Source organism: Apodemus sylvaticus, chromosome 21, assembly GCF_947179515.1.
Source record: "Apodemus sylvaticus chromosome 21, mApoSyl1.1, whole genome shotgun sequence".
Lineage (NCBI taxonomy): Eukaryota > Metazoa > Chordata > Mammalia > Rodentia > Muridae > Apodemus > Apodemus sylvaticus.
The window spans coordinates 42,150,983-42,211,930 of record NC_067492.1 but is presented as its reverse complement, the minus strand read 5'-3'; the positions used below and the strand labels follow the sequence as shown (position 1 = coordinate 42,211,930).

The 60,948-nt window shown below is 44.2% G+C and overlaps 1 protein-coding gene across 5 annotated transcripts; it reads left to right on the top strand.

The window, feature by feature from the left end:
• The first annotated feature begins 3,774 nt into the window (after window positions 1–3,774).
• Tent4b (terminal nucleotidyltransferase 4B) lies at window positions 3,775–58,671 on the top strand. 5 transcript variants are annotated; one of them, XM_052166322.1, is made up of 13 exons: window positions 3,775–3,898; window positions 4,505–5,076; window positions 43,075–43,198; window positions 45,158–45,204; window positions 45,826–45,946; window positions 47,090–47,197; window positions 48,696–48,824; window positions 50,115–50,328; window positions 51,153–51,279; window positions 51,376–51,479; window positions 51,587–51,774; window positions 54,105–54,269; window positions 56,042–58,671. In XM_052166322.1, the coding sequence occupies exons 2-13, from the start codon at window positions 4,538–4,540 to the stop codon at window positions 56,216–56,218; spliced, it is 2,043 nt and encodes a 680-aa protein (XP_052022282.1). In that variant the 5' UTR covers window positions 3,775–3,898; window positions 4,505–4,537; the 3' UTR covers window positions 56,219–58,671. The 5 variants fall into 5 exon arrangements, with proteins under 5 accessions (XP_052022282.1, XP_052022286.1, XP_052022284.1 ...); XM_052166326.1 differs by having other exon boundaries at window positions 3,776–3,898; window positions 4,603–5,076; XM_052166324.1 differs by having other exon boundaries at window positions 3,776–3,898; window positions 4,600–5,076.
• The last annotated feature ends 2,277 nt before the right edge of the window (window positions 58,672–60,948 follow it).

The window sequence follows — 60,948 nt, the reverse complement described above, 5'->3', positions numbered from 1 at the left end:
CTGGGCCTTCTTGAAGGCCAGAACCTAAAAAATCCCTTCCTCCCCTACAGTGCTTCATTCTGGGGTTTTGTCAAAATGAATACTTTGCTGCTATCCCCTTTAAGAGGAAGGCCCCAGGTATCTAACTTCTAAATAGGCTCTACCTTTAAAGGGCTCTACCACTAATACTGTGTGTATTCTGTTCCTCTAGGGCCATTTTAAGGACCAAAGTCTGTGTTGCTGTTCTCAAGAAAAACAATACCAAGTTTATGTATATGATGTATAGTATATGTGTGTATATGCAACACATGCGTGCTCTTGTCATACACGTATACATACACATACACACTTTTATTGCATTAAATGGAAATGGTTCATATGCTTAGAAAGGTTGAAAAGCGCAGTGCTCTTCAGTCTGCACCGTGGTGGTCCAGGCAAGCCAGTGGTGCATGGCTGTGAACCGGAGGGCTAACTGCCTCCGTCCCAGCTGAGAGCGGAAGTCTGATGTTCCAGCAGGAGCAACTAGGCATAGAGAGCAAATCTCTCTCCCCTCAGCTTTTTCTTTCTAGTCAGGCACTCAGTCAATGGCTGATGAGACTGGGTGAGGTCTACCCACACTGGGAGGCCCATCACACTCACAGTCCCGATCAACCAGAGAGGAGTAATTTAATCACATACCGGCATAGATTTAGTCATAATGGCAATTACTGGCGAGACTATCATGTGACAGTTTGTGTGCGTAGTCTCCCATTTTGCTCAGTAGCTCATTTGTGTCGTGCTTGCCTAATTTCCACTTCTCAACTTCACTTGAACTGTGTGAACCATTAGTGCTTCAGCAGATCCTCCAAGTTAAGACTATCAACTCAACATTCTCCCCTACGGGAAAAAGTGCACCTGAAACAAACAGGATATTGGAATGCAGAGAAAAAAGCCTTGGTTTGTAAGAGCTGTATTCTTGTTTGTTTTGGATTTTGGTTTTTTCGAGACAGGGTTTCTCTGTATAGCCCTGGCTGTCCTGGAACTCACTCTGTAGACCAGGCTGGCTTCGAACTCAGAAATCTGCCTGCCTCTGCCTCTCAGAGTGCTGGGATTACAGGCGTGCGCCACCACTGCCCAGCAAGAGCTGTATTCTTATTTTCTTTCCTTGTCAATATAATGTAGACTGTTTTGAATAATACGGTCCTCCAATTAGCTGGACTTAAATCTTGTGTCACTATAGCTGGTGTGTGTCTGTGTGTGTGTCTGTCTGTGGTACACATGCCACTGCACACATGTGGACATCAGAGATCACTCAGGGAGGTGGTGGTTTTCCTTCTACCATGTGGATCCAAGCAACTATCTTCATTGACCCGTCTGTGCCAGCTCTGCCTTGTGTTTTGAGACAGAGACTCTGACCAGGACCTGGAGCATGCCAAGAAACCTAGGTTGACTTTGCTGTGCGGGGATTACAAACACAAACCACTTATTCCTGCTTTGTTGTTGTTTTGTCTGTTTTTTGAGACAGGGTTTCTCTGTGTAGCCCTGGATGTCCTGGAACTTACCTTGTAGACCAGGCTGGCCTCAAACTCAGAAATCCACCTGCCTCTGCCTCCCAAGTGCTGTGATTAAAGGTGTGTGCCACCACTGCCTGACTATTCCTGCTTTTTGGTGTTTTTTTTTTTTTTTTGTTTTTTAATGTGGGTGTTGGGGATAAATTTAAGTCTTCATGCTTACATGGGAAGCACTTTACCAAACAAGCCATCTCTGGGTCAGATGATTTTTAAGAAATCTTTGAGAATATATACTGTAAGCGTCTATGGCACACATTCAATATTTAATTTAAAATTGCCTTATTATGTTGTACACAAATCAGATTTCTACCTCAGGACCTTTGGACTTGCTACTGCATCAAATAAATCATTCTGTAAATGGTCATGGCCTAGTCACTTACCTAAGTCCCTCCTCAAATAACGCTACCTCAGAGCAGCCTTCCCTGATTAGCTCATCTAAAAATAGGATCCTTCTAGCCTGCTTCCCCCTCAGCATTGACCAGAGTCTGATTATACACTTGCCTCACGCACTGGAACACAAGGTCCACAAAGGCATGGACTTTATCAACACTGGTCTTTGCTGTATCCTCAGACCCTGGCATATAATCGCCTCTGACGTATTTGTTGAATTATTTGAATGAATTGCAATTTGAGGTTGAATATTTACCTCTCTTTGCCTCCTCAACCAGGCAGTAAATTCATGGGAAGCTGCCAAACAGCCTGGCTGATTAACTTCTCTAAGAAGGTCAGTTAACTTAGCTTTGCGTGGAGGATAGACATCCCAGGATCTGCGGACAGCCTGGAGGGGTGACCGAGTTACAAGCAGGACTGGGCAGACTGGGCAGGGTTGAGCAGTCAGCATTCCTTGCTGCTACCTGAAATCCCCAAGCTTGTAGCTCACCCACATTTGATTTTAAAAAGCACTTTTTAAAAAATTTTTATTTTTATGTCCATTGGTGTTTTGCTTGCATGTAAGTCTGTGTGAGTGTCGGATCCCCAGAACTGGACGGTTGTGAGCTGCCATGGGGGCACTGGGATGCGAACCTGGGTCCCCTGGAAGAGCAGCCAGTGTTCTTAAAGGCTGAGCCATCTTTCCAGCCCCTATAAAGTGCTCTTGCATATTATCTTATTTGGTCATTTTAGCTACACTCTAGTAGTTCTTCACGTTTGCTAAAAGAAAAAAATGATGCAACAAGTAGTAACTATTGTAATAGGAAAAAACTATACAAAAATATAAAAAATACCAATGGCAGTGACATTTAACATATTTGTGGAAATGTGCAAAATAACCGAATGTCTTGTATTTTGACATGTATTGTACAGAGACTTGGGGAAGAATGGAAACATTTAACAGTGTCTTCACTACAGTGGCTATTTATAGTAGTTTTTCGTGTGTGTGTGTGTGTGTGTGTGTGTGTGTGTGTGTGTGTGTGTCCGGGGAAGGAGGGCTGGAGTCTTATCAATTCCCAAGTTGCTATGTAGCTGAGGATGACCATGAATTTCTGATTCTCCTGCCGGATTAATAAGGAGCTGAGGATCTGGCATCAACCTCATGGCTTTTGGTGTGCGACCCAAGCACTCCAATGAGTTACAATTAGCTCAGCCAGTGGTCATTGTATTCTTTTGTAGCAAGAAAAAACGTAGATCAATGATTCATTCTGTGACAAACATATCTTTATCTTTTGCAAAATAAGTAAATAAACCAAACAACCACAACCCCCCCCTCCCCCCAAACTTTCCAGGATATCGAACTGGGCACAGAGCCAATACCCAAGTGTCAGTCAGGGACTTGGTTCTGGAATTTGCAGCGAGCTTGAAGCATGCGCACAGTTAAGTGTTCCATTCTTCTGGATAATTTAAAGTACTGACAATCACCGCCCCCTCCCCGTGCCCCTTTTTGGGTATTTTTCGCGCCACAAGAAAGCTACACAAATGAGCACTCTATGGAAAATCACCACTAACCGCAACGGCAGAGTCATTTTAGGCTTAAAAGGTTTCGAGTATTCTTAGTTATGAAAGTTATGAGGGGCTTTGAGCCCGTGAGTGCGCCTTGGAACAGCCGTGCTGTGTGGCCCTCCAGCCGGGCAGTGGTGCCAGGACTCGCGACACAGAGGCCGCTGAGACCGCTCCGGAACCGAGGTGCGCGTGCAGCCGCGTGCAAACCCGGCCCTCGAGCGGAAGCCCGCCCTTCTAGTGCGCGCGCGGCGCGCGGCCGGGAGCCCCGGGGCCGCGCCCGGACCGAGGGGCGGAGCGGGCCGTCCGGAGCGGGGTGGGCGGCGCAAACCAGTCACTTTCCGCGGAGTCGGCAGCCGCCTCGTGTGCCTCGGCGGAGCTTGAGGGGCAACGGAGCCGTGCGGCGGCGCGCGCGTCCGAGGTGTCCGGAGGCCCAGGTACGTGCGACCCCAGCTAAGCTAGCGCGGGACGGTTGACCGGGCGGTTGCGGCCCCGCTGCCCGCAGCCTGCCGCGGCCTCTGTGACGCGCGGTGCGGCCTCGGGGCGCCCGCGGACGGCTGGCAGCAGGGACGGGGCGGGGCGAGAGCGGCGGCGGGGCGGGGCGGAGCGGAGCGAGGGGCGGAGCCGGCGGAGGCCCCGCCCCGGGGCCGAGCAGCACGGACGCTACGGAGCAGGCGCGTCCCGCTGCCGCCGCCGCTGCCGCCGCCGCCGCCGCTGCTGCCGCCGCCGCCGCCGCCGCTCGCCCTTCTCGGGAGCCGCCGCCGCCATTTGCACGGGAACCCCGGTGACAGGGGCTCGGCGGAGGGGCGGAGGGAGGGGGGAGGGTCTGCGAGCCCCGAGGGCGGGAGCGACGCCGCCGGCTCCGGCCAGGCTCCCTGCGCTACCGCGCCGCCCGTGGCGGAACCCGGGTGGCAGCGGCGGCGGCGGCCGAGGGCGGGCGTGCGCCTGAGGCGGCGGCGGCGGCGGCGGCCCTGCGGGCGGCCAGGAGGGGCGGGGGCAGCGGCCGCCGCCGTTTGATGGATCCGAGGATCGCCTGGTTCCAGCCAGAGCAGCTCGGACCGTCCAATAGTCTGTGGATGCAGATCTGGGAGACGACCCAGGGGCTGAGGAACCTCTACTTCAACCACCACTGTCACAGCAGCGGCGCGAGCAGCGCGAGCGGCGGGAGCGGCAGCGGCCCCGGCAGCCCCGGCGGCACGGCCCCGGCTCCGGCCGGCATGTTCCGCTCGGGGGAGCGCCCACTGGGCGGCCTTGCCGTGCCCGCGGAGCAGCGGGACTTCCTGCCCCTGGAGACGACCAACAACAACAACAATCACCACCAGCCAGCGGCCTGGGCACGGCGGGCAGCGGCGGGCCCCTCGGCGTCGCCTGTCCCATCGGCGCCCTCGTCCCCGCGTCCCGCGGCCGCACTCCCCGCCTCCGAGTCTGCCGACCCGGCCTCGGGCAGCAGCAACAAGAGGAAACGTGACAACAAGGCCAGCACCTACGGACTCAACTACAGCCTGCTGCAGCCCAGCGGAGGGCGCGCGGCCGGGGGCGGACGGGCGGACGGCGGCGGGGGCGTGTACAGCGGGACCCCGTGGAAGCGACGGAACTACAACCAGGGAGTCGTGGGGTGAGTGCTGGCGTCGTGGCCTGCGCTTTGGAGGGTCGGCACACCCGCACAGCGGGGAACACGCCCACAGGGGGTGGGAGTGAGGGGTGGGGGATGGGGAGCCCCGGTGGGGCCTCTAGAGAGCATCGGTGGCCATTCATTCCTTCATAGCTTGGCCAGCCTCGGTGGAGCTTTCTTTGGAATTCCTTTCAGCTATCGCCTCCTTTTTGTAGTCATCTCTACCGTCCTTCTCTCCTGTCTACACCTTCCCGATGCATTCTCGCTTGTTCTTCTACTGGTTCTTTCTATGCTCTAGAGTTCAGCCTGCCCTCTGATCCCTTCCTGTCCTCCACACCCCGCTCCCCATCACCACACCCCAAGATGAAGCCCCTTAGCACTGGGCTAGTTAACTTCTAGCCTTAGCGTCTTTAGATGGTTAGGACCAGGAGGTGCTCTTCTTGCCAAGAATAGAAACATCCAGAACGCTCCTTCCCCTCCCCCAATCCAGGACGAAAATCTTGTCAGCCCTGGAAGACACTGCCCGCTCTTGATCCTTTGGCCTATCTTTTATATTTACTTAAGAAAAAAAAAATCCAGTGTTTGCGATGTCTGTGGTAAGCTCAAAGCACCGAGTGACAGCTTCCTTGAGCTTGTCATAGATGGTGAGCTTTTCTGAGCCCTGACAGAACTTTGCAGGAGTTCAATGGTCTGTGGCTTCTCACTGTGAGGCTGTCACTGTGGCAGAGGTAGCAGTAGTTTTCATTTAGGGGTGCTGGGGCTAGTGTGTGAATGTTGCACCACCAGCGACTTTGTGTTTAAAGTTCAGCTCTTACAAAATGGAATCTTACCTGAGCCCTAGTGAATTATGTACATAAGCTGGGAAGGTTTCCAGCCTGGTTTCCCTTTGGGAAGAGCCCCTGTGTTGTCTGGATTAGGTTACTGAGTCTTTTTCTTCTTCTTCTTCCTTTTTTTCCCCCCTCTTTTAATAAATTTATGCTTTCGGGCCTATGTGTGGTGTGTGTGAGAAGTGTGGTGTGTGGTTTGTGTAGCTCCAGTATGGGAAACTGGCTATGAAATTGTTTCTCGTTTTCTGGTACTGATCTGTAGTGAGGCCTCAGGGAATTGATTAGTAATCCTGTGTGAACCTCCTTAAATTCACCCATTCAGCTCTGCCCTGGTTTTGGCAAGGAGAGATAGTTGTGTGTACCTTTCTGAAGGTCTGGTAAAATGAGTTGGTGGGTTCCATCTGCTGTAGTGGGCTGGTGGTGTCTGCTCAGTACACTACTATTACAACTCCCACCTTTTATGGAAAAATGCAGTCATGTGGTTCAGGAGTGATGCTGGGAATGCCTCATAGCTGCTCTCATTTCCCATTGGAGATCCTTCGTGGCTAAGTCCTTTTTGCCCAGCTCCAAGGGCGCTCTCCATGGTCATCACCTTTTATTAAAGATGTGTGGTTACATCCTGTTAGCCTTTCCAGGGCAGAGCATACGCCTGTGGCTTCTTGACAACTTGTTGCTGAAGGTCCTGGTGGTCTGGTCTTACAGGAGTGAGCTCTGCATAGGTAGTCACCGGCAGACAGTACCTGGAAGGCCCCTAGCTGCATTGACTGAAGCCTCTGCTCTGTTTCTAGAAAAGATACATTATAAATCCAAAGTGCTGCCTGCCCCTTAATCCTGCAAAAGTTCCCACGCAGAAGCTTCAGATACTGCATTGCCCTCAGAAGGATCAGGGAGGAATGTTCACTTCCCTGAGGGATTACTGCTTAAAAACTGATTGTAAACTTGCTAAGCGGCTTATCACTCCATCAGACTTGTATTCTTTCCCTGAAGAAGACAGCAGCAGTTTGGAGTTGCCTTCCTAGTGTGGAGAGATGCAGTGAATGGTTCCTAAGGTTTGCTAAAAGACTTTGGGTTTTCAGTGATTCTGTTTTTGATCTACATGATCCAATTTCTTAGCTTTTAAGGGAGTTTAGCAATTTTTTTTTATTTGTTTTTTTCCGAGACAGGGTTTCTCTATATAGCCCTGGCTGTCCTGAAACTCACTCTATAGACTAGGCTGGCCTCGAACTCAGAAATCCGCCTGCCTCTGCCTCCCAGAGTGCTGGGATTACAGGCGTGCGCCACCACCACCGCCCGGCTGAGTTTAGCTATTTTTAAAAATTATTTTTAAAGATTTCATTTACTTATTTTGTGTGTGTGTGTGTGTGTGTGTTCACATGCATGTGTGCACATGTGCCAAAGTAAGAGAGTGGAAGTAACAGGACAGTGTATTGGGAGTTGGCATTCTTCTTCTGGGTCTTGTAGATTGACAGCTCGCCAGTGCTTGAGGGCGAGCAGCTCTGTCTGATAAGCCATCTTGCCAGCTTACTTTTGCTATTTTAATTATTGGTATTTAAACAGTAGGACTTCTGAGTGTACCTCAGTATGGTGCTATTCATTGTGTGACAAAACTTTCCCTGGGGAGACATAACATGCATGTCTACTCACCTTAGATAGGGAACTCAAAACAGACCGCAGTATGAATACCATAAAAGCCAAAACTTGGTGAAATGTGACTTTTTGGGGGGTTACTTAAAGGAATATGGGTGAGAGGTTACTTAAAGGAGGCAGAGATGACTCAGAGACACCTGCATCACCAAAGCCTTTCCAGCTCACGAAGCTAGGGACCTGGAGCATGCTGCATAGACAGCTGAATAGGTTGTCAGTGGCCTTTCTAGGTAGCTTAGCTTGTCTAAATCTTCTGGGTTTCTTCCTCCTCCTCCAGGTAGCTGGTTGGTCTCAGAGTTGTCTTTGCAGCTGAGCTCTGCTTTTCTGAGTGGGTCTCTCCCACCCCCATTTTGTTTACTTTTGCAGGGAGTGGCATAGTGAATCTGGTCAGTTTCAGGGACATCCTGAAGCTGTTTTGAGTTGTTTACCTCCCTGTTTAAGGAGCTTCCTTGTAGAATAAAAACTTTCAGAGAATACTTAGTACAGCACTGTTCTGACATTAAATTTAGTGTGACTCTCACCAGTATTTTTTATTTTCTTGGGATTTAACTGGTACTGTGCTGGGAGATGAACAAATTACGGCTCCTGGATTCTTGGGTGGACACTCCAGATAGGGACTTGGGACATGGACTTGGAATTCTGTCCTTTATGTCTTGTATCTCTTGGGCCAGTGGTTGACTAAACTCCCAGTTTGGAGCCTGGCGGTGGTGGCACACGCCTTTAATCCCAGTGCTTGGGAGGCAGGCAGATTTCTGAGTTCAAGACCAGCCTGGTCTACAAAGTGAGTTCCAGGACAGCCCGAACTACACAGAGAAACCCTGTCTCGGAAAAAAAAAAACCCAATAAATAAATAAATAAATAAATAAATAAAAACAAAACAAAACAAAACAGTTTGAACCCGATTCCTCAAGGTGTCCAGGTTCTTGAGTCTTTTGGTTCTCCTTACTATGCTTCATGTTCTTGCAGGTGCAAGATTCTGTTTAACCCTCATGCTGTATGGATTCCCTTCTGTTCACTGGATAGAAACTCTCAGTAGCCTGTGGTACATCACTTGTGTGGTAGCTTAGGTTTCATCTCTAGTAATGCCACAAAAGGGGAAAAAGGAGGAAGAGGAAGAAGAAAGAAAAGAAAGGGAAGGAAAGGAAAGGAAAAAAGGAAGGAAACAAGTGTTTAGGTTTCATCCTAAAGTCATTTTCTTTTCTTTTCTCAAAATGAAATTACTCTTGACTGACTGTCTCTCATCCTTTGCCCCCCTGAAGCCATAAACCCAAGTCCAGAGAGGGTATTTGCATTGTCTGTTATTTCAGAGATTCAACCCAGGCCCTTGTGTGTGTTATACAAGGACCTCTGACCAATGCCTTGTATCCTCTTGAGTTTTTTTTTCCTTTTTTTACTGTTGAGACAGAGTCTCACTAAGTTACCCAGGCTGGTCTTGAACATACTCTATAGCCCAGGTGGGTTTGATCCTATGATCTTCCTGGCTCAGTCTCCTGAGTGACAGGGATAACACCTACCTACCTACCTACCTACCTTCCTTCCTTCCTTCCTTCCTTCCTTCCTTCCTTCCTTCCTTCCTTTAGACAATTATTTTCATGTACCCCTTTGCTAGGGCTGGCTGTGTTGCAGGACGCTCTCCACTAGCGCTTTATTGTCCATGGAAATGAGCCAGATGCCCTTTTCGTAGAGGTTTGGTGGCATTTGTGGTAGAGAAGGAAGGCTCTACAGAGCTACAAGAATGGAAATTGGGTGGGTTGGAGCCCTAGCTCCTGACCTGGTGGTGAGAAACTTCGGTGGAAGGTGCCTGATACCTTCCGACTTCCTGAGGGTGACGTGGATGTCTTGGGAAGTCTCTAGTTTGTTAAAGGCTGAATGACTTTAACAAAAGAGATATCTAAGAGACTTGGGAAATAGCCTCACTTTTGGATATTTGGGTTGTTCTGGGAAGTGGACCTGGGCTCCGCAGTGTGCTAGGGAGTCATAGCTCTTACCAAGCTGAACCCCACCCCCTGAAAAATTTAAGGAATCATTTTTGAGCTAAGGAGGTAAGAATGTGAGTGGAAGGAAGGACAGGTTAGGAAAGGATCCTGGCTGAGTGGTGAGCTTAGTAACTACATAGCTTTGAAGGTCAGGGTCTAAGGGGCTATGCTCTCCTGCAGTGGGGCCGCCCAGTCTCCTTTTTGTGCTCACTGTTCACTGTGTAAGTGCTGCTGGCTTTCTTTAGTGCTGCTGCTGTAGCTTGTTTCTTTAGCATTGCCATGGGGATGCTGTTCCTGCTGGGCGTCTCAGCAGCCAGGCAGATGAACACAGGTTGGTAGCAAAGAAGTTAGAAGACTTTATCTCTGTCTTTTGTGCTAAGTTTAACTTCTGTGTGTTTGAACATGCAGCCTACTGTAATTCTTCTGTGAACCGAACACTTCAGGCTCTTTAGTTTTACTGATTGGGATACCAAAATGTATTTTCAGGAAGATGACATATTGTAGAGTTTATGGTACCTGTAATTCATAGTTGAGAATTGCTGAATTAATTCCAACTGAGTTTCTTTCCTTCCATGACTTCATGTGAGTTTTTGTGACTGGTGGGTGAGTGGTGTTTCTTTTGGAATCATTGGCACAGGTAGTCCTTTAAAACTCCCGTTAAGGGCTCTAGCTGTTGAGAAGCAAAGGGAAGCATCACCCAGAGCATTTTAGAATCTGCCATGTGCTTACGCAGGAGACTAGGACACCAGAAGGAAGAGAGGAAGGAAAAGGGTGTGAAGACTGGTGAGGGAGAGGTCAGGATCCTAGTGTACTGGGTAACCCTCATCTCAGCTGCTTTCATGAAATAGCTACCTGTCCTAGTATCAGACCTGAAAAGGCTCTTGGAAGGAATGTTATGGGTTTCCTTGGTGATGCTGGACTGGGCAGATGGCTGTCTTCCTTGATGAGTTCTTTCTCAGGCAATCTGAGAATTGTAGAAATGAGGTAGACATGAGAGCAGTCAATAGTAGGCATTTCTTATACCTGCTGAAGCTAAGAAAAATCATGGGCACCTTTCCTGTGGGATGAAGAGAAGCTAGTTCTTGTATGATTTCACACAGCTTTCTCTCCTGCTCTCTGACTGATTAGTGTTTAGTGATTAGTCTCTGAGTAGTGTTTAGTGTCGGAAACTATTCCAGGATCATACCCACGAACACTAGACTAAATCACGTACACATAGGGGTGTTCTTAATGGGATAATGGGCCATGAAAGATACTGCTTTTGAAGACTGTTGGTCTACTTCTTAGCATATGTGCGTGTTTCTACAGAGTAGACTGGAAAAGCTCAGAGCTTCCTAAGAAGTTGACAGGACAGTAGAATGTTCTGTCAGTCTGAGACTGTGTGCTAAGGACTCAGCACTTGTGGAACATCAAAAAGGCTTCACATTAGTTACATTGTATATATTTGTTACACATGACGATTTTCTTTTAAATGATTATATATTGAATTTGAAGATGGCTTTGAGCTAGGCTTTTAAATAATTTACAACCACCTTTAAATTCTGAGTAATTGCTTGATGATATAAATAAGACTTGTATACTAAGAACTTTGGGCCTAAAAAGTTGAACATGCGGCCATTTATGGTGTCTATTGCCTAGAGATTACACATTAATATTTAATACAAAACATGGGGATTCTAGCTTATGCCCCTCCTGCAGTCCTGGTTTGTAATTAGTGCAGAAGTGCTTCTTTGTCTATCAGTTTAGTAGGTAGAAGTGATCAAGAGAATAGAAACCATTATTACCATGTTTCAAAAACTAACGAAACTGTTGTACTTGTTACCATAATTAACCTCTTCATATGTAATTGCATTACTTTTTTCTTTTGAGATAATTGATAGGTTAGTAGGAACTTATAGAAATTAGTGATTCATTATTGTAGTCTTATTTGCTTGGTTTTATTGTAGTAACATCTCAATTACTAGAGCAGGCAACTAATATTTTCACAATTTGTAATGTTTTGTATTTTGCCAGTTTCACATGCAAATGTGTGTTGAATACAGCTTTATGAAATTTGTAGATTTATATATATACCACCATAATGAAGATATAGAGCTAGGTTAGGTTCATCTTGAATACTCATCACGTTTCCCTCATGGACAACAACAACAAAAAGATACGGAGACTCACTCTCTGTCCGCAGTCAGACACGTCCATCCTTCCCGTCCCTAACCCTTAACAAGCACTAATCTATCCTCTATCTCTATAAATTTGCCCTTTTGAGAATGTGCTGCAAATGGAATCCTGTCTTCTGTAACTTTGGCTGTTTTCCTGTCACTGAAATTTCTCTGCAAGTCATTTAGCTTGTCTTATATGCCAGTAGTTGTTCTCTTACCCAGTAGTGTACCATTGTATGAAGGCACTAGTCGAAGAATATTCCAGAAAAGTGCTTTTCAGTTTTTGATTGTTACAAAAAAAACTGCTATAAACATTTATGTACATATTTTATGTGAACATAAGGCTTCATTTTGGGGGAATAAATGCCCGAAAGCACCATATGGTAAGTACAGGTTTAGTTTAAACTAACCGGTTTTTATACTTTCTTCTTTTGTGTGTGTGCACGTGGTATCATCACATGCATTTGGAAGTCAGAGGTCGACACCACATGCCTTCCTTTTGCTCTCTACCTTATTTTGAGACAGGTTTCTCTGAACCTGGAAATCACTGTTTTGGCTTTTGGCCCGCAGCATCCACCTGTCTCCATCGATCTGCCATTGGGATTACACAGGCACAGCCACCGTCCACCTTTTCTTCATGAGCTTCAGCTCTAAACTCAGATCCTCATGCGTGCATAGCAATCACTGTACTCACTAGGACATCTTCCTAGACTCCCTCACTTTCTATACTTGATTTTAGGAGCCTGAGAAACAAAACTAAGCCATTTTCTATAGTGGCTGCATCATGCCAAGTTTCTGAATGAAGGGTCCAGAATTTCTATCTCTCCAACACTTGCCATGGCCAAGTACTATAGGTACAGCTCTTCTAGTAGGTGATCCCAGGCAGCTCCTGTGCTGTGGTCATGCTAGACTTCTTGGAATAACCCTGCCTAGTAAGTCATGTCCTTACCTTCCATCTCAGTCTTATCTGGTATTGTAGCTTGGTGGTAGAACCTTTTTTTTTTTTTTTTAAATCTTACATGCACAAAGGCCCTGTGTTCCATTCTGGCATTGAAAAAAGTATGAATTCCCAAGGCTTAGGGTGTTTGGGGGGGGGGGGAAGGAGGCATGTCCTTGGAATATTTCTCTTTCTCCCCTCAGTGGTGTCTTACTATGTTTGTCTACCAGATTGGTCTTAAACTGGGGCTGGTGGTCTCTCCACTTCCGATTCCTGACTAGTTGGAATTTCAGTTGTATGCCACAATATTACCCTTAGTGGTCGTGGTTTTATTTTGTTTTGTAATAAATAACAAGGGAAAGGAAAAAAAAATTAAGTAAACAAAGTCTCACTATGTAGCTCACTTTGCCTTAAACACTGGCAATCCTCCTGTCTCAGCATCCCTAATGTTGGCGGACTTGCCAGTGATGGCTACCATCCCTGCCTGTGTCATTGGGTGGAATGAGACATCCACTCTTGGTCTTCCAGTTTCCTATAATAACCTCATAAAAACAGCTTGTTCAAAGCGTGATCCAAATACGGTTCTTTCCCTGCTGTTTAAGTCTTTTAATCTATAGGTTTCTCTGCCATCTGTTTCCCTCTCTATTAAATTTGTTGAAGAAATTAGGTTATTTTTTTCTTTGTTTTAGTTGAGATTTTTGGGTGTGTTGTGTGTGTGTATTTATTGTGTGTGCACATGAGGTGGTGCCCTGTTCTTTTGCTTTCCCTTTAATCCCTTTGAGATAGGCTCTCTGTTTTTGGTTAGTCTGGCTGGCTGACAAACTCTGAGATCAGCACAGGGGTTGCAGACATGCATGTAGGATCACATGTGGCTGTCACATGTGTGAATTCGGACTCTCAGGCTTGGGCAGTAACTGAGCCATCTCCTCAGCTCCCTGGAAACGCCACTGCTCGCTCCCTTTCTCTAATCGTGTCTCCATTACGTCACTTTATTTTGTCTCTTTGGTTAGATAGTTCCCTTACATTCGTAATTGGAACTAGAGACTGTTCGGGGTTTTTTCATGAATACTTTACAAATGGATTATACAAGTTTTTAAAAGGGAAATAGCTGGAGGGGTGTCTCAGTGGTTAAGAGCATTGGCTGCTCTTCTAAAGACCTAGGTACAATTCCCAGTGCCCACATGGTAGGTAGTTCATAATCAGCTGTAACTCCAGCTCAGTGTGGTGACATGTGCCTCAGATCCACTGTAGATGGAAGCGGGCAGTGGATCTCTCTTGAGTTCAGATAGCAAGGGCTATGTTGAGAGACCCTATCTCAAAAACAACAGCAACAACTACTTAACGGCCACATCTGAATAGCCTTTGTGATGTAGGTAGCCATTACTGATGTTTGCCTGATGGTATTAATGCAGTAGGATTGTAAGCTCATATTCTGCTTGGATCCCTTTCCCTTGTTAGCTGGTAGTTCGAAGAGGAGGTCTCCTTCCTTGGCTTCCTCCCTCTGGTCTTGAAGACACAGTCCCCACCCCCCCCTCAGTAGAGCTTGAGGATGGGTGGGAGGACCTCCGGCATGAGGGAGAAGCAAGAGTCACCATGGAAAGGTGAAATGGACTTTGGGTAGCTTGGTGTGTGTGTGTGTGTGTGTGTGTGTGTGTGTGTGTGTCCGCGTCTGTCCATCCTGCCTGCCTGTGTTTCTGTCTATGCAAAAGAGAAGGAAGTTCTCACAATGAACTTAACTGTACTAGGCCTTTGGTCTCTAGTTAGAAATTGCATGAGAGCCCTTTGCCCATTGCCACCCTGTCTCAGCTTTTGATTTGTGGCAGCCAAGGGAAGCCATAAGAGATCTGTGACCTGTGAGCCTGTGTGTGCTCAGGAGATAAAGTTCACACAGCTGTAATTCAATATTCAGGAACAGTATTGTTTTGTTTTTGTTTTGTTTTTCCTTTCACATTAGCCTTAGATTATTTTTCTGTGCTCTGTTTTTTTCTTATTTATTTATTTATTTATTTATTTATTTATTTATTTATTTATTTATTTATGAGACAGGGTTTCTCTGTATCGAACTCAGAAATCCGCCTGCCTCTGCTTCCCAGAGTGCTGGGATTACAGGTGTGTCACCACCGCCTGGCTGTGCTGTTAATCTTGAGCAAATCATTCTTGTTTTCAGGCTGATAGAAGTAAGGTTGTGAGGTGATCCCTTCCCCCTCAGACACTTTAAAGACCAGCACTTAACAATAGTAGAGCAAGATCATTGAGGGCAAGGTGGCCTGGAGAGCCAGGCTCTGAGGACTCTGGCCTCTAACCCTAGATCAGCTTGAGCTTTCTCAGGAGTTCCCCCATTACTAATGCCATGAGTACAGCGATGAACTTGATGGACAGGTGCCGTTATGTAGTCAACTTTGGCAGTAGGATTCACTCTCGGTGTTACAGATCCTAGAGCTTGGGAAAAATGTGACAAGATGGTTTTTTTGTTTTTGTTTTTTTTTTTTTTTTTGGTTTTTTGGATTTGGTTTTCCAGAGTGCTGGGATTCGCCACCACTGCCCAGCTCACCCAGTTCTCTTTTATTCCCCCCTTTTTTCCTGTTCCTGAACACCTGGCAAACACCTGTTCTTTTCTTGTCTCTTCCATTTGCCACGCCCTGGGTTGTATTCTAAGTCACCATCATTACGTCTTCCATGTTTCCTTTCACTTGGCAGCCTGCTTTTGAGATCCTTTATGTGTTTTCCTGGCTTGGTGTAGTTGATTTCTGTAGTGCTGAGTAGGACTCCATGGTATAGATGTGCTGGACCGATTATCCACTCACCTACTGGAGAAAAGATGTTGCTTCCAAGTTTGGCATTTGTGCACAAAGCTGCTGTAATGATCCACGTGCAAGTGTAAGTTTTTGTGTGGCCATACTTCTAGCACCTTTGAATAAGCACCAGGGAACACAATTGCTGCATTGTATGGTAAGAATATGTTCAGTTTGTAAAAATACTGCTAAGGGGGTCTTCCAAAGTGGCTGCATTATTTTGCACTCATAAAACAGAAAATGAGGTTTCTTGTTATTTCATTTTTTCCCCTGGGTTATTGTTTTGGCTTTTTGCCATTCTAGTAGACGAATAGTGATAGCAATTTAATTTGTGGTTCTGATTTCCTTCATGTGCTGGAAGCATATTCTGCATGCATCAGTGTTGATCTGGGGTCCTGTAAGAGATGACTAGATAAGACAGCCAGGAGTGGGGCGGCTGAGACAGGAAGGTAGTGTGCTCAAGGCCAGGCTGGGCCTCATGGACCTCACACATGTTAGGCTTGCGCGCTTGTCACTGAAATACATCCCAGCCCAAGGCCCTGTCTCAAGATGAAGTAAATTAGTAATAAATGTTAAGTTATGAGAGCTCTACCCTCATGACTAGATTGATGTCATTCTTGTTCTTTTTTTCCCTTCTCCATTTTCATGTGTATTGTATATATGCATTTGCATGTGTATCTGTGACATATTTGTGCATGCACATGTATGCTCGTGTATGTGGAGGCTGGAGGCTGATGTTGAGCCTCCTCCTCAGTGGCTCCTGAGGACATTGAATTCAGTTCAGTGTGGATTGGTGCAGGATCTCTCTCAATCAAGCCCTTAGCTTGCCGATGTGCTTATAGTCTCACTAGCCAGCTTGCTTGGGGGATCCCTGGCCTCTGGCATCTCTGTGATTATAGGCAGGCCGCTGTGCCCACCTGGCATTTACATGGGTTCTGAGATCTGAACTCTGATCCTTACAATTGTGGGGTAAGCACTTAACCACTGACCCATCTCCTTAGCTAGCTAACTAGCTTGTTTCTTTCTTCTCTCTCTCTCTCTCTCTCTCTCTCTCTCTCTCTCTCTCTCTCTCCCTATCTCTTTCTTTCTTTCTTTCTTTCTTTCTTTCTTTCTTTCTTTCTTTCTTTCTTTCTTTCTTTCTTTCTTTCTTTCTTTCTTTCTTTCTTTCTTTCTTTCTTTCATTATTTGTTTATTGTATGAGTACACTGTAGCTATCTTCAGACACACCAGGCATCAGATCCCATTATAGATGGTTGTGAGCCACCATGTGGTTGCTGGGAATTGAACTCAGGAACTCTGGAAGAGCAGTCAGTGCTATTAACCACTGAACCATCTCTCCAGCCCTCTTTAGCTTTCTTACATTGCTGCCTTGAGAGTGGGTTTGTTGAAATTTCTCTTTCATATGTTTTCAACCATGTCGTGCCTGTGTCATGAAGGAGCAGAAAGGCTCACCAGGTGAGGCATAGTTATTTTCTTTCTTGTTTTATTCTCTTTGGTGAATTTTCTGGTTTTGCTGTATAGCCCAGACTGGCCTTGAACTTCAGTCCTGCTTGTCCGGCACCGGGGTTACAGACATATGCTACGTCATCTTCATCCTCCCAGCTTCTAAAACTGTGAGACACATAGAGTTTTGTCAATTATAAGTTACCTGGTCTGATAAAGTCTACTGTGGTTGTATAAACAGAGACTAAGAACATCAGTGTAGCAAAGAGCTACACCTCCACCCCCATACAGTTCCTCCACCCCCATACAGCTCCTAGAGGATCTGTTCTGATGTTTTGCCCATTATTTATTTGGGATGTTTTCCTTATTGTTGAAATTTAAGAATTCTTGGTATGTTTTGGAATCAGCCCTATCAGGTGAGATTTGCAGATGCTTTCTTGCAGTCCTGGCTTACATTATCCTATTCCCTTCCAGCCCTTGAGAAAAAGTTTCATTTCAGTGTAGTCAAATAATTTCTTTCAGAGTTTGTGCTTTTGGTATTATATCTAAAGTATCATCTCCAAACCCAGGAACACCTACACTTTTTCTTGTTATTTAGAAGTTGTTCCATTTATTGATTGTTTAGAGACAGGTCTTGCTATTTAGACCTGGATAGTCCAGGTTGGCCTTGAAGCCAAAATCTTACCTCTGCCCAGTCCTGGGTTGTTGGTCTGAGACCCTGATAGTCTTTCTAAGGCAGAGTCTTATTGCATTGTCAAGGCTGCGCCCTACATCCTCTAGTCCCTTTTCTTTCTGAGCCTTAGCAACACTGCCCACTTCACTGTCTCCACAATTTTACTTTTTCCAGAACATCACATAGGATAATGTAGTGTTTTGGTTTGGCTTCACTTAGCAGAAGCAGTTTTAGATTCTACCATGCCTTTTCTTTCTTTTTTTCCTTCATTCTTTTTTTCCCCCTTTCCTTGCCTCTGCCTCCTAAGTGCTGGGATTAACGGCATGCACCACCACCGCCTGGCACGTCCATGACTTTTCAAGGCTTGATAGCTTTCCATTTAGGAATACTGGCATGTGCTACCCTACCCATAGGGTTTTGGAGTGTTATAATTTTGTGTTTTACATTTTAGTTTGTAGTCCATTTTAAGTTGGTTTTTGTTGTTTTTTTGTGTGTGAGAAGTATAAGATCTGTGTCTAGAATTGTTTTGGTTGTTATTTAATTTATATGTGTGAGTGTTCTGTCTAAATGCCTATGACACCATGCGTGTGAGAAGTCAAGAGAGGGTGCAAATCCCCTGGTACTGGAGTCATGGATGTTTGTGAGTTTCTGTGTGCGTGCTGGGAATCAAACCCAGGGCCTAAGATAAATAAGGGCTCTAAATTGCTGTGCTATCTCTCCAGCCTCTAGACTCTGTGCCTCCTCCTGCCTCAATTTCTTTTTGTAGCTCTGATTGTTCGGGAATTCTGTCTATAGACCAGACTGGCCTGCCTCTCCCTTTCTTTTTTTATTTCTATTTTTATTTTGGGTTTTTTTTTTTTCGAGACAGGGTTTCTCTGTGTAGCTCTGGCTGTCCTGGAACTCGCTCTGTAGACCAGGCTGGCCTTGAACTCAGAAATCCACCTGCCTCTGCCTCCCAAGTGCTGGGATAGAAGGTGTGAGCCACCACCGCCTGGCTGCCTCTGCCTTTCAAATGCTGGGATTAAAGGTGTGCACCACTGTGCTAGGCTCCTAGAATCTTTTTGAAAAGCATTCATTATTCATTCATTTGTTGTGGACATGTATGTGTGCCCATGTGCACTCATGTGCCATAGTGCACAGGTAGAAATGAGAACAGCTTTCAGGGATCCCTCTCTCCATCTTTTAAATTCCTGGGATCAGAGCTGGGTTGTCAGCCTTGGTGGCGAATGAACGTCTTTACCTGTTGAACCATGGTAATGGCTTCAGGCTCATTTTCTAGTGTAGGTCATTCACTCTCGTACTTGCTGAAATGAACGATTTGTCTGCCTTGTGTCCTCTGAATTGTCTTTGCTTCTTTGCCAAACTTTGGTTGATTATATTGTGTATGTATGTTTCCGGGTTATATTTTGTTTCATTGATCTATTCGATCTGACCCTTCTTCATGCCTTTTAAGTCCTGATTGATAACTAGGATTGAGGACTGGAACCTTCTGGGGGACTGACCTAACAGGTGCTGTAGGATGTGGTGGTTTTGACACCGTATTTTATAAACTGATCATGCGACACAAACTGAGAACTACCATTCAAGGATCTATTAACGGAACCCCAGAGCTGGCCAGTTGTCAAGAACATGTGGACCGCTTAGATGCCTCAGACTCGTCATTGTGACCGGAGCTAATGTGGAAGTGGGGATCTGAGAATCCCACTCAGGATGCAGGATCTCTCCCTTACTACTCACTTTTCTAAATTAAGACCAGGCCAAGTGAGGTCAACTTCAAAACTTAACATGGGCAAATGGATTGTTTTAATGAAGTGGATTGGTTTAGGCCTTAACACTGTGCTTTTTAAAGTTAAAAGTAAAAATGCTTATTAAGGAATTTGAGGTTATATTGCAAGGTTTCTCTTAAAATTTTTGGTCTTTAGGCAGGGCATGCCTTTAATCCCAGCACTTGACAGTCAGAGGTAGGCAGAGTTTTGAGGCTAGCCTGGTCTACAAAGTAAGTCCTAAGCCAGCCAGAGCTACATAGTGAGACTTTGTCTTTGAAAAATGGAGAATAATAATGGTCTTGTAGTGAAAGCGTTGGGTCTTTTCATTTCCTTTTGGCTGGGTTTACTTTTAAGTGAGACAGTGAGTTAGAGGAAGAGGGTGTACCTGTTTACATGTGAACACTGTGTCGTGATCTCCTTAGTTACCAATGCAAACCTCCACACTCCTGGTTTGAATTTCCTTAATGGAATCTTAGATAACTTAAATACTTTTTGATCTGTAGATTTTTCTTAAAATTAAAGTTTATCTTTGTAAAAACTTAAAACAGGAAAAAGAGGGGTTGGAGTCTTACTTACATAACCACCATTCTGAGTTCTGGCCTCATCTTGGGAGGTGTAATTATTTCCAGTGTTTTGAGGAGTCTTACAGACCTGCCAGGTAAACTGGACAGGAACCAAAGATAAGACATTATTTAGTAATTTATATATGTGGTATTTTTAAACTTCTTATGTAACCTGTCTTAGTCCTCCCCCTCCCCCCTTGTGGAAGTCATGTGAATGTTTTGTAGACTTCAGTTATAGAGCTGCGCAGTAGTTCATTGCAGGTTTATATTCCAGGATTCCCAATTGATGGCTGAACTCTGTACCATAGCCCCTGCTTTCTGCTAAGCGTACGGGATTAAGGAAAAGGCCATAGAGATTGAATGCTTGCTGCTCTTTCAGAAGACCTGAGACCTGAGTTTGGTTCCCAGCACCTATGTAGCAGGACTCACAACTACATGTAACTCTAGTGCCAGGGATCCAACAACTCTGCCTCATCGGGCACCTGCATATATAACTCCTATGCATACAACTTAACATTGAACAAGGCAAATGTTCAGTGTAAGCCTGTCCTGAAGCAGTACACCATATTTCACTTGCAGTCAGCAGCTTGTTTACTAGTTGCTTGTCTTGGAGGATCTCTTGTGGGACTCCCCATGTCTCAGCTTTTCTGGCGCAGCATGGTGGCGTATTCAGGACTTCTTTTCATCTCTCTAGTCTCTTTTCAGTTGCCCAGTCCTTTCCCCCTTTTCCTTTTTTTTTTTTTCTTTCTCCCTCCCTTTTGAGATAGTATCTCATGTTCTCCAGGGTAGCCTCAAGTTGTGTAGCAGAGAAGAGCTTCATGCTGCCTCCATCTCAGGAGTGCTGGATCGCAGGTGCGTGTTCCCATCCCTGGTGCGTGGTGCCCTGGATTGAGCCTGGGGCTCCTGGATGCTAGGCAGTTGTTCTTCGGTTTGAACTGCTTCCCCAGCATCTTGGAACGTGTCACTTATGCTGTCTCTGTGCACAGATCTAATGCCCTTTTGGACTTAAGTCCTTGCCACACACTGTGACTCTTTCACAGCAACTGACCTGGGGGCAGTTTCATTTTCTTCACAGTTTCAAAGGAGCTCTTAGCAACTTAGGCTATGTTCTTTTCTCTCCCAAAGCCAAAGACTTTTAACCTTTTCAGGGAATGCTATTTTTTCAGTAGGGACACACACACACACACACACCCCACTCTTATACTTGTACTTTGTAACCAGGACTGCTGGAATTTAAGCCCTGGACAGCATATCTGCTTGTTTCTTAGTCCACTATAGAAAATGATACTGGCTACATAGAATGGCAAGTAATCTAAAAGTTATGAGCTATATATTTCTGGAATTTCCTGTTTAGTTTTGAAACTGCAGTTGAGCATGGATAACTAAAACTACTAAAAGGAAAAGTGAGGTACAGGGTAGGAGTGGGCGGGGCCTGATGTACAGTGCCCTGCTTAGCCACTTGCCCAGGAATGAGAGAAGGTGCTTTCTGTTTCCTAAGCCGCTGTTGCTGTGACCATTCTGTCTGCCTCCTGGAGGCTCTGTGCTTGTAGAAAGGGCTGAACAGTTCACTGTTCAGCAGGGTCTGCCTAAGTACCTTGCTGCTGGCCCTGCTGCAGAGATGATAGAGGTAAGACGACACTCAGGGGATTGCTGGATCTCACTGACACTGCTCCACACCCCCCTGGGGAGGTGGAGAGAGTAGGGGCAGAGGTGGGGCAGGTCTGCAGCGCCAGCACAGGTCTGTTGGATACCACTGTAGAAATATTTATTAAAATGCTAGGATGGTGATAAGAAGATGGTTGGCAGATGTTGGTAGTTGGACTGATAGTGTCAAAACATCAAGCATCAAGAGAAGACTAAAAATTGTAGTATCTAGTGTTTTTGTCTTCCATTACTTGAATACACCATGCTTTAAGCATCTCTTAAAGTTGGACTAAATCCCTAAATCCCATTGGAAATGAAGCTCTAGAAACACGCACAGCATTGGCTTCGCAGCTATCATCTTCGACTATGTTGCTTAGAATACTCTTCTTGGGTTTCTTTTTTAATGTTGCCAGGAAGCTTGTGAGGCCCAGTAGTGAGGAAGGGAGGGAGTTTGGCACTTAGCTTGGAGCCTCTACTCCATCCATGAAGGGTAGAGCTCCACTTTTTTGTTTTTTGGGCTAGTGCTTGTCAGATTTTTGCCTTACGGACTCTTGGGGTATGTTCCACAATGGGAATGAGTTACTTTCTGTTAATTCTACTATGGAGTTTGACTAGTATGTTAGTTTTTTTCTCATTATACTTAATCACTCTCAAACCTGAAGGTGAAGAAATAGGGGCTACTTGGTACCACCAAATTGGGAAAATGTTTGTCCTTGGCTATAAGGTCCTGTGCACAGGGTTAGATAGGGTTAGTGTGGACCAGTGCTACATGGCTTGCTTATTACTGTGTCTCAGGGACTTGGGTTTGGTCCTCAGTGATGTTGAGTGAATGAGCAAATGAATAGGAACTTGTTAATTCTAACAACAACAGCTCTGTCTGTCTTCCAGTGAGTAATCCGTCATACACTAGGAGCTCTTTGGGTTAGGGTAAGTGTGAGTGTGTGCATTAGGTGCTTTTCGGTCAAGAAGTTAATGGTAGGAAGGGGCTTTGAGCTTGTGAGGATTATTGGATAATATCCTGTGAAAATAGCAATCCCAGGCGAGAGCTTAGCTGGGTACACACCACAGGTTGAAAACCGCTGATCTAGAATGACTCAGGACAGTTTTATTTTTAAATTTTATTGATTTGTCTTTTCTGTTTTTCTTTAATACTTTTCCTTTCAATTTTGTTAGGTTCTACTTTTTTCCTAAGGACAGTTTTAATTCCTCATAAGAGCCTGATATTTAGTCATATTTTTAAGAAGATTTGTTGTACTTTGTGTATATGAATGTTTTGCCTGAATGTTATATACATGTGCTTTGTCTGTGCCTGATGCTTTTAGAGGCCAGAGCGATCTGTAACTGGATGTATAAGTGTGAGCACCATTGGGGGCTGGAACAGAATCTCCGTCTACACAAGGACACCCAATGCTCTTTACCAGTGAGACATCTCATCAATTATTAATCATTTGTTCAAAATTACATTTTTAACTGTGTGTTTCTGTGTGTCTTTATCTAGTGAATGTATAGAGATCAGAAAACAGGTTCTGAAGTCAGTTCTTTCTACTTTTATTTTTGAAACAAATACCTCATAGTATAGCTCTGGATACCCTGGAATCTGCTATGTAGATCAGGATGGACTTGATTCACAGACATCCTTCTGCCTCTGCTACCCAAGTGCTGGGATTACAGGTGTGCACTACCATACCAGACCTCATTTAAAATTTTACAGAGTGACATTGAATCTGAGCATCTGCCACTGAATTTAAGAACCTCCAATTCCTTTTACAGCTTATTTTCTCCTTCCCTTCTCTCCGTAAGGAAACAGCTTTTCAGATATATTACGCACTATCTGGTGCACTCCTGTTTTCCAGGTGTTTGCTGCCACCAGGGGGACAGGTGCTCTTCCCAAGTAATGTGCATGTATTGTGTACTTCCATGCATTTTATTAGTGGTTTATCTCTCTTACTTCAAAAAACTTTATGTGTGAGCATTCCTATATACATGTGGCACAGCTCTGTGGTTCAGAGGATAACTTGGAATTTGTTTATGTGCACCAATGCTTCAGGGGCTTTGTGTTTTAGGAGAGCTTAATTTGAGAAATGTGGCTGCAGAATAGACATTTAAAGCCCATGTATTGCCAGGCCGGGGGATGTGCATGGAGCCCCAGGTGCTTACAAGACTGTCTTCAGGTTGGGTCAGAATGCTAACACTTGCCACTTGTTTTCAAGCTACATAATCTCTTTCTAGTGCTCAGGTGTCTGATAGATGAAGAAAATGAGGCTGAAGGAAGTACAGGGGCCTCTATACAAATGTGTGTTGGAAGCAGGTATAGAATCTATAAGGCAAGGCTCCTTTTGCAATGATCAAGGGACAGATCTTTGCTTGGTGCTTCCTGGAGGCCTGTGAGAGAGTAGGACCGCCGAGTCTCTCAGCAAGCACTTAGGTGGGTGCTGGGCAGTTTGGACCAGTTCTCATGCTTGCTTGGATGACTTGTACTTTACCTGCTGAGCTTTTAACTTGTTAAATATGTCATCAGTGTCATTCAGCACATTTACATCATTATGAAAACCTTTTTTGTTTTGTATTGTTTTTGAGACAGGTTTTTTCTGTGTAGCCCTGGCTGTCCTGGAACTCACTTTGTAGACCAGGCTGGCCTCAAACTCAGAAATCTGCCTGCCTCTGCCTCCCGAGTGCTGGGATTAAAGGTGTGCGCCACCACCACCTGGCCTTTTTTTGTTTTCTCACTTTTTTTTTATGTTTATGAGTATTCTGCCTGTGCACCATGTGTTTGTGGTGCCCACAGAGGGACTGGAGTTACAGCCGGTTGTGAGCTGCCATGTTAGTTCAGGGAACTGAGCCTGGCTTTCCTGAAAGAGCAGTCAGGGCTAAGCCTTAGTCTCTTTAGTGCTGCAGAGTGAGCCCTTGCACGCGGATGCCCTAGCAAAGCCCTACTGTTAGCCATTCCTTTGTAAGCAGTTAAATATTTGGGTTGTTTGTGTGCTTGTTTTGTTTGTTTGTTTGTTTGTTGTTTTTTGTAGCCCTGGTTGTTCTGGGACTCACTTTGACTAGGTTGGCCTCAAACTCACAGAAATACACCTGTCTCTGCTTCCCAAGTGCTGGGATTAAAGGCGTGTATCACCATGCCCGGCATTTGGGTTATTTCTGTTCTTTGATATTGTGAATAATGCTGAATGCTGATTTACAAATATCTCTACTTTCAGGTCCTTTGTATTTATATCTAGGAGGAAAATTGTTAGGTCAGACGGCAATTCTGTGTTTAAGTTCTAAAATTACATTTTATATTTTTTATTATTTTTAGGTAGGGCCTTTGTTGCCCAGGACTTTGAGTTCCCAAGCCCTACTGCATGGATTGCTAGATAAGAGACTTAAAGACTAAGGACTAGTTGTTCTAGACTTTAAAGTGTAGTTGTGTTAGACTTTAGAAGCCAGAGCCAGGGTTAGTCATGTAAGTCTGTGAGTTTGATCCCTGGAACCTGTGTGAAGCTGGAAGGATAAAACCAGCTCCATATAGTTGTCTTCTTACCTCTACTTAGGATGGACATGGCACAGGATGTGTGTGTGTGTGTGTGATGCTGATGTGAGCCCTTGATAGTGACCCATGTCACAGCTCTCTGGCCTAGGATCTCCAACCTCTGACAGAAGCTAGTGTTGCAGTTCTTGGGCCTGTAGAAGCTCTCCCTGGAGAGAGAAGCTTCTGGTGCTTCCAGAATTTCCTACATTTGTCTTTAGCTCCTCATGGCCCTCATTGTTTCTTCTGCCTCTTTTTGTTTCTGCTCTGACACCCTAGCTGCCCTTGTGTATTTATTGTCACTGTCTCTGTAATGGCTGCTTCCACCCTCTCCTTTTTAATGATAGCAGCCTAGCCAGCTCTGTTAACTATGTAGTTAGAAACAAGGAAAAATACACAAGGAGCCTTCTGTTGGGCCCAATTGTTGCAATACCAGTACAGGAGCCTGTCCCCAGCCTGGTTAACAGAGTGAGCTGAGCAGCCTTCAGTGTGACCAGAAATGGACAGGTGTGGCAGACATCTCTACCGCTGACTTTCATAAAAAAGAACTGTCTGAACCAAAAAAATGGCACAGTCCCTTATGCAAATGAAGAACTCACCTTTTCACTAATGGCAGGCTTTCTGTTTCTTTTTTGGGTGAAAATGCCTGCAAGGTAAACTGTCATCTCAAACTCATGGAGGCTTACATGGTAACTGTCTAGGACAGTGTGCTTCACACAGGCCAGGCCCAGGCTTTGTGGAGCTGTAGTTACAACTCTTGGGTAGCAAGCAGTAGCTGAGGAACTTCCTCTGATATCTCAATGCAGTAGTCACAGCCCATCCTTTGTGAGGAGAGTCCTGCAGCTGATTGATGGCAGCCTGGGTACCAGGGAGAGCTCTTATAGCTGTCAGTTAGGGAGGCAGATGGCCCTTAGAAGGATGCTTACACAAAAGACAGTCTTCCTACTGCAGCCTCCACACCATAGTGGGTTTGTTTTCTGTTTTGTTTGTTTGTTTTGTTTTACTCTTTATTTAATGGGGAATATGGGAGAGGAATGTATGTATGCTGCATGAATGGAGGGAGGTCAGAGGACAACTTGTGGAAGTTACTTCTCTCTTTTCACTATGTGGATATTTTTAAAAAATATTTAGTTAATGTATGAATACTCTATCTGCATCTATACCTCTGTGCCAGAAGAGGGCATCAGATTGTTATAGATGTTTGTCAACCACCATGTGGTTGCTGGAAATTGAACTCATGACCTCTGCAAGAGCAGCCAGTGCTCTTAACTGCTGAGTCATCTCTCTAGCCCTGTCTGTGTGGATCTTAGGGATTGAACACAGGCCATTATGCTTGGCAGCAAGTGCCTTTACCCTCTGAGCAACCCAATAGCAACTTTGTTTGTTTGTTTGTTTGTTTTAATGTAGTTATCCTCCTAGGTGTGAATTGATGTCTGATTGTGGTTTTCTTTTTTTGTTTGTTTGTTTTTTGTTTTTTTGTTTGTTTGTTTTTCTTTTTCTTTTTTTTTTTTTTTTAAGATTTATTATATGTAAGTACACTGTAGCTGTCTTCAGACACACCAGAAGAGGGCGTCAGATCTCTTTACGGATGGTTGTGAGCCACCATGTGGTTGCTGGGATTTGAACTCAGGACCTTCGGAAGAGCAGTCAGTGCTCTTAACCGCTGAGCCATCTCTCCAGCCCTGATTGTGGTTTTCAATGGCTAGTGGCTGCGGTCGTTTGAATAGGTTTGCCTGCCATAGACTCATGTGTTTGAATGCTTGGTACTATTAAGAGATATGGCCTTACTGGAGTAGGTGTGGGCTTGTGGGAGGGAGTTTGTCACTGTGGGAGTGGGCTTTGAGGTCTCCTATGTTCAGGCTCAACCCAGTGTAGAATTCAATCTCTTCCTTGCTGCCTGAGGATTAAGATGTAGAACTCTCAGTTATCTAATTATCTGCATGCTGCCATGGGCTAAGCCTCTGAACCTGTAAGGCAGCCTCAAATAAATGTTGTCCTTTATAAGAGTTGCCTTGGTCATGGTGTCTCTTCACAGAAATAAAACCTTATCTATATAATGGCTAACAATACATTTTTATGTGCCCATTGGCAGTCTGTCTTTCTTTGGAGAAATGTCTGTTTAGACCTACCTTTTCCCTTTTTTCCTTTTTGCATTGTTCAACTGTCCTGCTTATATAATTTGTCTTGGATAGTATTCTTTTATCAGATATAGAATTTGCAAATATAGTCTACCATTCTGGGGGTTTTCTTTTACTTTCTTTTTTAAAAAGACCTGGCTTTTTAAATTTTTATGAGTATGAGTGTTTTGCCTGCATGTATGTCTATGCACCGTATGCATGCCTGTTCCCATGGAGGTCAAAGAGGGCATTCAGTATCCTGGAACTGAAATTAAAGGTGCTTGTGAGCCAACATGTGGGTCACTGCCGGAAACTGAACCCTAGGCCCTCTGGAAGACCAGCAGGTTCTCCTAATCTGACGCTATCTCTCCAGCCCCATTGTCCATTCTCTTAATAGTTTACTCTTTTGCACAAAGGTTTACAATTTTTGATTAAATTCAGTTGGTTTTCCCTTTTATATGTGTGTTTAGCGTCGTGTTTTAAGTCAGTGTCAAATGTAGTGTTATGTGAAGTATTTCCTACGGGTTTTATTCCCAGAGTTTTAGGTTTTAAGTGTAACGTTTTGGCACTTTGAGTTAATTATTGCTTATGGTTGAAAGTAAATGTCTGGCCTTATTCTTGTGTATGCGGATATCCAGTTTCCTCACACCATTTGTTGCATGATCTACTGAACAGTCTTTGCTTACTAGTTTGAGTTATTTTTATTATGTTAACTAAGAATGCACAGAAATAGAAACTTGTGTTCAAGGATGATTTAAAAAGAAACAAATTTACGAAGTAGAGATATTATTGAAGTCATATAAGGTGTTAATTTTCATGGCTTTTCACTCATGGTGTCCCTCGCAATGAACATGGTGGTGGGGTGTGATGGCACATATTTAGTTCCTGGCCATAGTGATAGGCCCTTCCCCCCTTCAGTTATGAAAATTTGACCCTTGCAGCAGTATCACCTGCTGTTACTTGGCCTGCATGATCACCAAGTCGTGCTTTGATCTTGGCTGTAAGTACAGACTAGTTAACTCCTCTTCCTGGCCTGAGCCCAACCAGCCAGCACAGCAGCCTGTGTGGGCAGTCCTGTGCCCACACTCTTAGCAGCTCAGACAGAAACAGTGTGAGATTTCCTGTGGTTCTGTCCTTCCCCCCTTGTGCTGCCCGAAGGGTTAATTTCCCCCTAGTTTTAACCATCGAGGGGGAGTTATTTCCGTCTAGTTTGACAAAGGGGGCTAGCTGGTTTTGCTTTTCCCAGAGGAATTATTTACAGTGTCCTTGCTTCTGTGCTCCTTCTGGTCGTTTAGGGAGCTAGGGAACTTTCCTCATGGCTAGTGACCCCACCTTTGCCTCAGTTCCACTGTAACCACAGCTTTTCATTGACTGCAGCAAGATTCAAAGCTTGTATTCCCAATCTTAGATAGGATTAGGATGTTTGCTCTTAGCACTGATTTTACTGCCAAGATTCTGTCAAGTTGAAGTTTCACTACATCAGTTTTGTTTGCATGACCATAGAGTTCTTCATAGCTAAATTCTTAACTGAATTGTCCCTGTTTAGAGTGTGAGACTGTGCCAGTTTGATTTTTAACTATTGAAGAAGAGTGCTGCCGAGACAAGCTGCTCTGTGAGGAGACCTCTTGGGGAGAGAGGTTCTTCACTTTTTTTCTTTTTTTCTGCTTGGAAGATATACAGTCTGCTTTTTGTTTTTTGTCTGTTTGTTTGAGGCAGAGTGTTTCTCTGTGGCATCCTGGCTATCCTGGAACTCCCTCTGTAGACCAGGCTGGCCTCAAACTCACAGAGATCTTCCTGCTTCTGGCTCCTAAGTGCTGGCATTAAAGGTGTGCATCACCACCACCTGGCTAGAAGATGGAATCTTCTATACTGTTCTGACAAGGAGTCTCCGCTTTGTATGTGGTGACGGCAGGTGGCTGGGAAGTGAAGCTCTGTCTATCTCCTGGGAGGAGCGTCCCCCAGGCCCCTACCCCCCCAGGCACCCCCCCCCCAGTGAAGTGTCGGAGCAAGTGCTACATTTCTGAGTGGGTTGGCTCCTCTACAACACCCCGAATGACATGTTACTTGTCTTGTATGCACGTCGGAAAGTATAGTACTCTTGTATGACTTCAGGATGGGATTCATTTAGTTTGACAGTATACCACATTTTTCTAAGTTTGTGTCATGTGATTGTTAAACAAAGTCATTTTTTAAAATAGGCAAACCAAGAGGGTTATGTGAATGAACACATTGTGGGCTTGGTGTGGTGGCACACCCACCACTGCGCGTTTGACCTATTCCAGTGAGTATATAGATAATAGAAATTGGACTGCCCCTCCCCCACAATTTTTACTTATTATTTTTATCTATCTATCTTGATGGAGGAGGTCACAAGGGTGAGGAATGGACTTGGAAAGACTGGGAAGTAAGTGTGGTGCGTTGCATGATGTGAGTCCCAGAAGATTAATAAAAATATTATGTGAAGAGAGGGGGAGAGAGAGATTCAATGTATAAGCCAGGGCAGTGGATTAGGACGGAGGCAGCTCAGTGGCAGGGCACTTGCCTGTGTGCAAGGCGTCAGGTGTGAGCCCAGCACTGCAAATAAAGAAATAAAAACAAAAGGGAAAGGGACTTACTGATCCAGCAATGTGGATGGATCTCAAAATAATCACACTGAAAGACAAAATGAGTAACTCTAGAAGTATTTTCTATATAGTTCTCTCTTTTTTTTTTATAAAATTATATATAACTGTACAAAATGCAAACTAAAGTGGTAGAGAGGACAGATTAATTGTTGCTGAGGACAGGTTAAAAAACAAAACAAAACAGGCTGAATTACCCAAGAGAGACCCAAGAAAGCTTGGAGAGGTGTCAGTGTGATCACTATCTTGGTTATAAAGACAGTCTGACATCCACTGGGCAAACTCACGTTAATACATTTTAATGTGTAGCTTATTATACTTCAATGTTACAGAGCTAAAATAATACTGGTGAAAACTTCAACCTCACTGGGTGGTGGTACTCACTGGTAATCCCAGCACTCAGGAGGCAGAGGCAGAGGCAGAAGCAGATGGATGAGTTCAAGGCCAGCCTGGTCTACATAGAGAATTCCAGTACAGCCAGGACCAAATAATACAGAATAAGACAAGACCTAATTCTCATCGATGTCTATCCTCGCTAGCTGCGTGACTTCACATGAACTGATAGTTCTGGGGATTTGAGCCCAGGCCTCACGTGCTAAGAAAGGGGCACTATCACTAAGTTACATGTTTAGCTCTTGGTGTTTTGAGATAGGGTCTTGCTACATAGTTTAGACAAGTCTAGAATTGATGATCCTCTATCTCAGCTTCCTGACGCTAGAATTACAAGCATGCAAATGACCTTGGCTGATAGAGTAGTTTATTCTAAAATGCTTTTTAAATTTGAACCATGTAAAACAAATTTTAGTAATATGATCTCTTATTAATTTTTTTAAAGTTTTAACTATGAGTTTTTTTCTTTTTAAGATTTATTGTATTTTACATGTGTTATGCCTGTGTCCTGTGGAGATCAGAAGTGGTTGACTACTGGAGCTGGAATTAAGGGTGGTTGTGAACCACAAGTGGGTACTGGGAACGGAACCTTGGTCCTCCACAAGAGCTACAGATGCTCTTAACTGCTGCATCATTTTTATTAGTTAAAAAAAAATGTGTATGTCATTTTTCTGCGTGAATGTCTGTGCACCTCTTGCATGTCTGGTGCTTGCAGAAACCAGAATAGAGCATCAAATCCCATGGAGTGAACTACAGTTGGAAGCCAGTATGTTGGTTCTGAGTCTTGAACTGGGTCCTATGGAAGAGCAGCAAGTTTTCTTAATCAGTGAGGGAGCCATCTCTCCAGCCCTTATGTGGCTCCCTTCATTAGTTTATCCGTTTGTTTACTTATTTGAAGAAGGGTCTCACTATGTAGCTCTAGTTGGCCCAGAACTGGCCCTGAACTCACAAAAATCTGCCTCCTGAAGGCTAGGATTAAAGTTATGTTCCAGCATACCTGTCTTTAATTTGACTCTCAAGTACACTATAGCTGGTGGCATCAAGTATAGTCACAATGTTTTGTTTCAGTTGTCACTATTAAGTTCCAGAACATTTATCACCAAATGGGAATTCTGTCCCTTTCCAACCCTTGGCAGCCAAGAGTCTGCTGTCCCTAGATTTCCTTGTTCTTTTATGTGTCAGGTAATAGACTCATACTGTTTGAGGGCCTTTGTGTGCTCAGGCTTATTAATGTTGAAGTGTGTCTCAGCACTTGATTCTTTTTTATATTCATTGCATGGGTAGATCACCTTTTATTAATGACAGCTCTTTTAGTTGCACAATTAAAATGTGTTAAGTATATTGTCTTAGTCAGTGTTCTATTATTGTGAAAAAAACACCATGAGCATGGCAACGCATACAAAAGAAGGCATTTACTTGGGGCTGGGTTACAGTTTCTGAGTTTTAGTTCATGGTTCTCATGCTGGGACACATGGGGGGATGTGGGCAGACATGGTGCTGAAGGTAAGTTTAGAGTTCTACATCTGGATTAGTAGGCTGCAGGAAGACGCACGCACACAGGCACGCTTTACGCTGAGCTTGGCTTGAGCATTTGAAATCCCTTAGCCCACCCCCAGTGACATACTTCCTCCAACAAGGCCACACTTTCTAATTCCTGTCTAGTAGCGGCACCATTCCTGAAATACCAAGTATTTACATACATGAGCCTGTAATGGTCATTCCTCTTCAAACCACTACGCACATGCATGCGTGTGTGCGTAATAACCAACCATTTAAAAACATATAATTTGCTGGGCGATGGTGGTGCACGCCTGTAATCCCAGCACTCTGGGAGGCAGAGGCAGGTGGATTTCTGAGTTGGAGGCCAGCCTGGTCTACAGAGTGAGTTCCAGGACAGTCAGGGCTATACAGAGAAACCCTGTCTTGAAAAAAACTAAATCCAAAAAAACAAACAAACAAAAAACATATAATTTATGTTGTTGCCATTGCCCATCTTCAGAAATTTTTTTCTTCCCTAACTGAAAATGAAAATACTGCTATATTTTCTCCTGCATCCTTGCCCCTTTAGCCTTGCCATGATTGTCTATTATGTCTGTCTGTCTATTCCTGAGATTTCTTCTCTAGGGACCTCTTAAGAATGGGATCAAACAGTCCCCTTCCGAAGCTGATTTCACTCCGCATAACCATGCCCTCAAGGTCCATTCAGTTTTTACCCACCCATTCACCACCCATTGACAGACTCCCCTCACTCAGCTCTGCCTCAGGCTAACCTGACTAATGCTGCCGGAACAGGTCTCTTCTGGAGACCTGCTCTCAGTTGTTTAGGGGATGGACCCATGTGGTAATTCTGTGTTTGCTTGTTAGTTTTTCTTTAAGAAATTGCCACGAATCTTTTCCCCTGCTGTTCCACTTTATATTCCCTGAAGCAGAGCCCAGGACCAGCCGGTCATGTGCTTGTCTACGTGCTACATGTGTTTCCTTTTGTTTGTTTCATAGAAATCACCCTACTAGCTACTATAAAGTTTGAGTGCACTTTATATTTTAGTGTATAACCAGGTCTTAATGTATAACTGGACAGCAGTTACCACTAAACCTTGTGGGAATGTGGAGGACGCGGACAACTGTCAGTCTCCTCTTCACCTTTCTTTACTCCCAAATATCAAGGAGGCATAGGGAAATACACAGTGTACCTTAGTCTGTCATGTTACTTTGGAAGACTAGAAAACCTACAGATGGCAGAGGTCAGCAGGTGCTCCCTGTAGAGACAATAGGGACTCCTTATTAGGTCTGTGGTCTCTGTCTTAGCCCCTGCACTCTCTGGGGTGATGACAATCAGCTGCAGTCAACATGGAAAGGAGTGAGGGGGTATTGATTGGTTGTATTCTAGAAAAATTATTCCTGTGTGCTTTAATTTGATTTATACATACTTTTTTTAAAAATTATTTTTGCTATTTTATGTATAAGAGTGTTTTACCTCCACATATAAGCGTGTACCTCATTCCTGCTTGGTGGTGCTGGAGGAGGTGGTGAGCCTCTGTGTGGGTGCTGGGAACTGAGCCCTCCTTTGCAACAGCAGTGCTCTTAAGCACTGAAGCAACTCTCTAGCCCATTATATTGCTTTTTCATGTGTCTCAGTATAATTCCCACTTCTTTTCAACCATTTAAAAATAAAAATATCAAAGCCCTTTTACCTTGTGGGGCGTATGCAGATGCCTTTGCATTGCTCTCTGGGCATGACCTCTGTTATAGAGTGCTGAGTGGATGTCGGGGGAGGGGGAAGGTTTGGTTTGTTAGAACTTTAGGAAATTCATTTTCTGGTTAAGACAAAGGGCACCGTACTTAGCTGGTGGCAAGAAGTGCTACGTTCAGAGTAGAAGACCATAGAATTACAGATGAGATGTGTCTGTAACAAAACTTAGGTTATGGAACTAAGACCTGGCACAGTGCTCAGCATGTTTATGGGACATAGGTAGGGAGGAGTGTCTATAAGAACCAGAAGGATGGTTCGTGGCTACTATGCTAATGACTGCTGTGTTGGTGGACCTGTCTTGGAGACACACTGTCACTGCTCTGTGCCTGAGTGAGCCCATGAAGATCTGTAAGAGCTGAGGTCTGGGAGTCACATCAGGACTTGAAAGCATATGGAGTGACAGGCAGTTAGGAGAAGCCTCCTGACTTTGTTCCACACACATACAGGGACTGAAAATGGAGGAAGGTGCTGTCTTCCTGATTCTGCTGTAATGAAACACCAGAGACAGGATTATTTACAAAGAACAGAGATTGCTTTCATTTAGCTGCAGCTGAGCCGCCCAAAGGCAAAGGGCCCATGCCAGATTGCGAGCTGCTTGCTTCACTTGCCTTCTCAGAGCACTGGAATTGTTTTGGTGCTCTGTTCACAGCCGATGAAGCCCTTTCAACCCCACGTCTCCGGCCTCTTGTGTCCCGTCCATTACCTGCCTCCATGTGTTTCAGCCCCTCGGATAGTTAGAGCGGCAGCCCCACTCAGAGTACATCTGTAGGAGACTTTTGACAGAGGCCAACAATAGGGATGTAGGCAGACAGACCAGTGATTTATGAGGAAAATTAGCTTATGTGGTTATGGAGGGACAGAAATCCCTAGGCACGCTGTGTAGAAGCAGAAGGTGCTGGGATGCCCAGACTCTGTAACTCTTGTTTCTGTCTAGAGGTCTCAGAGTTGGAGAGTCAATGGTGTAGCTGTCATTTTGAGACCAAAGGCCTTGCAGGCTCAGAGATTTGCTGCTATAAATCCTGGAGTTCAAAAGCCAGAGAACCTGATGTTCAGAGCATAGTTCTGTTGCTATGAGGAAATCTCTAGATGTTTTCTCTTTGATTCTCTGTATTAAGGAAATGGACTAATCTCCATGAAAGGTCTTATAATTAGAAATGAGCCCTTTCAGAGTCTATCTAATGTAAATAGCATTATGGTTACTTGGACCAGAGAGTAGGTAAGAACCTGTGAACAAAATAAAGTCCCTCTTCATTGCTAGAGGCTTGTCCAGGCATTCTCAGGGTTTTTGTTTTATGATAGGGTCTCATGTCATTTAGGCTGGCTTTGAATTCACTGTTGTAGCCAAGGGTGACCTGGAACTCCTGGTACCCCCACATCCACTTCTTGAATTGTAGGTATGTACCTATACCTAGCTATTCCTGGAGGGCAACCAGGGCCAGTATTTAGCATCACAATACATAAAACCAGACTAAACCTCAATATAGAATACTGCTGGAGCTTCTCACATTCTATGGAATGATGGATCCACTATGTATCACGTAGGATTGTTTTTATTTCCCCAGAATTCTTTGCTCTGTCTTCCAACTCTTGGCAGCCACTGAGCCTTCTTCCCCTGTCTTCAGTTTGACTTTCCCCAAGATGTCTTATGGTTGGAATCACACAATTTACAGCCTTTGAATTTGGCTTCTTTCACTCAGTACTCAGCATTTAAGATCCCTTTAAATTTTTCCTGGCTTGGTAGCTCTCCTCTTTCCTGTGCTGTGTAGTATTCCTCAGTACGGATACACTAAGGGGAAGCTCCCTCATTCTCTGCTGTGTAGTATTCCTCAGTGCGGATACACTAAGGGGAAGCTCCCTCATTCTGTGCTGTGTAGTATTCCTCAGTACGGATACACTAGGGGAGCTCTCCTCATTCTCTGCTGTGTAGTATTCCTCAGTACGGATACACTAAGGGGAAGCTCCCTCATTCTGTGCTATGTAGTATTCCTCAGTATGGATACACTAGGGGAGCTCTCCTCATTCTCTGCTGTGTAGTATTCCTCAGTACGGATACACTAGGGGGAAGCTCTCCTCATTCTGTGCTATGTAGTATTCCTCAGTACGGATACACTAGGGAAGCTCTCCTCATTCTCTGCTGTGTAGTATTCCTCAGTACGGATACACTAGGGGAGCTCTCCTCATTCTCTGCTGTGTAGTATTCCTCAGTACGGATACACTAGGGGAGCTCTCCTCATTCTCTGCTGTGTAGTATTCCTCAGTACGGATACACTAGGGGAGCTGTCCTCATTCTCTGCTGTGTAGTATTCCTCAGTACGGATACACTAGGGGAGCTGTCCTCATTCTGTGCTATGTAGTATTCCTCAATACGGATATACTAGGGGAGCTGTCCTCATTCTCTGCTGTGTAGTATTCCTCAGTACGGATACACTAAGGGGAAGCTCCCTCATTCTGTGCTATGTAGTATTCCTCAGTACGGATACACTAGGGGGAAGCTCTCCTCATTCTCTGCTGTGTAGTATTCCTCAGTACAGGTACACTAGGGGAGCTCTCCTCATTCTCTGCTGTGTAGTATTCCTCAGTACGGATACACTAGGGGAGCTCTCCTCATTCTCTGCTGTGTAGTATTCCTCAGTACGGATACACTAGGGGGAAGCTCTCCTCATTCTCTGCTGTGTAGTATTCCTCAGTACAGATACACTAGGGGAGCTCTCCTCATTCCCGTGCTGTGTAGTATTCCTTGTACGGATACACTAGGCTACATTTCTTCTGCTGAAGGTCATGTTGGCTGCTTCTATCTGGGCAGTATGAAAGTCGGGCTCTATATGTCCTGGTGTAGGCTTTTGTGAGCATGGTTTTAGCTTCCTGGATTGCTGGATTATAAGCTTTGAGAATGTTTGTTTGTCTGTTGATTGATTGATTCTCAGGTTCTCACTGTGCAGCCCCAGCCTGGGACATGGAGAGGTCTGCTGGCCTCTCCTGGGATTACAGGCATGCACCACCATTTCTGGCATGTAGCTATCTTCTCATTCTCTCTTTAATTTTTTTTCTTTTTTTCATTTTCCTAAATATTTTTCCTATTTTATGTTATTTTTTTCCTGTTTCATGCTTTTTTCTTCTCCCAAACCTTTAAAACATACAAACAGACAAAAAGATAAAATAAATGTGGAAGCTGGAGCAATGTGGTTCTATTCCCAACACCCAGATGTTGGCTCATACGTGTCTGATGCCCTCTCTGGTCTCTGAGTGCACTGTATGCACACGGTACACAGACATGAAGGCAAAATACCAAACACATAAAATATAATAATAATGATGACAAGAATAACACAGATTGTGAGTGGTGATCTGATGACTGGGATCAGACCTGAACACACATTAAATTATGCCTGTATTGACTTGTCTTGTGAAATTAATTGTCTGTTAATGGTGCTAGCTTCGTTCCTGAGGGTTTGTTTTGTGCTCAGTAAACAGTAAACCTTGTAGAGGTCCGATAGAAGCTGCCCATGTCTGCGCCCTGCTCCCCTTACTGAGCAGGTGGGAATGAAGCTGGCTGTGTAAAGCTCAGGTTGTTTTTTGTTTTTTGTTTTTTTGTTTTAATTGATACTTTAAGAAGGAAAGAGGGCCTGGGACTCGTGGCCCAGGGTACCGGGACTAGAGTGCCTCTCTGTGCCTTTGGTTGGTTTTCAGCAGAGGAATTTGGTAAGCTGTCAGATTAGCATGTGAAGAAAGGTGGACCTAGGAAGTGGACTGGAGGAGGAAGTCCTGGGGACAGTTGGGACTACGAGTAAGATGAGCTTTGGTTCTGGTCTTGTGGCATTTGAGGTGACAGCCTGGCAGAGCTGTCTGGCATTAAGCTGGAATGTCTGAACTGGCTAAGTATGTTTCTGTTTCTACCGTGAATTCTGGAATCTTCTGGAGCCACTTATATTGCTTTGTGATTTTTTTTTTTTTTTTTTTTTGGTAGGGCTTGATTGCTTCAGTTCTCTTAGTGTCTTGGTATATTTGAGAAGAATTAAATGGAATAGAAAGCTGTAAGTCCTTGACCTCAGCTGTCAGTTCCACCCTGGAGGAACATACCACCAGCAGTTGTAATGATTTTGGAAGTTTGTCTCAAATTTGAGTATGTAATTCTAACACCAGCAGACACTTCGTGACCATGATGATGACTTGATAGTAGGTGCTTCTGAACCAAGTGCTGGCACCAAGCCCTGGGCATGGGGTCCTCCGCTCTCCCTGGTGGCTGTGCTGCCCCCCATTTAACCACAGAATTCTGTCTGCAGTTGCTCAGGCTCCCTAGTTACACAGGTAGAACCTTTTGCTCTACAAGGTAAGATTATTAAAATAATTTTCTCTCTTTCCTTGTTACAAAGATTTAGTTTTAAAAAATACACAATTCCATTAACATATACATTTTATAAAATGGGCCATGTAAAAGTATATTTAAAAACAGTAAATCCCTTCTCTTCCAAGTCACTGCCTGAACTTAATCACTGTTAATAGTAAGTTCCAGATTTTGCTTTGTGGGAACAGGGAATGTACACCTATTCAAGAGAAGCATATATATATGTACATACTTGGATCACATGGGAAACTAGCTGTGGAGAAGACAAGTCTTATGACCATCGTGTCAGTAAGCAGACTGTAATCCTTATGGAAGAGTAGACAACAAACATGCTGGTGATTGAGATCCTCCTGGATTCTGCTGTGGACTGTACGTTTTTATTTGATCATGAGTGCTGTGCTGTGCTGTGCATCCTGTACCCATGCCCTTAGATTAACCCTTGTGGGATATTTCTGAAGGATAGGATTAGGGAGTTTACAAATTATTTGAACCTCTTGAGATATTTGGTCATTCATACTTACATCCTGTAGCATGTATGCTCTATTTATTTATTTATTTATTTATTTATTTATTTATTTATTTATTTATTTATTTATTTATTTATTTATTTAGACAGGGTTTCTCTGTATAACCCTTACTGTCCTGGAACTCACTCTGTAGACCAGGCTGGCCTCGAACTCAGAAATCCACCTGCCTCTGTCTTCCAAGTGCTGGGATTACAGGCTTGCGCTGCCCGGCTGTGTGCTCTTTTCATATGTTCTTTTCAAAAAGTGTCTGCTCTTAGCTACACTAAGACTTAACTAAGACTAGTTATTAATAGTTCTTGGGTAGATATAGTCAGTGCTAGCTGGGCGGTGGTGGTGCGTGCCTGTAATCCCAGCAATCTAGGAGGCAGAGGCCGGTGGATTTCTGAGTTCGAGACCAGCCTGGTCTACAGAGTGAGTTCCAGGACAGCCAGGGCTGAAAAAGTCAGTGCTTTTGTGTAGCATTAGATTCTTGTGTTAAGAAGCCTGGATGATGGTTGTAACAGACCTTGTTTTTTTACCTTTGGGTTAGCATTATTTCATGCCCTTATAAGAGAAGTGTGATTCTTTGCCTACCTTAACTTTTGGAAGGAAATACTGTTTTCCAAATAGAGGACATTTGGGTAGAACAATTAAATCCAGTTTCTCTTGTCCTCCCAAAATACAGACCACCTCTGTGTCCAAATGTGTAGGGTTTCCAGTCTGTACCAGGGAAGCTTTCGGTTCTGTAGCAGACACCAGCTGGGTCTGTAGTTCTAGTTCTAGTTCCCTGGTCTAGTTCATACTGACCCACTTACCCAGGGATAGCAACAGAGTTTCTGTCACTGCTGGCTCCAGCCCCAGGTGTTGACTGTAAGCTAATGATCCTGTGACCACTTCCTTAGAGGTAGTATGCTAGAGCTGCTTCCAGACCTAAAAAACACTTTTACTAGATTATCTTATAAAAGCTGCGTTAGAGGATAAATGGCAGAGATGCAGAAACACAGACTGGCCCAGCTTCTGTGTCAGTTGAACTGAGATGTGTCCCTCCTGGCTCTTGCTCGCCCTCAGGGAAGCTCCAACCTGTCCTGCCAGTAAGTTCTGCTAGACCAGGCCTTTTGGGAAGGTTTATCCTGTAAACATGATCAACTCGGATCTTCTCCCTAATGTCAAGGTGGCAGGGTAGAACAAGAAGCCAGACCTCCTCTCTTCCCTGGTCTTCACATCATCATGATGCTGTCTACCACCAGCCGGGTATCAGTAGACAGGAAAGCATGGAGTGCTCACAGGATTCCAAAGATTACAAGGTTGTATTCCAGGAATCAGGCACAGAGACCAAGTACATAATTCTCATAGTCAGAGCAGTGTTGCATACTATAATCTTGGTCACAGAGCTCAGTTCTCAAGAGCTGCAATTTCTAATTTTATCTGAGCTGCACTGGGTGTGTGGCGTTTCACAGAGGTTCCTGGTGTTTCTCTGATCTAGACCCTGGAGAAATTGTTTCCTATGCATAGTTAGATGGTTCTAGAGGCATGCAGGTTGCATTGGTGTGTTAAAGACAGCCTACAGAACTTGTCTCTGACCTAATTTGTTCTATCATATATCAAGCTTATACCCAGCCATGAATGGGTACTTCAGAGACAGAATGCAGTCTCTGTAGTATTTAGTAAACACCTAGATTCATGTCATTCTTTGCTAACAAAGTCATATAGACCAGGCTGGAGAGATGGCTCAGTGGTTAAGAGCACTGGCTGCTCTTTCAGAAGTCCTGAGTTCAATTCCCAGCAACTACATGGTGACTTACAACCATCTATAATGGGATCTGATGCCCTCTTCTGTTATGTCTGAGGACAGCAACAGTGTACTCATATACATAAATAAATAAAATCTAAAAAAAAAATTGTTTCTTGAAAGAGAGAGAAGAAAAGAAAAAAAAAGAAAGAGAAAAAAAGTCAAACAGGCTAAGGAGACTCTCAAAAGTACTGAAAAGTCTGCTTGGAATGAAAAATGTACCAAGATGTATGTATGTATGTATGTATGTATGTATGTATGTATGTATGTTTTTTCGAGACAGGGTTTTTCTGTGTAGCCCTCGCTGTCCTGGAACTCACTTTGTAGACCAGGCTGGCCTCAAACTCAGAAATCCACTTACCTCTGCCTCCCAAGTGCTGGGATTAAAGGTGTGTGTCACCACTGCCTGGCAAGATTTATTACTGTATGCATTATGCATGTTACTAGTTGCATAGAAAAAGTCAGGGTGTGTTTGACATGAGTAAGAGGACCCTACCTGGCCTGAGAAGGGTCTCCTTTTCTTTCTGATGAAGGGCATTTTGCTTTCTTGGCCTTTTACCTTCCACACAGATGGCTGTGTCGGCACACGGTCATCTATGACTCTAGCACTGGGCACAAGAGAGCGGGCCTGCCTGAGCTACATAACACGACCCTGGTTGTAAAAAAACAACAACAACCAGAAACAAAAAACAAAAAAACAAAAAGTCGTGTGGCAGGGATTCTCTTGACAAGCATGCACAGGGAGAGCCCTGGGTTTGTCTAGCAACTTAAGGAGCTAAAGAAATACAGAAACTTCTGGGAGCAGAAGAGAGATGATAGTTCATAGACTATTAAGTACTTGTGTAGTCCTTTCTTTTATAGTGCTGGGTACCCAATCCCAGCCTCCACATCACATGCTAGGCAAATGCTTTACTGCTAAACTGCAGCCTAGCCCTTAGGGAAATCCTGTCTTAAAACTTGTAGAACCCTGAATAACTTCCTGTCAAATTAATGTGCTGGCAGAAAGCCCAGGGTCACAGTATTGAAAGAAAATTTTAGAATCTTCTCTACCTTAAATCCCTTCTGTAGGGTCTTTGCCTTATGATTGTCTAGTTTGTTTTCATGTGTAGTAGCAAGGTCCCTGTCTCAAATCTGTCTGTGGTGCAGCAGTTCAGAACAGACCACTAGCATCCTTTACAAAACCTGCTTTGATGAGTTTTTTCCTCTGCTCTTGGATAGAGATGGCTCAGGGCAAGGCTCAGTTTGAAAAGCCCTTTTCATCCTATACACATTCAGGACGGTTCAGAGACTCTCTTGACTGGTGTCTCAGACCTAAACTTCAACTCTCAGGTGGACTCAGTGTTTCTACCAGCATTTGAATTAGAAACCATGTAAGGGAGTCTTTGTATGGCCGAGGTAGTCCAATTTTCAGTTTGTCTCTCCCCCCCACCCCAGGATGTTAGCATCTTGCAGAAAACTGCTTTATCTCCAAGCTAGAGATAAACTCTCACAGTGCATCCCTGACCTCTTCACCTGCCCAATCCCAGGAGCACCTTACCTGTTGAGCTATCTCACTATCTCTTGGGAGTTTTTGTTTTATTTTTGATACGTGTTTCCACTATGTAGTCCTGGCTGGCCTGAAGCTTGCTGTATGAACCAGGCTGGCCTTAAATTTACGGGCATCCACTTGCCTCAGCCTTGGGACCTTGGGAGTTTTAAGATCCAGACATTACTCAGTATTATAAACACAAATCCAGGGCACATAACTGTTCTCAGGCAGGGCCTGAGCTAGAACTCGAGAGTTTTTTTTAAGCAGCAGAAGAGGCAAGAACAAAAGTTTGATTGCTCCATTGGTCACATTTTTTAGGTCATCCATGCCTCATGAGGTAGAAGTTGCAGCCAGTGAAAGTGAAAAAGAAAGGATTTTTCCCTTCTTCAAAGCCAGTTTTGGTCTAGTTGAGTCTTTGTCTTCCTGCTCCAGAGCCAGTGTCGTCCTAACAGCAGACAGCCCCTCTAGGCACCTGTCTTCTTCACCTCCAGTCCTAGGGAGAGCTCAGTGGGTGCTTCTCTTGGGTCTCTTCCTACTTTCTTTCTCCAGGGTAACTCCCCAGGGTCTCAGGAGCTTGGAAGCAAGGAGTGCTGCTATCATGCCCTGTGCTGCACCACATGGCTTTGATTCTGCCCACAGCCCATTTGTCCTTTGGTCCTGTCCAGTACTGTCTACTCCAGCCAGCTGTCTGTGTGTGTACAGTGTTTCTGAGCTCCTTTCTGTCCTAGGTCTTCTCCTGTGATAATGTGCTCTAGGCCTTGCCCTTCTGTCCATCTGATAGAGTTGTCAGGGCGATCTTAAAGACTCCATTTGTAGTCAGGGTCTTCCAACCCTCCCTTTTAATTTCCCTTTTTCTTTTCTTTCCCTTCCTTCTCTTTCTTTCCCCTTCTCTTTTCATTGAACACTCCAGGGCACATGCTCTACCACCGAGCCACACCTTCAGCCCAGCCTGAACTTGCAAGCTTTGTTGTTACCCTGAGCCTGTCTTCCCCCTGCATATGTGCGTCTGTATCCCTTCCCGACATGCTGTGATGTGTGTGCGCATTTGGTTTCAGGACTTGCCCACTGTAGTTTCCTGAAGCCCACAGCTCTTTCTCAGAGCCCTTTGCTGTCTGCCATGCTTCTCAGGACACTGCCCGGTCACAGACTAGCTTGTTCATTTGACACTTCATTTGTTAAGCAAATGCCATACTGTTTGCCCCTTGTGGAGAGGTGGGCTGGTCAGGAGGCTATGCTGCCTGTTCCCGCCTTGTGGCTGCAGAGTCTGAGACCTTGGTTTTTAAAAAGAAAAAGGAAGACAAAAACTCACCTACAGCTTAGTAGAGGACCACAAGGGATTTCTTACTTTCTTTTAATGAAATTCTGTATATTATCATTTTAACTTGTATGATTAGAATAGTAAAATGAAGGCAAAAATTTGCAAGTATAAATTCATCAGCTGAATTATACGACTTTAAGATCATTCAGGAAACTGACTTCTGATTGGGTTGGCCCTGCTCACTTGTGCTTTCTGCTTTTCTCCTCAGTCTGCATGAAGAAATCAGTGACTTTTATGAGTACATGTCTCCCAGACCCGAGGAGGAGAAGATGCGGATGGAGGTGGTGAGCAGGATCGAGAGTGTGATTAAGGAGCTCTGGCCCAGTGCTGACGTGAGTACTTGTCCTGGGCCTGGGCTTGAGGCAGAGCCTGCCCAGACTGCCTCACCCAGAGACTCGCTCACACTGTAAGTGCTTCTGTAGGGTGGCCTTCCGATGTCGTCTCCAGGGCTGGCCTTGACCTGAAGCCTCCTTAAGCTTCCCAGTTGTGTCAGGGTAGCTTTGGTCAGGTCTCCTCATTAAGGCGGGCAGTGTCAGCCGGGCGGTGGTGGTGCACACCTGTAATCCCAGCACTCTGGGAAGCAGAGGCAGGCGGGTTTCTGAGTTCGAGGCCAGCCTGGTCTACAGAGTGAGTTCCAGGACAGCCAGGGCTATACAGAGAAACTCTGTCTCCAAAAAAAAAAAACCAAAAAAACAAAAAAACAAAAAACCGAAACCGAAACCAAAACAAAAAAACCCCCAAATCCAAAAAACCAAACAAAAACAAAAAGGCGGGCCGTGTCCTACAGCTTTAGACTTCGGGGTTTGGTGATGGCTTTCTTCCACTCAGATGTTTTATCTTAAACCTGTTCCTCTTAGTTCTGAGTAGCAGCTAATAAAGGGGACAGAACTTAGGTTCATTAATGCAAGGAAAATATATCCAGCCTCACCACAGTAGTTAGTTATTAGAAGGGATTTACCAAGGCTTCTTCTTTGTTTTTATTGTAGTCTGTTAGTGTAAACATTACAGTTTGCTTGTAGCTGATGGCATTTATTTTGCTACTTGAAGTTGACTGTCTTGGGCAGATGCAGACAATTGTGTGCCTTTCATTGTAAACCACTCTTTGTTCCCCTGGCCAACTTCTTTTGATTCCTCAGACAGTGAACAGAATTGTTACCTAAGTCTCCACTTGTGTGTATCTCTTATTATTGGCATTAATACTTCATTTTTTAGGGATTCTTTCAGGTCTGTTCTAGAATCCTTGCTATTCAAAGAGTAAATAACTTTGTGTTGCATAGTTTCCTTACACCTCCCTGAAGTGATGTAAGGGAAGCCAGGGGGAGGTTTGCCCATTTGGTAAAAGAAAGGGGTTCAGTGTAGGTAAAGGCTAGAAGGGAAGGGTGTTCAGTGAGCAGCTGCCCTTCCCACATTGTGACTGCTTCCTTGCCCAGCTGGTCTGTTCCCTGGGGCAGAGCAGAGATGGCTCCGCCTGCCATGATTGGGTAAGCACTGCTGACATCTAGTGGGTAGAAAGGGAAGCTGTGGGCAGTGCACAGACCTATAGCAAGGAAGGACCTGGCCCAGGTTAAGATGCCCTGATCTTTCGACCTTTCAGAGGTAGGCAATTGTATTTATACAAATAGAAATGCAAAGATATGGCTAGGTTCCTGGGACTTTTTTTTAAAACCAGAATGGCTTAGCATTATCCTAGATTCGACTTACAGGCACATGTAAAATTGCCTGGGTGTCACTGGTCTCAGTGGGCCGAGATTCTCACTTGATAGCATGTCAGGATCTTGTAAAGACTGCACTCTCTTGTACTGACCTACACACCAGCACATGGTCAGCAGCTGAAATAGTCTGAATTCATGAGAGAATTCTTGCAGAGAGAACATAGTTAAGGGTTTGTGACCCTCCTTGTTTTGTAGGAGAATACTAAGTAGCCTTTGGAACATAGCTCGTGAGATTTGTGTATGTGTAATACATATTATTACATGTATGTGCAGGCATGTGTGTGCAGGTCAGAGGACAGTTTTTATAGAGTTGGGTTCTTCTACCTCTATATGTGGTCTGGGCATCAGGCTCACAGAGTGAGCATCTTCATGCCTGAGCCTTCTTGATGGCCTCAGGGTTTCTGTTTTAGATTATATGCAATGTTCTAAGTGAATGCCTGTGAGGCGCGGGGTCCCTACTTTAGGAAGGCCTTGTGTTGGGCTTGGGGACCTGTCCATTCTAAAACACCAGTAGAGGGCCAAAGGAACATGCATTTCTCTATAGACACCTTAATGTGATTTCCCGCCCCCCTGTTCTAGGTCCAGATATTTGGAAGTTTTAAAACTGGCCTGTATTTACCTACCAGGTAAGTATATTTATGAAGTTTTGAAGGGATTACTGTATACTGGGGCTATCGAATGTGTCTGAGTAGAAATGGGGATTGTTTGTTTATTGCTTTTCAGACAGGATCTTTATGTAGTCTGGGGTGTCCTAAAGCTTGGTTAGAACAGTTATCATAATTGAGCTATAGAAAAGGCACATAAGAAATGAGGTTGGAAGGAAGTGGTGCATGTGTACACTGGGAGCCGGCTTGGTACTCAGGCAGCTTCATATTCAGGTTACATTCTCATTGAGACAGCACGTCTGAAGTTTAATATCAGAAAGCTTTAGGAAAAAACAAACAAGCCAAATAACCATTCACTAATAATAATATGTTTGAGGTTTGGTTTCTGTCAATATTATCTCGTGTCCTGGGGCCTGAGATCTGTGAAATAGCTGAGGGTCTGAGGTTGCTAAAATAGACACCCCTGCTTCTCTTCTCCTTCGATTCCCTTCCAAAGCTTATTACCATCAGCACATTGATGCTCTGAAGCAGAGAGGGAAAAGGGTTCTCGTTGCCCTAACTTGAAGTTGGTAACCATAATTGTCAGCTACAATGGAGACCTGACTGATGCTTTTTAAAACCTTCTCACACGTGTCCCTACAGTGACATCGATCTTGTGGTGTTTGGGAAGTGGGAGAACCTGCCTCTCTGGACCCTGGAAGAAGCCCTTCGGAAACACAAAGTCGCTGACGAGGATTCCGTGAAAGTTCTAGACAAAGCAACGGTAAGTTCTCAGCATTGTGTCTTTGTGAACCTTATTACCTGCACGAGAAACTTGGACTCTAATCTCTCATAGCACAGTTAGGATGTGACTCAGTGAATCATTTTGTGAATGTCGCAGTGACTATGCATAAAGACTGTTACTGGTGAATCAAAATATCATCCTGGCTATACATTTCTTTAAGAATAATAGCCAATTTATCATGCATAATACAATCAGAACTTCAGAATAACAATAGATTACTAGCTGGGCAGTGGTGGCCCAGGCCTGTAATCCTGGCACTTGGGAGGCAGGGGCAGGTGATCTCTTAGTTTGAGGCCAGCCTGGTCTACAGAGTGAGTTTGTTTCTGTTAAGTAGTCCATAATTATAACAGAAGATATTGTCTCTTATTTCGCATTTGAGATCTTTTAAACCAAGGCCTTTTTTGTTTTTGCTTTTTGTTTTTTGTCCCCCCCCCCCCCCCCTCGAGACAGGGTTTTTCTATGGAGTCCTGGAACTCACTCTGTAGACCAGGCTGGCCTTGAACTCAGAAATCCTCCTGCCTCTGCCTCCCAAGTGCTGGGATTACAGGCGTGCACCACCACACCCAGCCTCTTTTTTTTTTAAAAGGATATGTTTTTATTTTGTGTGTGTGTTTTGGGGCCACAGCAGAGGGCTTTGGATCCTCTGGAGCTGAACTGCACGTAGTTGTGAGCCACATTGTGGGTGCTCGGAATTGAACTTCTCTCTCTCTGAGCGGTGACTCTGAGCAATCTCTGTAGCCTCTGAAGTCATGCTTTACACACAGAAGCCCTGTATCAAACTTTTTTAAATAAGATGTGCTGTGTTTTATTTATTGCTTTTTATGAACTTTTCCATTTTACTTATGTCTGTGCATCCCCCCCCCCCACACATACACACTCATACCGTGTGTGGGTGTGGGTGTGGGTCAGAGGACCACGTGGTGCAGTTAGTTCTCTCCACTTTGTGGGCTGGAGGTCCAGCTGACGGTACCAAGCTTGGCAGCAGACACTTCCCTCCCACGCTGGCTGGGGCGTGGCCTCGAGAGCAGCACAGAGATCACAGACTTAGCTAGTGATCTTACGTCCTGATTTTGCCACTTATTTTGGAAGACTATTTTAAACTTTTATGTCTTCTTTTTCCAGGTTCCTATTATTAAATTAACAGATTCTTTTACTGAAGTGAAAGTTGATATCAGCTTTAATGTCCAGAATGGCGTGAGAGCAGCAGACCTCATTAAAGATTTTACTAAGGTCAGAGCCTTGCTACATTTGTATAGTGAAGCTATTAAGAAAAGTTTGTCTGAGCGACTGCTGGGCTGGGCTGGGCTGGGCTGTCTTTTGCCCAGCTATCATGTGTGCATGCTGCTAACACATGACTACATTTCTTGTGCTTCCTGTGAAAGGGATTATGAAAGGTTGTAGACTCTTGTGAAGACAATCTCTGCTCTAATTCCTTAGGCTGAGTGACATGGAGCTAAGATGGTGCTACATGCTGTCCTGCCAGTTTTTAATCTCCAAGTTTAGGATTAGAATCTTTCCAAGGGAGCCTTTTTTTAATACCAAATTTTCTGTCAGGAGATTCTTGCAAGTCTTATTCCTTTATCTTGAGGTAATGTTAGTTTATTTCAATTGGTTCCAAAGTAAAGATATTGCCAGCATCGCACTCAGAACGTTTTATAGACCCAGCAGTGACTGCAGCTGCCCAGAACTGGAAGCATTCTGTCCTATGCACCCAATGCTCTTAAGCAGCTCTCCAGTTCCCAGTCATTTTGGGTTTTGTATTTTGGTTTGCTTTTGTTTTGTTTAGTTTTTCAAGCAGGGTTTCTTGTGTAGCCCTGGCTGTCCTGGAACTAACTCTGGAGCCCAGGCTGACCTTGAACTCATTGAGATCCTCCTGCCTCTACCTGCTGGGATTAAAGGTGTGTGCCACCACTGCTCAGACTTTTGCTTGTTATTTTGAGACAGTCTCACTATGTGGTTGGCCTCAAGCTTTTAATCTTTGTAGCACAATATCTAGAATTGCTAGGATCATAGCTGTGTCCACTGCGGCTTCCTGCCTGCTGGGCCTTGTGCCCCTTTCCCTGTCAGGCATGGAAGAGGATAGAAAAAGAAAAAGATCTCTTACCTGTGTATAGCTTTTCATACAAAGAAACTACAAGTTCCAAATTGTTTAATAACGAGCAGTAGAAGATGACGTGAAAAGCACCGCTTAGCTGTAGGCGGTGCTGTGTGCTGTTGAAGTTCTGGCGCGGTCCTATCTGTCAGCTCTGAGAGCCCTGCCCCGCCCTCTGTAAAGTAGGGAGAGGAGGCCTGGGTGGTGATCTGCCCACTGGATGATAGCAGGCAAGACCATGTTCTCGGGGAGCTGCAGAATGGAAGGGGGACCGTGCTGTGCCGTGGAGAGCCACGTACAAATGATCTCTTGACTTTGTTACTGGATTAGTGCCTTAAATGTGGACGTGCTTTGGCCTTTGTGCTATTTCTGTTGTCTGTTTTAAGAGACCATTCTGTGATCATAGAAATATGGCTCGATTGTTAGTATGTCTGTTCAGACAGTATGTGGCCTCCATTATTTACATCCCCAGGAGGAGAGAGCCTTTCATTACTTAGAAAGGTTACTTTGAAAATTGAATATATTACATATATCTACCAAATTTTTTATTATAAGGACCAGTTTATGCCACTGGTGATGCTTTGGGCTATTAAAATATAGGAATTCATTGAAAATGTAATTTCATTTCTCTTTCAGAAATATCCTGTATTGCCATACTTGGTTTTAGTATTGAAACAGTTCTTATTACAGAGGGACCTTAATGAAGTATTTACAGGTGGAATTGGTTCTTATAGTCTCTTTTTAATGGCAGTCAGTTTCCTGCAGGTAAGTTGTGTGGGTGTGCTTTATCAGTGTACACTGGGAAAAAAGATAAACTACTTACAGAAACATTTGGGGAGAAAATTTAAATCAGGAATATTTACAGTTCTTCTCTTTAAACTGGGTACTTTTCATATAATTTAGCAAATTAGTGTTTAAACATTCCTAGGAGAGGGATTGAGACGTCACTAGGTATTTTAACATGTAATGTTTGGATTGGTTTCTGTAAATGTGAATGCAATAACCATAGAAAATACACAGCTGTCTGGAGTTTACTGGTCAGTCAGCTCTGGGTTCAGTGAAAGACCTCATTTCAGATGGAAAGTGATCACAGAAGACAGCTGATGTCAGCAGCAGACCCTTGACTCCGCTCGCGCGCGCGCATGTGCGCGCACGCGCACGCGCACACACACACACACACACACACACACACACACGGGTTGGGAGATGGCTCAATCAGTAAAGTACTTGCCATTTGCCATTGCAAACATGAGGATCTGAGTTTGGCTCTAAAGCACACAACAAGCAGGATGCCGCAGCAGGCCTTGTGGTCCCAGCACTGGAGAGGCAGAGACAAGAGGACCTTTGGGGCTAGCTGGCCAGCCAGTCTAGCCCACTGGGTTTAGTACGTCAGTGACAGACCCTCTTTCACTTGCTTACCATGCATAAAGTCTGGGTTTGATTCTTTAGCACTGTTACCTTAAGAAAAAAACCAAACAGGTATGGTGGCCAGATATTGTGGCAGGCAGATCTCTGTGAGTTCAAGACCAGCCTGGTCTACATAGTGCATTTTAGGACAGCCAGAACTACATAGTGAGACCCTGTCTCAATAAACCTAAATCAATCAATCAATCAATAAAATTTTATTTAATAAATACATGTTGTGGGGAGTGATTTAGGAAGACACCTCTCTTCAGCTACTGTCTTTGATATGCATGTATACAAACACACCAGAAATAAGAATACATTTAAAGCAGTTAAGTCATGTAATTTCAGCTGTAATTGAGACATGTTCTTTGGATAAGAGTTCTGGTTTTGCCTGTTTGGCAATGGTTGCCAATAACCATACTGCTGAGTGAGATGAATTCCCTGATGTGGTTCACATTCAGCCTTACTGGCCTGGCCTATACCCATGATGCATTGCATGGTTTTGTAGCATCAGCGTAGGTATCAACTGGTACAAAATCGTGATGATGATAATAGCGAGTGCTCATAGAAGTTGGGGTCTCACTTATATCCTCCCCTTCATAACAGAGAAAATCCAAAATAATGTCTTCCTTTTTTTTTCTGTTTTAGTTACATCCCAGGGAAGATGCTTGCATCCCCAATACAAACTATGGTGTTCTCTTAATAGAATTTTTTGAATTATATGGACGGCACTTTAATTACTTAAAGACTGGCATCCGGATAAAGGATGGTGGTTCCTATGTGGCCAAAGATGAAGTACAGAAAAATATGCTTGATGGCTACCGGCCGTCAATGCTTTATATCGAAGATCCTTTACAACCAGGTACTGAGATGCAGTGACTGTGTAGGCCTCGGACGGGCTCACCATCCACTCATGCTTTACTGTGCTCAGATGAAGAATGCGTATGTCTGATTAACACTTGTTCAGAATATTCTTATCATACTAAAAGAGACACATACTCCAGAAAAACACACCTTGCAGATGTCCACATAAATTGGGGTAGTATCCACTTGACTATTTCAAAGCCAAGCAGAAAGGAATTCACTTTGGCATGGGTTTGTAGCCATCTCTCCTCCTGCGGGCTGTTATTTCCAGCCAGTTGTGAGCAGGGCTTTAAGGAGGTAAGATGGACGTCAGACAGTGGGGAGCATGGGCAGAAGGCCCAGGAGACCATTCTTGTTGATGTTCTGACTGCTTCTTTCTTTTCGTGTGACCCTCCTGTACGTTTCTAGCTTTGGGAGTGGCTTGAAAGTGAACAGAATGCAAATTTCTTCCTCACTTTCACAAAGTTATATGTGTTTGCTTATGATTTGGAGAAGTATGTTCAGAGCTAATACAAAGAACAGGCAGACAGTCTATTTTCAGTGTAGCTTGGCTTTATTCCAAGGAGAAAATAGCCAGCTGTTTATTTGTCTATGTGGTAGGAGAATCCTTGTTAGGCTAAAGTTGTGTGCAGGTAGTGGGTGGATGAACCAGAGCAAAGCACTGTGCAGATGTTTAAAGGCTGAGGGAAATGACTGACAGCCCACTCAGGATAGTTCTCCCATGAGAGCTGTCACCCTTCTTCCTGGAAAAGGGCTGACCAGCTTTCATTCATATTAACCAGCAGCCAGACTTACTTGTCTCCGTATCCATTTCTTTTAAAGGTAATGATGTTGGAAGGAGTTCCTATGGGGCCATGCAGGTGAAACAGGCCTTTGATTATGCCTATGTGGTATTGAGTCATGCAGTATCGCCGATTGCAAAGTACTATCCCAACAATGAAACAGAGAGGTAAAAGTCTAGCTCAGGCCAGCCTGTGTGTTGAGTGGTTGCTACTTCTTATCTTAAAGTTAATGTACACCTCTTTTGGTTTTTTAACCTGTGTAGCATATTAGGTAGAATAATTAGAGTGACGGATGAAGTCGCCACATACAGAGATTGGATATCAAAGCAGTGGGGCTTGCAGAATAGGCCCGAGCCATCATGCAATGGTAAGACCTTTTCCTTGAAGGTGGACTGGGTCTTAGAGGCTTTTTCTATGTTGTGTGTATTTAATGGGAAGAAACGTTTTCCAATCTTTTGCCACTTACTTTTTCAGGAAATGGTGTTACCTTGATAGTAGATACTCAGCAGTTAGATAAATGTAATAATAATCTGTCTGAAGAAAATGAAGCCCTTGGAAAATGTAGAAGCAAAGCCTCGGAATCTCTTAGTAAACACTCTTCAAACTCTTCATCAGGTCCAGTGTCCTCCTCCTCTGCCACACAGTCCAGCTCTAGTGACGTCGTAAGTATGACACATGCTGCCCCAGCCTGCTTGCTGCTCTCTGGGGACACTCAGAGGCACCAGGGAGATTTTTCAGTACCTTTCATTCTTGTACTTTTTTCTCAACATTTTTTTTTTTTTAAAGAAAATTCAAAATCTAATGAAGGTAGAACTCTGTCAGTGATGGCTTTAGCATTCCATGCTCCATTAACATTTACCTGCTTATTCTATTTCTAACCCTCTGTCTAGTAATTCCTCTTTGATCTGTTTCAAAGATGGCAGGTGTCACACTCACCCAGCCTCCGTAGCACGCGCCCTGGATTTAGATGGCATGGTTAGTCTTTATGCTTCACTAAGTTCCATCACCATGCTCATGACACAGTGACTATGACATACTCTAGTAAGAGGATGTCCTCTGTCTACTCAAGAGATGCCTCCTAACCAGCAGTCCCCAGTCTCACCTCCAGAGGGCACCCTTGTCCTTGTAAAGGATTTTCTACATCACATGCTAGTTTTCCATGTAGGGCTTCATAGAACTGTGATCCCTTGGAATAGACTATTATTTCTTAGGCAACTTTCACTTTTTTAAGCTTTGTTTTTCCTTGTTTTTGAAATTCCTAATTGTTAATTGATAAATTTACATATCAGAAAGTTCATTTAATAAAAGTATAATTCAGGGTTCCCAACAATGATGTCAGACAGCTCACAACTGCTAGTAACTCTAGCTCTTTGTGTGTGTGTGTGTGTGTGTGTGTGTGTGTGTGTGTGTGTGTGTGTATGTTCTGGAACTCACTATGTAGGCTAGACTGGCCTCAAACTTCTGCCTCCCAAGTGCTAGGATTAAAGGCAGTTTATGAGTTTTGAATGTATGCAGTATTATAGAGCTCCTTTCACTCTTGATTTGAGGATATCTACAGCCACATGGCCTTCAGTCCTGGCACTTGGGAGGCAGAGGGAGACAGTCTTCAATCAGGGCCATATAGAGTGATGTTGTCTCAGTCCTCCTGTCCCCTCAAAAATATCCATGTTATTTAGTAGCCTCTCCCAACCTCCTTTCCTATAACCTTTTGTCTACTTTCTGACTCTATTATGATGAATAGCATCTTCTTTGTCAAAAATTTGAGTCTGCTTAAAGTTTAAGGTAGATTTGTCTTTCCTTTGAATTTTGACTTTAATATGTGATTGTAAAATGTCCTATTAGGGTCTTAGAGGTACTAGCGTGCACCCTAGGTTTAGTGTCCTGCACTGCATAAATCAGGCTTGGTGGTGCAAACCTATAATCCCGATAACAGGGAGGGTAGAAGCAGGAGGAGCAGGAGCAGGAGTTAAAGACGTGCTCCATTGCATAGTGAGTTGGAGCCCAGCCTAGATTAAATGAGACTGTGTCTCTAAGAAGAGAGAAAGATACAATTTTCATTGTTGATGAATGATGGTGTATCATTATGGAGTCATAAATATTGATGTACTGGATCCTTGTGTCTGTGGGTTCTGGAGTGGTGCTTTGGGAGGCAGAATGAATACTAAGCTAGATGTCCCAGGTAGAGATTGCCTTGAAAAGAAGAGTTTAGCTATGACTTTGACATGTCAGGAAGTGTACCAGCATAAAGCAGCCAAGCAACCGTATGGAGCCTAGGCAAGAATCCCTGTCCTAGACACTCAGTTGTTCCCCTTAAACCTGGCATCACGCATTTGATTGAAGATATTGGAACATGCCCGGGTCCTAGGTCGCTCCCTCTTTATGGGGGTCTTTCATTGGGTATAAATAAAAGTTCACATCAGCTGAAAGTTACATAGGCCCATTCACAACTGATTTAAAACCAGCCAGATGTGGTCAGTGATTTGGCAATAACTAGAAGCACATGGTGAAATGGCTCACTTCAGATGTTTGGAGAAGAGGTTGGAAAATGACTCAGTGGGAAAGAGGCACAAGCTGTGCAAGCAAGAGGACCTGAGTGTGAACACCCTGTGTCCCCCGACCTGAGTGTGAACACCCTGTGTCCCCCGACCTGAGGGTGAACACTCAGTGTTTCTTTTAAACAGTCATGACTGTTGTAGTGTTAGAACCAGATGCAGAAGCTTCTCATTCAGTGAGGGACCTGGTCTCAAAAAATAAAGTGGAGGGATAGAGGAAGACAAACACTGTTGTCTGGTCTCTGACTGCATGCTTTGGATGTGTGTGTGCGCATACACACACACATACACACACACCTTCCCACACACAGTGTTCAAAGGAAAGCCTCCTCAGCTCCCAGATGTGTCTGTTTAGAAAGTACTTAGATGAAATGTTGCCTGTCTGAGTTCTGAATATGAAAATTACTAATATATTGCTTTACCCATGTGGCTTGTATTAGGATTCTGATGCAACACCATGCAAAACCCCCAAACAGCTGCTCTGCCGTCCACCCACTGTCAGCCGGGTGGGCTCACAGGATGTCTCTTTGGAGGTCTCTCAGGCAGTTGGGAAAATGCAGAGCACACAAACCACTAACACACCCAACAACACCAACAAATCACAGGTGGGTAGCCTCTGCTTGGCACTGTTAGTGTTCAGTTTCAGATAGTCAGAAGTTCTTTTTTCCTTTGTAATTTTAAAATATGTATTTGTTAAAGCATTTATAACAAGTATGAATAACCTATCCATATTTACTAGAGTTGTTAAACTTAAAATTTCCAGGGCATTGTTTCTTTCCATGTTTATAAGCTCCATCAGACCCACACATTCTCATGCCTTTACTAAACACTAACATTTTACAGGGTCAATGTCTCAGCATTTGTTAAAGTATTGAGAAAATAGAGTATTTTGTTGTATTTACTGTTATTGGACAGATCAGATAACAGTTGTGTTTTTACAGATTGAAAACCACATAAACTTATCCAATTAGGATTTAAATTTAATCCTTGTCTAATACTATTATTGGAAGAATAAATAATGAAACACAACCTGAAAAAACAGAAATCATAAAGAGGCAGCATAGTATCCCGTTTCCTAGCGTAGCTCAGGGGGTTTGATCCCTGTCCCCAGCAGTGGGCAGTGTGGTCTGAACGTACGCCTCGGCCTGCTTTCTCATCTGCTAGACAGAGTTAGTTATAACCTCCCCCATCTATAAGATGATGACAAAAATAGTCTACCTTTTAAATTTATAGTGAATAAATTTATAATGAATACTATGCTAATGATTATAAAAATGCTTAGAACAATTAGAAAATGTTTAGCATATATTAAATATCATATAGTTAGAATTTCTTATATGTGCCCAGTTGCTACAATGGACTTGGTTACAGAATGAACTCTTTTGTCAAACCAGATGTCCTGAGGCTCCTTTTAAGATAAGCTTGTAACATAGTAACATGTATCTCAGTGCCAGCCAAGCCCCTTTTTGAGCATTGGGACTGAGGATGTAGCTAAATGTAGAGCAGGCTGACTGTGGTCCTCAGGGCTGTGCTGTAGTACTGGCATGGAATGGCTACAGCATACTTAGAAACAGTTCTTTGTTTATGTTTGATACTTGTTGCTGGTGACAATTACCAGGTAGCTGGGAAACAGGTTCAGTTGCTTGACATCAGCTTTGACTTATTTAAGTATTTTTAGTTGCCAAATAGTATTACTTATTAGCTATGAATAATGAATCAGGCAAGGGAAGAAGCTGGTCTGTGGTAAAAGTGTTCTTTCCCATCCTCAGGTGAGGCAGGGACCGTGGGACAAGGCCTCTTGGAGGTTGTGATTTGGCTTGCCCAGTCCACTGTACCTCCAGCCTTAGCATGGGTACCAAATGCAGATGTAGGGAGTTGCGGGCTAGCCAGAGACTGGGGTTATTAGGAAGCCACAGGAACTGTCATTTGGGAACTGGAAAGAAGCAGCCACTGCAACTGACCTGCCTCTAAACTGTTCTTCCAGCAGTGCTCCTTAGCATGTTGTCTGAGCAGTAGGATCCTTGAGGAATCTTTCATGTTGTATACATGCTGTCTGGAAGGGAAGCTAATGGTGTATTCTTTAGAGAGTTCACCCATCATTCCTCTTAGCATATATTAAATGCTAAGAGGAATAATGGCTCTTAGCTCTAGAACAGTCTATGATAGCTGGGTGTGGTGGCACATCCCTGTAATCCCAGCACGTGGGAGGGGGAGGTAGGTGGATCTCGGAGTGTATGAGGTCAGCTTGAACTACATAGGAAAGACGCTCCAGATCGGCCAGGGTGACACAGTTGGCACATCTGGGAGGTGGCCGTGGGTGGTGTGCCTGCGAGTGGACAGCTCTGCTGGAGCTCTCATTGCTTTCTTTCTTCTGCAGCATGGATCGGCAAGGCTCTTCCGTTCTTCCAGCAAAGGCTTCCAAGGTACAGCTCAAACCAGCCATGGTGCCTTGATGGCAAGCAAACAGCATCAAGGCAAACCCAATACTCAGTATTACCATGGCAAAAAGAGGAGACACAAGAGGGACGCGCCCCTCTCCGAGCTCTGTAGATAGTCGGCGCTCTGCGACGGACTGTCTTCTGTGTGCAATGATCTCGTGCTCAGGACAGTTGCACAGGGACTCCTGGGACAGCAGGAGCCTCACACTGTTCAGACGTTGATTTAGCAACTGCGTTTTTTCCCAGCTCGCCACGGAATGGATCATGAAGACTGACAACTGCAAAAACAAAAAGCAAGCAAAAGGGGGAAAAGGCTGCTTATGTGAGAAGTCATGTGCTCAACAGGGTCATTTTAAGATTTAAAGCTTGAATGTAAAATAAATATATTTCTCATTGGCTTTATGCAGAGTTATAGGGACTAGTGCTCAGTGTGGGTAGCTGATGGGAACAAAGAGCAGCTTCAGGAGATGGGCGGCAAGGGCGGCGAGAGCATCTCCTGGGAAGTCAGACTCGAGGGAAAGGGATTTGTGCATGGGTTTTTTTTTTTAAAAATAATTTTGCATATATTTGCCATTTTATTGTGTGTATATATAGAAGACCATATAGGAAATTGATATTTGTAATAGTGGATTTGTTAATACTTTTTACATAACATTACTATTTGAATTGTAAACAGATTTTTTTCTCAGGATTAGTTTGAAGAATAATCTGAGTTGTCGTCACTCTAACACATGCAGGGAAGTGATTAGCTAGCTCTGGTCCTGTCTGTTTTCTTCAGCATTGAAATGACTTCATAGAACCCTTGCGACCTGCCTCGAAATTCTGTCCTCTCTAAAGAAAAGGTTTATGGTGGCAAATGATGTTTATTTTATTTTGTAAAAAAAGAGAAAAATGTCCTGTGTGCTTGTGTATACACTGAACAAGCTCTAGTCACCTCTCAGTGAACACCCTGCTCTACAGTGCTGCTGTCCCCTGGGCGCTGGGCCTTAGCAGGACTTGTGTGTGTTTCCTAGCAGTCTTTTCTTCCCCTCCCTCCTCTTCTTCCTCAAAGGAAACGAAAGGCCTCCCTGGGCCTGGGCTCTTCCTGTCACAGTGCGACCGACCTCTCGCTCCACAGCCCTCGCTCGCTCGCTCGCTCACTCGCTCGCATGCTGGCTCTGACCCTGCGTCCCTGTGCTTGTGGTGTCCTCTCTCATCCTTCTTAGGTTCCTGCTCACCACTGTGGGAGAGTAACTGTAAACAGCTTTAATTAAATCATACTTAGAAAACTATTTTCTTATACTCCACTTTATGCTTTTGGTATTGTCGATCTTTAAAAATTAAATGGTCTTTGATAATGGATCGATTTTGTATTGCCTTATTAAGACCAAATACTTCTTGTCATCCCATTCTTTATCCTCTCCTTTAATGGAATTGCTGTCCTTAATTAAACTTTGTAAACACTGGCTTGTTTTAATCATCCTGTAACTTTGGCTGTGGTCAGCTACAAGTGCAAACGTGTAATCCTGTTCCTCCTTGCCTGCTGAGGCTCGAGGCTCAGGTGGGGTATGTAACAGAAGATTGCACCCTCCGCTCATCATCAAGTGGGCTTGGAGGTGAAAGCCCTCATGTCTAGCATCAGTGTGTGTGTGTATGTGTGGCTCTGTTCAGTACGGCCATTTCCGAGATGGGATTCTTTTATATGTGTATGTGTGAAGTACTGTTGGCTCTTAGGGATTTCTTTTCTATACACTTAGGAAATACTGAAGACCAATCAGACCATTAATGGACACTTAGTGCAACTTTTTATAATGAGAATAATGCTATAAAGTAAGACCAAAACCGGTGTCATCACTGAAATTAACAATTTTCAATATGTTCATATTTTAATTTACAATGGGAAAAAAAATGTGTTCCACAACTGGAAACTCACAGTACTGTGTAAACTGTGGAAGATTTTAAATGTGATGTTATTTTGACTGTTTTCAATTTTAGAGTCACATTTTATTCTGATCAGAATTTTTATCAAGATGTTGAAGTTTTGTTGTTTTGAAACTAGTTTGTCATAACATATTGTGCATAATCACAGTATTTATTTTGTAGGGCTTGTGAACGTGTAGACTTATGTTTACTGCTAAGGGAACAATTATTTATAAAATAATATTAAATCCAGTATTAGCTGCCTATTTCAGACACTTAACACCTGCAGAGATGTGTGTTACATTTACCACACTGAAGTTTTTTTAAAGAATCACCCTCATTGTTGAAAGTAAATGTACTCTTAGGTGAGTTATTAGTGTCCCATAAGCATGTGATTATATTAAGGTGGTGGGAGCGGGAAGATAATCTTGATTCCATTGGGAATCTTAGGTTTTCGTAAATTTATTGGGAAAATAGTTTTTCCTGTACTGCTGACGTTTCTTTTTGGTAAACAGTATCTTTCTAAAAGAAAAGCATGAAGGAGAATTGAGGTGTGTATACATTTCCCCAGATGACCAGCATTGTATGCGTGAATACTGTGTATCTGGAATGAGCAGCCTGCAAGCTGTTCATTTTTCAATCTGAAGTAAAATACTTTCAAGAACTTTTAGTTTGCCTGCTCATTTGTTCTGTACATTGTATCTTTTGTATCTGACTCCCTTGAATCTGCCTTGAATTTCAATACTTTGGATGAAGATTTTTGTAGCTCTCTCTGAATCGTATCTTAACCGTTCCGGTTGGTCCTTCAGTACTCACGGATCGCTAGTATTCCTGGGAACTCTTAGAGGGCAATTTTACAAATACTGCCTCCCTGTGATGATGTTTTATCTGGTGGTGACACTTGTGTACCTGCCCTAAGGAACAACTGGATACTCCTATGTCGCTGCCACGCTGGTGGCCTAGAGGGGAATCCCCAGTGTGGTTTGGGTAAATCCACCCGAAAGAAAGTTTCTCTTTGCTGGAGTTAGTGTGCCCAGGATGGCTCCTTCTCTTCAACGGCTTTGGTTTGAGGATTCTACACTTAGTTTTCAAGTCTATCTTTCATCTATAGAATCTTCAACTTTTAAAATAATTTTTAGGAGATTATGTGTATATGTGAGTATCTGCACGAATTTATGTGCACCCTCTATATGTGCAGGAGCCCATAGAGACAAGAAGAACATGGTGGATGCCCTGGAGCTAGAGTGACAGCTGTTTGTACCACCCTGTGGTTGCTAGGAGCTGAGCCTGGGTCCCCTTAGTAGAGCAGCAAACACTCCTGACTGCTGGGGTGATATCATAGCACTAGGTTTTTCTCTGGTCTTCAAGCAGCTGACCATTTTATATATTTGTCCTGTTTGGAGGACATTTTACTTTGGTTTACATTGGGAGCCTTTTCTCACAGTTAGGTTGTTGAATTCATCCCAGATATTCATGGATAATGCCCATGCATTCATTATAGGAAGGTGCTATTTCCTTGTAGGGGTGGAGTTAGGGTTTGTCTACTGGGAAGATGTTAGGACAGGCTGAGGTCCAGCTGGCCTCAAACTTGAGATCATCTTGCCCCAACCTCCCACGTGCCAGCATTAAAGGTGTGTGTTACTGTGCTCTGCTTGCGAAGGGCATCTTGAATGATCTCTTTTGCGCCGGAATCTTGCGTCTCCTGTGTTTTTCTTATCTCCTCCTGTGGCAGGGACTATGTATGGTGTACAGTGGCCTCTGGGTTAGTGCTTGAAAGGCAAGAGAGTCAGGAAAAAAAAAGGGTGGAAATGGGCAGCGTGGGAGCCTGACACTGTGGGCTGTGTGTCGAGAAACCTTCCTGATGATTGGGGTCAGGCTCAAAGAACGTTCTCTGGAGATGACCACCATGATGAGTCCTGGGTTTGGCTGTTGAGCAGTTAACTGCCCTGTTCCTTTCTTCCCGTTTGCTTGGGGTTTTGTGTTGTCCAGAAACAACATTCACAGAGAATTGGCTCTAATACAGTTAACTTTTAAGAATTAATTGTGAAGCTATTAGATAACCCCAGTTATCATTGATACTGAAATATTAACCTGGCAATCAATCTCCAAGCCCATGAAGCAGTTGTTGAGGGGGAGCTCATCTGAGGGTCTGTGGGTCTCAGCAGGTAGCCCTAGCTGTCCTGGGACTCTTGGAGATCCGCCTGCCTCTGCTTCCCAAGTGCTGGGTAAAGGGTTGTGCTCCCATATCTGGCGTGAAGTGATCTTTCTTGCACTGTTACAGTCAGTTTTAATTTCTACTAAGTGGTAGTCCATTTCGGGGAGTGTTGAGAAGGCGTGGGGCTCCTGGGAGCAGGGCTCCTTGGGTATATTGTATTTGGCTCTTCTGACCCTCAAGAGCTCCAGACTGGCTTCCTGCCATTGTACCAGAGCGTCCTCGGTAGAATAAATGGTAAAGAACTGTCCCTTAGTATTTCGCGTAGCTCAGACCTGTGAGCTCTTCTGTGGAAGCCTGTGTAAGACAGTCTGGCCAAGTAAGCCATTGCTTGGTTCACTCAGAGGCTTGTTGGTTTGAGTAAGTATTTGGTCTCCTACTAGAGGCCCGGTTGGTTTGCTCTTAATCCCTAGTCCAAAAGAGGCAACTGAGAGAGGGGCTGCAGATGGCGCCTCAGTTGGCTGTCCTGGTAGTGTGAGGCCTAAGTACATCCTGGACTATTGATAACATATTGTAATGCAATCTGTTTATTGATAGTTGACATTCTTATTTTAACAATTCAGTTTTGCTTTTTCTTTTTTAAATAGGGAAATGGGTTTCTTTGTAGTCTGAGCCAGACTGACATTCCTATCTAAGTTCCTGTCACTTGTGACTCCTCCTGCAGCTTGGTGGAGAGGACCTCTGTTACAGTATCTGGAGGAACTTAACATTAAAAGTGCTTTGGGGATGGTGGGG

Coding starts and splice junctions, on each gene's coding strand:
- Tent4b (XM_052166321.1), top strand. CDS start 4,478: ATGGATCCGAGGATCGCCTGGTTCCAGCCAGAGCAGCTCGGACCGTCC. Junction 43,199..45,157: donor AGCTCTGGCCCAGTGCTGAC/GTGAGTACTTGT, acceptor CCCCTGTTCTAG/GTCCAGATATTTGGAAGTTT. Junction 51,280..51,375: donor CCCAACAATGAAACAGAGAG/GTAAAAGTCTAG, acceptor TAACCTGTGTAG/CATATTAGGTAGAATAATTA.